Consider the following 53,637-nt stretch of genomic DNA (forward strand, 5'->3'; position numbering starts at 1 on the left):
CTTTTTGTCCTTTCTGTATCAGGTTGTGTTTCTGCCGCGTATGTCATTATTGGTCTGATGACTCTTTTGTAAATTCTGCCTTTCACTTCTTTTCTGATGTTTTTATTTCTCTATATTGTTTCATTCAGGCAACCTGCGGCTCTGTTTGCTTTATTCACCTGATCTTCCACTTTTGTTTCGAGCTTTCCGTAGCTGCATAGTGTGATGCCTAGATATTTAAACTCCATGACTTGTTCTATTATTTGACCCTCCAGCTCTAATTTACACCTTATTAGATCTGCTGTTATAACCATGCATTTAGTCTTTTTTAGGGAAATTTACATGTTAAATTTTCTAGCGGTTATATTAAATTCGTGCAGCATACGTTGTAAATCATCTTCACTTTGAGAGATTAGTATTGCGTCGTCTGCATAGCAGATTATTTTAAGTGGTTTTTCTCCCATTTGGTATTCTTTTTTTGTTCTTACTTTTTTTATTATTTCGTCCATGATCAGGTTGAACAACAGAGGACTCAGGGAATCTCCCTGTTTTATCCCATTGTAATTTTGAAAATTGTATATACCATTCAAAAGTTACCGATCTCAGAAATTTTATTCAATTTCTATTTAAAAAGGGAAAAATGTTTTTTCTCAAAGTTCGCATCACCCCGTGGAATATTCTAGCATCTATAAAATACTAAAATTAAAACCTAACTATAGCCTCATTCCTTCTCAACATTCAGTTTTTTCATTCATTCGTTTATGTTGGATAATAAAAAAGTTAAGGACTTTAATAACTAGCCATGTTTTTCATAGACAAAGTGTGTTTTTAAATGGCAAACTTTAAGGAGTAATTGTGCATGACAAAATAAAGTCAGTTTGCTTTACGAGAAAAACGTATGTCCACAAATGCATCGTTTCCGAGATAGGGGGTGTTGAAGTTTTTCTGACAAACTGACGATTTATTTATTGCTTTAAAACCAGTTGAGATATGCAAATGAAATTTGGTGGGTTTTAAGAGGTAGTTATTGCACATTTTTTAACTACAGCTAAGAATTTAATATTCACCATTGGCGCGCATACGGGTAATATGAGCCGAAAAATACGTAATTTAATATGAAGTCAAAAATGTATAAAAATTAATTTTTTTTAAATTGTACCAAAACGCCCCATTATTTTTGTCCGACAAGTGATCCAATATGCATTACACATGTAAAAACACAGTACAAAATAAAAATAACATCTGTGGTAATAAATAAAAAAATTTCAGGAAATTGACATTTTCGGCGCGTCCGACTGCGCATATGCCCCGTGAAAATTGTCCGACAAGGTTACCACATTATTGTAAAAAGGTTTTATGGTAGATACCGTTAAAATTATCCATGTGGTAATAAATTTATTATTTTCATAAATTTTAAGTTATTTTTCGGGTGTAACTTTAATGATATTATGCTAAAAATGATGGTGTATCGCATATTTAAAATGCGTTTATCTCGAAAACGGTTGAGTTTAGGAAGATGAAAGAAGTATACCTTTTTTAAGTAAAACTAATAGGAAAATAAAAATTTTAATGTCAAAATTATACAGAGTGAGGGATAAAAAAAATTGAACGTAATAAATGAGTGCTGAAAGGCATATGTGGCGCCCTCTGGGCAATGCATAATTTTTGGTAAGGAATTTAGATTTCTCGACCCAAGAAACCCCCAAATATAAAATTTCATGTTGTTATCTCATACCTATCAGGAAATATTAAATAATAAATAAAAAAAAAGTTTAACTTTGACACCCTGTATCTCGGCTATTATAAACTTTGTACTAAGGTAAGTTAGCTTAAATCGGCCTATTTTAACCTCAGGAACCTGAGGTTAAGCTATGGCCCATTCTTTACCAAACACCCTGTATGCATAAAAATTACTTCTTCTTTTAATTGTACCAAAACGCCCCATTATTTTTGTCCGACAAGTGATCCAATATGCATTACACATGTAAAAGAACAGTACAAAATAAAAATGACATCTGTGGTAATAAATAAAAAATTTTCAGGAAATTGACATCTTCGGCGCGTCCGACTGCGCATATGCCCCGTGAAAATTGTCCGACAAGGTTACCACATTATTGTAAAAAGGTTTTATGATAGATACCGTTAAAATTACCGATGTGGTAATAAATTTATTATTTTCATAAATTTGACATATTTAGCGTGTCCGACGCGTCATATGCCCCAATATTTTTGTCCGACAAAATTGTTTTCGTTGTTTATATGATAAAATCCATTGATTAAAATAGAATGACCAATGTGGTAATAAATTTTTTTCTTGCATAAAATTGACAACTTCGTCACCGCTTGACAGACAAACGCCCCACTACCATAATGCGCCAAGCTCAAAATTTGTCCGACTCCTCCCAAATAACAAGTACAAAAAGTTTCAACGGTGTGGTCATAAATAATAATTGTATATGCGGGCCCAAGGCCTATAGTGATAGCAAATTTTTAAGATTGAGTTAAGAATTTGTAAAATTAGATTGTTAAAAATTAATGTGGCGCAACAGTTTTATTTTTTTTTAAAGGAGGCGCAGGTACAAAATGGTTTAAAACCACTGCCGTACCGCGTTGAAATTACATTTTGCTGTAAAAATTATTTTATAAAAGATTCATAGAACACCGTCTGTGTACCTTCAAGTGGTGTGCAATTGTACCTGCTCCCCACTGCTGCAGTTTTAGTTTGGTTTAGTCTTTGAGCTATATTTGCGGTATCACGTACCCATAGGCGTAACAAGGGGTGGTTTTGGGGGCTGTAAACCCCCCTTTTGGATGTACTTTGACCTCTATACGTTTAACACCATTATTATTCCATACCCCTCAGAGACCTTAAAGTAGATTTAACCCCCCTTAGGATCATCCTGGTTACACCTCTGCACGTACCGCATGATAGTGTTCCGGTTTCTTTAGTTAAAAGCAGTCCATTCAGTATTCTTTCGCTATTATTAGAGAGTTATTGCCACCGGCAAATAAAGGATCCTTTATTACAGGATACTTTAATAAAGAACAAATACAGGACGGGTCTAAAAGAGTGGTATTGCAAACGCAGTTAAAGAATCTTTTATTTTGACAAATGACATGAAATATTTTTGTAAATATAAAAATAACCTATAAAATTCCATTTGTTGATAAAAATAAAAATAAGATAATTGAAAAGAGTAAAACGTTAAATTTAATTATTTTGTCATTTAAAGATATTTAGAGAACAACATAATATATCCCATAATACTCATCGTTCAATAATATGGAAGTGCAATTGGAAATATTTTAGGAGTTTTTAAATACTTTTGCATTATGGGTATATAAAATGGAAAATTTCTGGAGAATATATTATTAGGGAATAGTGGATATCCAGTCCTCAACTACAACTACCTAATGACACAATTGCAGAATATTCAGACAGAAGTTGTGTTTTATAATCAATCACAAATCCCTTCAAGAATTGTTATTGAAAGGACATTTGGTATTTTGAAGAGATTTCCCATTTTAACATATGTAATGAGATGCATGTTACCTTTTGTTCAAAGAATAATATCAGCTTGTTCAGTTTTACATAATATTGCAGTAGATAATAGAGAAAACGTTGAAATACTGGCAAATGAGTGTGCTGTTGATATTGATATATTAGAAGCTGTGGCAGTACATTTTCAACCAGGAGCTAATCTAATGCAACTAAATTGTGTGTTTGCTTAAAAATATTGTTCGGCATTTAAAGCTAGCTTAAACTAATTTTATTTTTATTGGACTGCAGTTTGTTAATAAATAATGTATAAATAAATATAAATATTATTTTGGTGACTGATTTTAAGTATTTTATGATCATTAGCAGGTTTTAAATAATAAATTTATAAATATATACATGCTATTGGTGTTTGATCTTTTATCGTTTAAAATATGTTCATTGCCATCCATTATGGCCCTCTCTGTTCACCTCTGGATAACTAGTTATCAGGAAGTTTATCTGACAGATTAGATACTAATAGATATCTGACAGAGACAAACTTCCCGTTAACTAGTTATCCGGAGCTGAAAAGACAGATACTAAGAATACTGTTATATAAACTTCCCAATAATTAGTTACCTGGAAATGAAAAGACCTCTAAAATCTAATCTGTCAGATAAACTTCCCGATAGACAAAAATATAATAGAAGAATTAAGCTTTATGGTGGTTTTTAATTAATTTTTTTGCAGTGTTTAAATTAACAAATACTGATGGCATGAAACGGATCACGAACAAGGTGGTTCTAGGAGGAATGAAGAAAGAGTTGGAGATTGTGTTTACCATTAAGCGCATAAAACTGCAGTATCTGGGACACATATGAGAAATCAGCACCGTTACTCCCTGCTGCGGTTCATATTGCAAGGTACAGTCAAAGGTAAGCGAAGACCCAGTAGAGGGAGAATATCAATGGAACTGTTTCGAATCCCAGCTAGCAAGGTTATGATTGTTAATATGATTTGCAACATTCGAAACGGATAGGAACCAAAAGAAGAAGATGGATGAAAATGAAAGTGTATTAATACTTGTGATTAAAAACTTTATAGATTCTAATCTATAAAAGATTAAATTTTCAAAAATAAATACTTGAACCTTTGTTTTATTTTGTTAACCTGTTGTTATATTATATCTGTTGAATTGAACTCTATTTTGAATCTAGAATTTTAACAAATCCTAACCTTCATTAAAATTTATTGAAATTACCTCTTATTTATATCTATAATAAATATTTATATCTTTTTCAAAAATGTAAAATGTATTAGTTTAAATGAGTTAATGATCTTCTATGTCTATGTCTGATTATTGTAATTAGTAACACTTTAAAATTATTTACATAATATTGCTTTTTACAACTTTTTGTAATCACTCAAGCTTCAATAAAATGTTCTTTTTTATATTCCTTTGGGGTCAAAATATCAATAATCTATATCTGAGAATATTACTTAGAGTTCTTTTTAATAAGTAAAACCCAACATATAACTTTAATCATGAAAGTTTAATCAAAATCTAATATCAACTCCACAATACATAAATATTTTCAATCCAAAGAAGTGACAAGATAAATTCAAAATACAAGTGAAGTTAGACCTTTCTTCACATTTTTGACACGTTATGTCAAAATAAAGGAACTTTTATTAAAAGATGGGTGTCCTCTGTTTTTCCTTAAATACAGGACAAATTATTAAAGGACAAAAATAAAAGACGCAATACTGCGCATGCTTATATGTGAAAATAAAGGATCTTTTATTACAGGCCGACTTAAAAGACGTTGGCAATCACTCTCTATTATGGCGGAAAGTTCATCCAGTTGTTCGACTTTTAATTGCTTTCACCATTATTTTAATATTTACAGTAGAGCGTCGATAATCCGAACCCTGGTAATCCGAACGATCGCTAATCCGAACGCAAAAAAAAATTTAAAAATATGATCACGGACCGAATTTTTGGATTTAATATGACAATATGGGCAAAATATGACCGCGGATTTTTGTTTTGTTTATGCAGAAATACATACAATATATTTGCTTATTATACAGGTGTTTTATTCCTTATAACTAAAACGTATGTACTGTTGTGATCTTGATTATTGATATGAGATGATAATTTTATATGTCATTTAATTTAATCAATGCATTACTAATAATCTAATTAATTTACCAGATCACATATCAATATGTTTTCAATCTCAGGGCTTTTTATAAAATTAATTACTTACATACGTGGCTTCTAAGTATTTCTTAATGGTTCCTAATCGGGATAGGAAAGAAAAGAGTAAAATAATAACACATATGGGTTACAATTGTAATCAAAATATTGTTTATTTTATTTAAATGGCAATCACTGCTTAATATTTGCTATATCTTATTATTCTTAAACATAACATTTACACATGGGAATCTTATTTCCTTTTGATTTCCAATTGAAAGTTTTTATTAACATTTAACTATTATGATTTATTAGCAACAATTCTATTTAAGTTTGATGAAGCTTTTCTGATATTATTGATTATGTTTCTTCAATTTTAAATGTGGTATTTACTACGAAAAAACCCATACATTCATGTCCAAACAAATGAGACTGACCTTTTTCTGGTGCACTGAGAATGTCTTCACACAAGACCCGTTTCCTGCTATCCTTGGCTGCAATCAAAACCTCGTCCTGGCTTCCAGTAATGTTCTCCTCTGAAACTAGCTCGTATAGCTCTCGTTTCCTGCTTCTGTCGTGATGCTGTGTTCTACCTTTTTCGAAACTGCAATCAGCTACCGGGAACTCTTGGCCCAAGGAGGTTCTTTTACTCTCAAACCTGGCCTACCTCTCGTTCTACGATAGATACTCCACACTCACGGAACTACACAGGCTTTCTCACTCTCCGTACACTACCGTCTACTACTCGACTTCACTTCTCCACCGCTCAAAACATTCTGATCTCTATTTGTCATTCATTCCCCTACTTTCTAAATATCCCTTCCAGATTCACAAATCAAACTTCCACCACCAACTCTCATTCGCAGTATTCCTCAAAACCAATTTTTAAACTTTCTAAATATGCTTAATGGATTTCAAAGAAAATAGTTAATTCCCATTCTAAAATTACTTTCTACTATATACAAATTTTAATGACCTATTCTCTATTTCCACTTAGTCTTATTTAGCATCGGCTAATGATCGATCCTTCCGCGAACAACGATAATGACCTATTAACGATTTCACTTGAGTCTTATTTAATCACTTCTTAAAATTAAATATAACAATTTGTTGTATACAGGTTGTTCTAAATTTATATGCCCGTGGTTGAGAAAATTGAAAATATTTTATATTAAATTGAATTCTGTTTATAATTATCAAATTTTAATTTTCATATCAAATAGAAATATAACAAATCCCCGCCTTGTATTCGATAAAATTTATCTGCATTTTTAAATAAATTTTCTCGAGGGCAAAACCAACTCCCTGTATATTTCCTTACTTTAATCTACGTCTTATATCCTAACTTACTATCTACTTCATGTAATTCTGTCTTTTATTCGTGATATTTGTATACATCGTGAATATTATAAATTCCTCGGATCTTTTCCGAGTTCCTGTGCCTCAACTCATAACTATTTATCCCATTTTCATTATTCACGATATACGGGCCTTCGAAAACAGGCATCAACTTTGCGCAAATGCCCCCAGGAAGATTTGATACTCGTAATGCCCTCACGAGTACTTTTTCACCCTTTTGGAAAGTCACTGGTCTTCTTTTTCTATTTTGTTCCTGTCTTTGGATATATTTTTCGTTGCTTCGCCGTAATCTTCTCTGTACGGTTTCAATCACCTGGTGATATTCTTTTGGCTCTTGGTCTTCCCATGGCCTTATCGGCAGTACACCCTTCATGATGTATTCTGGGGTCTCTTTTGTTACTGTGCTCGGAATTGTATTTAGATACCTTTCTATTTCCGCCATTTTCCTGTCCCAGTGGCGATGTTGACCATCTGTTGCAATGCGGAGAAATTTCGTCACTTCCTGTATGAATCGTTCCGAAGGATTACTCTGTGGATGCCTGATGCTGACAAAATTTGTCTCTATTCCTCGTTCTCGAAGTTGTCCCTTGAAACGATCATTTCGGAAATACGTTGCATTGTCCAGTAGAATCTTTTTTGTTGTTCCTACTATGGCTATAAAATTGTCGATTTTTCTTAATATTTCTTCCCCCTTTGTGGTGCGGCAACTATATAATTTTACGTATTTTGAAAACACATCCACCATTACCAGAATATGTTTGTTCCTTTTAGTGGTCATAATTAGATCGCTTAACATATCTATTGCTACAATGTCTAGTTTGTTTCGGGCTTCAATATTTTTGGCAACATTTTCGTTTTTGAAATTCCGACTCTTATATTTTTGACATACATCGCACTTCTGGGTAATTTCCTTTGCAATGCGGTAATCCTGTCGGCTGATGTAATTTTCCCTAAAAACGAGCCAAACTTTTCTGCTACCGATATGCCCATTGTCCTCATGTAATTTCTTTATTATCTTTTCGGCCAATGTCTGTGTCACTAAATATAGTTCCTTTCCGTCTATTCTCTTAAAATATATGTTATTTTCTGCTTCCGCTCTTCTTTTCTCTCTTTCCTCTAGGTCTTCCTGGTTTGTCCTTATCTCATTTAACGAATATATCCCTTCTTCTTGTATTAATCTATTTAGTCCCACCTGTAGAGTAATTGTTTCCTTTTTTCCGGTGTCCTCATCCCGTGTTAGAGCGTCGGCTATTATGTTGTCTTTTCCTTTTATATATCGGAACTCAAAATCATACTCCTGTAATAATAGAATGCCTCTATGTATTCTATTATTTACTAATATATTCTTCATGATATGTACTAAAGCTGCATGGTCTGTTTCGATTGTGAATTTTGCTCCCAATAAGTAAAACCTCAATTTGTTTACGCAATATAGTACACTGGCAAACTCCAATTCTGTAACACTATATTTTCTCTCATGTGTTTTAGTCACTCGAGATATAAAACATATCGGTACTTCTTGGTCGTTTTGTATTTGAGACAGAACTCCTGCAAATTTTTGTATGGACGCATCAGTTCGGAGTATAAAAGGTAAATTGTAAATGGGGTGGTATATTTTCGTTCCTTTTGAGAATTCTCGTTTTAATGTTTCGAAAGCTTCCTCCTGTTCTTCTTTCCAATTCCATTTTATTCCTTTTTTAAGCAATTTTATCAGAGGGATTTCCTTTTGGCTCAAATCGGGAATCAGCTTTTTAAAATAATTTATCGTGCCAAGAAAACCTCTCAATGTTTTCAAATTCGTTGGTCTTGGGTATTCATCTATGAGCTTGACTCTGTCTTCGGCTAATCTTACTGTTTTGGTGTCCAATTGAAAACCCAAATAAATGACTTCTTTTTGAAAAAATTGACATTTTTCAATGTTTAATTTCAATCCCGCTGTGTCCAATTCTTTCAGAATTATTTCTATGTGTTCCAGATGACTCTGAGTATCTTGTGAAAAAATTAATAAATCATCGATATAATGAACTATGAAATCTTCATGGCGATTCAAAATGGTATGTAGAGCTCGGACGAGTGCAGCACAAGCACTCTGCAATCCAAATGGCACTACCTTAAACCGGTAGACAATACCATCAATAGAAAAAGCGGTGTAGTTTCTACACTTTTCAGCTAACGGTATCAACCAAAAACTGTGTTTTAAGTCAATTTTCGAAAATATGTGTGACCCGGTGATTCTTCCAAAAATGGCCTCGATGTTTAGAGGTGATTCATATTGTGATACAGTGTGCTGGTTGATATTTCTGGCATCTAAACATAATCTCAATTCTCCATTGCTTTTCTTTACTATCACAATCGGGTTAACATACGGTGAATCACATCTTTCGATGATTTGATCTTCCAACATTTTATTTATTTCTTCTTTCACCTCTTGTCGATACTTGTATGGAATCGGGTAAGTCTTTGATCGAAAATTTCCCAAGTTTTTCACCTCAAATGAATGTTCGTACTTTTTCGCCACTCTGTTTTCCTCATTGATCAAATTTTCGTAGTTTCTTAACATCAACCGCAATTCTTTTTCTTTCCCTTCTCCACATATCAATTTTCTGTCTTTTTTTCAGATTCTTCACACATGTTTACCGTGCATTCTGCATCCTCGTTTGCATATACCTCCTCTTCAAATACTACTGTTTCAATCATATTCTTTTCACTTTCATTTTTTAGCTTTATTTCTTCTTCTCCTGAGCTCGTCTCTTCTTTTGAGGAATCCCAGGTTTCCTTTGTTTCTGATACTCTCAAACTTTCTTCTTCTGGGCTCAACTCTTCTTTTGAGGAGCCACAGGTTTCATTTTCTTTTATCCTTTTCCGACCTTTTCTCCTTTTTTTTCTTTGTCCTTGCTTCACTGCCAAATTCATTTCCACTGTTTGTTCTTTACCTGATTCGTCCGTATTTTGTTTCTCATGTTCCTTGTCCTGTTCTTTTTCTTTTTCTTCTGTTAGCTTCATCGTATTATTTTTAAAATCTATCACTACATGTTTTTCTGCCAATTCGTCAACTCCTACTATCATGTCATGTGACATATTTGGCATTATTACACATTGTAGTGCATACATATTCTTACCCAGTCGTACCATTACTCGTATGCCTTCATTTATAGTTGCCAATGTCCGTTTGTTTGCGCCCACTAAATTTACCCTAGGTATTTTGTAAATTAAATTTGTTAAGTTAACTTCTTCTATTAGTTTTCTGTTGACCAATGTTATTTCAGATCCAGTGTCTATCATAATTTTAATTGGTTTCTCGTTGATAAATCCATCCACAAATTTTAAATTAACTCCATTTTTCGTTTCGTTGTTTCCTGCCAATTTAATAAACTCCTTGGGGTGACAAAAGATTCCTGTTTGATTTTTGGTTTTTAGTGAGCGCCGTCGTGAAAAGACGCCGGTTGCTCATCGTTGTTTATATTTTCGTCATACTGTCTCTCTCCGTCATATTCATCTGTCTGGGTATTATTTACTTCTCTTCTATTTTCTCTTGGTCTGTCGGATCTGTTTCGGTTTTCTCGATATCCCTGTTCATTTTGTCTACCATTATTTCTGTTTTCTTGATTTGAGCGTGTGGTGTTTCTATTCTGGTATTCTCGATTTCTATCCTCATTCCATTGCCTATTTCTTTGTTCATAATTTCCTCTTCCGTTGTCTCTATTTTCGTTTTCCCTTCTGGGATTAAAATCTCGTCTTGTATAGTCCCTCCTATTTTGATTTCTATCTCTGTAATCTTGTGTTTCTCGGGGCCTGTAATCTTCTCGCGACCTTCTTGATTTTCTTTCTCTTAGACGTGATTCTCTTATTTGTAGGAATTGGCATAAACTATCTATGTCTTTGTAATTTTGCAATGTGATATGGTCTTCCAGCGTTTCCTCGAAATGTCTTGCAATCAGTTCGACTAATTGTTCCGATGAGTAATTATATTGTAAATGTTTTGCATTATTGTAAATTTGCAAAGCATATGTCCTTTCTGATACACCCATCCTATCATTGTATTTCCCATTTTGCAATTCCTTGTTAATTTCCAATTGTTGGACCTTTCCCCAGAAATAATTCAAAAATTTTTGTTCAAATTGTTGCCAATTGCCGAATTCTTCTTCTTTGCTATCGAACCATAGGCTTGCTTCATATTTGAGATGGTTTCTGATAGTTTCTTTTGCTGTTTCGAAATTTCCGATGTGCTGTATTTTCTTTTTCAGGCTATTTATGAACGGCACTGGGTGTAATCTTCTTACGTCCCCGCCAAACCTTATCTTCACGTCATCTGTGCTATGTATAACCATTTCTCTTCTTTCTCCGACATTTTGTTGAGTATTGATTTCCGCAATCTTTCTTTCCACTTCTTCTATGTCTGCTTGAATAGCGTTTTGCAACTTGTTTTCCAAACTTTCCATTTCTTTTTTCTGGCAATTCGTTATCTCCTTTATTTTATTTTGAATTTTCATTTCTTGTTCTTTCATGTGATCCTTAATTTTCATTTCATACTTTTCTATGCGTTCCTCCATTTTCTTGTTGTTCTCTTCTATGGCTTGTTTTGTTTCCTTCAGATTTTCTTGCATTATTCTTTTTGTTTCATCCATTTTTTGTTGTGTTTCATCCATTTTTTGATCCACTTTATCCATTTTCTTTGATGTTCCTTCCTGATTTTTATCCATTTTTTGTTGTGTTTCATCCATTTTCTGTTCTATTCTTTGTGACTGGAGTTGCATCATTTGTAATAATTTATCTATTCCTGATAATTCTTGCTGTTCTGATGCCATGATTGTCGTGTCTAAAATATCTTCTTGGTCTGAATTATTCTCTTGATTTGAATGTTCTTTTTGTTTTTTGTTGTCTTTGCTTTGGCTTCTTGTCACAGACATTTGTTTTCAAGAAGTACTGTCCCCGCCAAATATGAAATTTTACTAGTATGTTACCAAGACGACTTTTTCTCACCCAAATATTATAAATTGTCAATAAATATATCAAATGTAAATATCGTAAAAATAAAATATTAAATCAGTCATGTAAAATTTGTACCTAAAGAGATCTAAAATTTTATGTTATCAAATGTAAGTATCTCACTTTTTACCACAGGCATATAAATTTTCAAATACCGGCTTTACTCTTTCCAGCCTTCAAATTTGCCACTAGAAATACTTTCAAAATGCTTTCCACGTTGGACGACAGTTGTTGTGATCTTGATTATTGATATGAGATGATAATTTTATATGTCATTTAATTTAATCAATGCATTACTAATAATCTAATTAATTTACCAGATCACATATCAATATGTTTTCAATCTCAGGGCTTTTTATAAAATTAATTACTTACATACGTGGCTTCTAAGTATTTCTTAATGGTTCCTAATCGGGATAGGAAAGAAAAGAGTAAAATAATAACACATATGGGTTACAATTGTAATCAAAATATTGTTTATTTTATTTAAATGGCAATCACTGCTTAATATTTGCTATATCTTATTATTCTTAAACATAACATTTACACATGGGAATCTTATTTCCTTTTGATTTCCAATTGAAAGTTTTTATTAACATTTAACTATTATGATTTATTAGCAACAATTCTATTTAAGTTTGATGAAGCTTTTCTGATATTATTGATTATGTTTCTTCAATTTTAAATGTGGTATTTACTACGAAAAAACCCATACATTCATGTCCAAACAAATGAGACTGACCTTTTTCTGGTGCACTGAGAATGTCTTCACACAAGACCCGTTTCCTGCTATCCTTGGCTGCAATCAAAACCTCGTCCTGGCTTCCAGTAATGTTCTCCTCTGAAACTAGCTCGTATAGCTCTCGTTTCCTGCTTCTGTCGTGATGCTGTGTTCTACCTTTTTCGAAACTGCAATCAGCTACCGGGAACTCTTGGCTCAAGGAGGTTCTTTTACTCTCAAACCTGGCCTACCTCTCGTTCTACGATAGATACTCCACACTCACGGAACTACACAGGCTTTCTCACTCTCCGTACACTACCGTCTACTACTCGACTTCACTTCTCCACCGCTCAAAACATTCTGATCTCTATTTGTCATTCATTCCCCTACTTTCTAAATATCCCTTCCAGATTCACAAATCATACTTCCACCACCAACTCTCATTCGCAGTATTCCTCAAAACCAATTTTTAAACTTTCTAAATATGCTTAATGGATTTCAAAGAAAATAGTTAATTCCCATTCTAAAATTACTTTCTACTATATACAAATTTTAATGACCTATTCTCTATTTCCACTTAGTCTTATTTAGCATCGGCTAATGATCGATCCTTCCGCGAACAACGATAATGACCTATTAACGATTTCACTTGAGTCTTATTTAATCACTTCTTAAAATTAAATATAACAATTTGTTGTATACAGGTTGTTCTAAATTTATATGCCCGTGGTTGAGAAAATTGAAAATATTTTATATTAAATTGAATTCTGTTTATAATTATCAAATTTTAATTTTCATATCAAGTAGAAATATAACAGTACATAATATTTATGTACTATATTTATGAGCTTTGTATGTATTTTGAACATATGTTCGATAATCCGAACAATTTGATAATCCGATCTACCCCTGTACCAATTAGTTCGGATTATCGACACTCTACTGTATTAGTTACCAAAACTCGTACTCGTTCTTTTTTTATAAAAGGGTTTGTTAGTTATTCAGTTTATAAAAGGGTTTCTAAGAACCTCCACCATTTTTTTAATATTATGCATCCTTTCATAATTTTCTTGAAAAATTAAAGTTTATTTTATTTGGAGCAGCATTTTAATCTACAGCAGTGTGAAGACTTATTCCGTAGTTGATGTAAAAAACAAATACAGTGATATAAGATAAATTCTTATTAAAAACAACGGAAAATAGGCAACGGTGTGACATACTGTATGTCAGAGTCCTGAAATATCCACGTCACACAGTGGTTCCAAATGCTGAAAACGTGGTCATGAGCTAAAATAAAACGTCCCTATTTAGGGATTTTCATGTTTACAGTTGTTTTCTCATATAATTGTAGAGTCGTAATACGCAGCTATAAGGATCAGACTGGATGTATTCTGGTTCATAGCTTAGAAACAAGTGAACCATGTCCAAGATTATTTTGGCCAGCAGAGAAAGTGAAAAAGAACGTGTATATTTGAAACGCTGTAATAGTAATTTTCCTAACAAGTGCGGAAAGTGATACTTTCACGCACGAGACTGCCGTTGACCCAAACGACGCGATAGCGGAGTTCGGGCAAGCAGTCGAGTGCGGGGAAGACACTTTCCGCATGAGTTAGGAACAATATATTTTCTAGGGCAGTACGTTTGCAAAAAAGCCACAAACAATAGAGTTATATCAATTTTTATTTAGGAGTGAAAATACACAAATTAATTCTTTGACAAGGTTGTCAAAACCAAACTTTCAATATTGGTTTCCATGACGACGATTCAAAACCATCGTAATTGTCTACTGATCTGGCTTTTAAATAGTATGTTTTTTTTATTTCTATTTGCTAAGTGCTACAATCTGGTCTTTGACCAATGAGTAACTTTTTATCTATCCTATCTTACTAACTACTTAATATCTAAGAGTCACCCTTTGATGTCTTCTTAGTTGTCTTTATTATTACTGGCGCACTTTTTGATTGCGCACTATCACACAAAGCGCTGCTTTTCACTTTATCACGCACTACACCAACACGTTGCTTGCACACTAGTCGCGCAATGCTCCGCTATTAGCTTTGTCGCACACTACACCAACTCGTGAGGTTTGGTCCTCTTAAGTCTTCTTTTCTGGTTTGAGTTGTCCAGGAGCTGGATGGCCTCAATATTTTCGTGGAGAAGAAGTCTTTTTTCATGACTTTCTGCGTGTTTTCGGATTTCTTTGTCGACGGGCTCCATTCGTAGATCCTTGTGGATATCGTCATTACGGATGTACCAGAGTGCGTTAACTATGCCCCTTAATACTTTGTTTTGAAAAGTTTGTATTATTTTCAAGTTTGTCTTTTTTGTACATCCCCACAATTGGATACCATACGTCCATACTGGTTTTATAACTTGTTTGTAGATTAGCATCTTGTTAGACGTTGACAACCCTGAGTATCTTCCCAGTAGCCAGTACAATTTTTTATATTTAATATTTAATTCTTCCTTCTTTTTCTTTACATGGGCTTTCCAGCGAAGCCTCGTGTCTAGGGTTAAGCCCAGGTATTTGGCTGTGTTGGCATACGGAATGTCTTGTCCATTAATTTTTATTGGTGCGTACAGAATTTTTTTATTAGTGAAATCAACATGTACTGATTTGCTTTCATTCAATGTAATCTTCCACGTCTTAGTCCATTTTTGGAATTTGCTTATCGCATTTTGTAGTTTATTGGCTGTTTCTACGTTATCTTTACCTACTGCTAATATGGCGGTGTCGTCGGCAAAGGTAGCTAAACACTAGTTATCGAATTCTGGTAGATCACATGTATAAAGGAGATATAGGACCGGGCCCAATACGCTACCCTGGGGGACTCCGGCTTTTATTTCTTTAAGTTCAGAATAAGCATCATCTTGCTTGATTCTGAAATATCTATCAGTTAAGTACGATTTAATTATGTCTGTTCTGATTTTGGAAGAATAGTCTCTAATTTATGAAATAGTCCTTCATGCCAAACTCTGTCAAATGCCTGGGCAACATCTAAGAATAAAGCTGAACAAACTTTTCTTTCCTCTAGTGCATTTTCTATAATATCGGTGACGCTGTGGAGTTGGTCTATAGTTGAGTGTTTTTGCCTAAAACCAAACTGGTGATTTGGAATTAATTTTTTGTTTACTATAATTGGTTGCAATCTTCTGAGGAGAAGTTTTTCAAATAATTTAGACATTGTGGGTAGCAGTGATATTGGTCTATAGGAAGAGGTTATATGTGGTGGTTTGCCTGGTTTTGGTATCATTACTATTTTCGCCACTTTCCACAATGAAGGAATATATTTTAATCTGATCGCAGCATTAATTAAATAGGTCAACTTGACAATTGCTTTTCTTGGGAGCTGTTTTAATATTTGTCCTGTTATTAAATCAAAGCCAGGAGCTTTTCTCGGATTTAAATTATACTTGATTTCTTTTATTACTTCTTCTACAGTTACTGGCATTATGTTCTCTTCTTCTTGCAAATGGTTGCTCTGTAATGCTTCTTCTTCTTGTTGTTGTTGATGCGGTTGAAATATTTTTTCTAGATGTGTAGCAAAGCATTCTGCTTTGTGTTCGCTGCTTCTAGCCCAAGTGCCGTCTTCTTTTTTTATGGGTGGTATTTGCCTCATTGGTCTTTTTAATCCATTGGTTGCCTTCCATAGTGAGTATTCTGTGGATCTTTCATTCGTTAGGTTGTTTAAATATGTCCTAATGGATTCTTCTTTAAATTCTTTTATCTCTCTTTTTAGTTGTTGGGTGAGATTATTTACAATTGTTTTATCTTGAGGAGCTCTACTTTGGAACCATTTTCGTCTTGCTTTCCGTTTTTCATATACCAGCGTTCTAATTTCTGCCGGGTAGTTGCATCCTTTTAGGCGTCTTTTGATGTCTGGAGTACATTCCCAAGATATTCTTTGGATGTCTTTATTGAATTAGTCAACTTCTTTTTCAACGTCTTTTACTACGGTTCTAAGAGAAACGTTTAAATTAATTGTTTCTTCTAGAATTTGTCTGAAGCTTATCCAGTCGGTGTACTTATTAGTTAGCGAAGGGTTATTTTCTTTATATATTATGTTTTCGCTTAGTGTTAGTGTTATTGCTGTATGGTCAGAACATAACTTATGACATTCATCTATTTTCAGGTAGTTTTGCGATATATTTTTGGTTATGAAAAAATCAATTAGGTCAGGTATCTTGTTGGGGTCAGTAGGCCAATAAGTTGGCTTCCCTGTTGACAAGGTTATGGCTCCGTATTCATTCACAGCTTTTAAAAGTTCTCTGCCTTTTGTTGTGGTTAACCTTGAGCCCCAGTGGGTATTTTTAGCATTATAATCGCCTCCTACTATAAATCTATTTCCCAGCTCGGTAAAGAGGTCAATATATTCCTCCTTACTTATTGCATGTTTCGGAGGACTATAGATTGCTGCCACTATCAGTGGGTATCTAAGAGTTCTAAGTGTTACTGCAGTTAACTGCACTTTTTCTGTTACGTAGTTGGCTTCTTCGTAATGTTGTAAATTTTCTTTAATTATCACTGCACTTCATCCTTTTGCATTATTATCAGGATGAATCGCATGATAGACTCTATAACCGTGAAATTTGATAAATGAGTGTTTAGTAAAATGTGTCTCTGCTATGAGGCATACATCTATATTTTCTGTCTGTAGAACTAATTGAAGCTCCTGCTGGTAGTTCAGGAGTCCGTTTGCGTTCCACACTAGTACCTTAATTGAATTAATATTGTTTCGATTTAGGTATAGCTCCTTTGGCACTATATTCTAATCTTTTTAGCCTGTCATCCAGTGTTGTTATGATTTGTTCTTGATTTTCTAGCTTCGCTAATATGAGTTGCAGACTTTGTTCGATATTATTAGTTCGTTCCTCCTTTTTGCCACTTTCCTTTTCGTTGTTTACTGCATTGGCAAATGTTAGATTTTCGTTAACTTGCCTGCTTACTGAAGGATGTTTATTAACCCCCCTTTTTTTATCTATTACTCTATTCCTCATGTTTTGTAATTCAATAGCCACTTTACAGCCACGATAGTTAGCTGGATGCTCTTGTCCACAGTGTACGCATTTAGGTTTGACATCTTTTGATTTGGTACACTCCTTAGTATGATGCTTCCCTGTGCATTTGACACATCTCGCTTGTCTGGCGCAAAATTTTTGGGTATGCCCATATGCCTGGCAATTTCTGCATTGAGATATTAATTTGGAGGATTTAAATGGTTGGATTTCGACTTTACATTGTAGTATATGTTGTATACTATGTATTTTATTTATATCTTCGCTATTGTCAAAAGTCACTATTAACATGTCAAGTGGTTCCTTGGTACGCCACTTAATTTTATTTATAGCATTCACTGCTTTAAAACCTCTCCTTACCAATTCTTCAATTATGCTGTCTGGTTTGCACGAATGCGGGAGATATTTGACTATTACCTTAATTGGTCGGGTTCTTTTATCTTCGTATGTGAACCAACTGTGTGGTGTTTGCTCTCGTAGTATTTTTGTCACGCCACGATACGTATCCTCATCGTTGGCTTTAATTTTGAAGTTCTCTTTATTTACCATTTGGATTAAAAATTTATTTATACCTATTTCCTTTGTGAGCAGTTCGATAAATTTATTATATTCTTTAATTCCTTCCACTATTATTGGTGGTGGAGGTTGGACTTTTTTTTGTTTAGTTTCAAGCCTATTGGTTATTTCTTCATTTTTTGTAGGAGTAGGTGGAGAAAATGAGGTATTCATTATTTTCCTTTTTTTTTTGCCTGTTTCTTACCCTTTCCCATTCTGTTTCTTTAGCCAGTTCCTCTTCATCAGTCTCGTATTCTTGCCTGGGAGGAGGCGTTGCCTCAGTATTTTTAGCGTTATTATTTGATTGATTGCAAATCTGTTTGATTTGATTTTCTAGCATACTTATATGTGTTTGCATTTGCGTGATCATATTATGTAGTTGATCTTTTTCATTGCTGACTTTTATTTAGGAGTTATATCAATTTTTATTTAGGAGTGGAGATACACGAATTACTTCTTTGACAAGGTTGTCAAAACCAAACTTTCAATATTGGTTTCCATGACGACGATTCAAAACCATCGTAATTGTCTACTGACCTGGCTTTTAAATAGTATGTCAAAATAATTTTATTTCATCGAATTATCAGTAGTAATTGCACAAGAGCTCTAAAATTATTGAATTTTTCCCGAGTGACACTTTGACAGTTTTAATTTCACGAGCCGTAAGCGAGTGAAATTATGTCAAAGTGTCACGAGGGCAAAAATTCGATAATAATTTTAGAGGTCGAGTGCAATTTGTTGCGATTATTTCATGAATAAAACTGCTCAAAACCAAAATTTGATTGTAATTTATTTATGTAAGTACAAATTAGTAAAATTAAACACACAGTTGTTATAAATATGTATTTGGCGGTTGAAAGTCATCACTTTTATATTTTTAAAACATTTTTCATTAATGTCACTGAATGTATTTTTTCGTAGCAACGAAGGGCATCTGACGTAATATGCTTGACGACTGGCAATTATAAAAAAAAGTTATCAGTTTAATTTAGATTTCTGTAGCTTTCTATTGGTCAGAACCTCCTATGAATTAAATAATCAGTAGTAATTGCACAAGAGCTCTAAAATTATTGAATTTTTTCCGAGTGACACTTTAACAGTTTTAATTTCACGAGCCGTAAGCGCGTGAAATTATGTCAAAGTGTCACGAGGGCAAAAATTCTATATTAATTTTAGAGATCGAGTGCAATTTGTTGCGATTATTTCATGAATAAAACTGTTCAAAACCAAAATTTGATTGTAATTTATTTATGTAAGTACAAATTAGTACAATTAAACACACAGTTGTTATAAATATGTATTTGACTGTTGAAAGTCATCACTTTTATAATTTTTAAAACATTTGTCATTAATGTCACTGAATGTATTTTTTCGTAGCAACGAAGGGTATCTGACGTAATATGCTTGACGACGGGCAATTATCAAAAAAGTTTTCAGTTTAATTTAGATTTCTGTAGCTTTCTATTTGTCAGAATCTCCTATGAATGAAATAATCAGTAGTAATTGCAAAAGAGCTCTAAAATTCTATATTAATTTTAGAGATGGAGTGCAATTTGTTGCGATTATTTCATGAATAAAACTGTTCAAAACCAAAATTTTATTGTAATTTATTAATGTAAGTACAAATTAGTACAATTAAACCCACAGTTGTTATAAATATGTATTTGAAGGTTGAAAGTCATCACTGTTATCATTTTTTTGTCATTAATGTCAGTGAATGTATTTTTTCGTAGCAACGAGGGGCATCTGACGTAATATGCTTGACGACGGGCAATTATCATGAAAGTTATCAATTTAATTTAGATTTCTGTAGCTTTCTATTGGTCAGAATCTCCTATGAATGAAATAATCACGCTAATTTCACTAAAACATGAACACAATAAGATAAATTTGAAATAAATTAGTAAATACTATCTAAATATTAGTTTATTGCATGTATTATAATATATTATAATGCCATATTACAAGGTATTTTACTTTCCCGCACGCCGTGCGAACTAAATTTTTTTGAGTGCGGTGTTGATTGCGGATGCCGACTTGGATCTAAAAAAACTCATGGACAAAACAAACTCGACCTGTGAGCAATTTGGTATAAACTAAACATTACAAAATTGATGTGAATCCGGAAAACCAAAATGTACCTCAACCTTGCAAAATAAATTGACAGATTGTAGAACAGGTCAATTGATTTAAGTACCTGGGGTGTTGGACCGATAGCAACCTAAATCCTGATCTAGAAATACGATAGAGAATAGAAAAGACCAGAAAATATTTCGAAAAAAAAAACTGCTTTGTAATTCTCGAATAAAACTCGAAATTCGACTACGTTTTTTAAAATGACATGGACATGGACATGGACCGTTAAAACATCAAGCGTAAATAAATTGGAGGCCTTTGAAATGTGGATCTGCCGGAGAATCCTCAAAGTTTCATGGACATCGCATACCTCAAACGAAAAAGTGCTGCATAGAATAGGCAAGGAAAGAGAACTTTTCAACACAGTAAAAGTCAGAAAAAAGAAGATGTTCGACCAATGTGTGCTTCCAGTCATGACTTACGGTGCCTAAACATTATCGTTAACCCAGGTAAGAGCAACCAAACTTACAGTGGCCCATTACCACAGAAGAATATAACCGTCGCTAGGTCACCGGTAGACTTACAAGATGGACAGACGAGGTCAAAAGGGTTTTTTCTTATTGATAACAATATTTTATCACAAAATCAGTTCGGCTTTTTAAATAATAAATGTACCACCGATGCATGTTTTCTGTACTTCATGAGGTTTATCAAGCATTAAACAATAATCTGCTCACTGCCACGGTTTTTTGTGATTATGCCAAAGCTTTTGATTGTGTAAATCACGATATTTTGATAAAATAAATTAGATTTCTATGGAATTCGAGATATTTCTTCCAACTGGTTTCAATCTTACTTGGATAATAGGAAACAACTGGTTAGAGCAAATGGTACAGACTCTAGTCTCAAAAATGTTGTATGTGGGGTACCACAAGGTTCAGTATTTGGTCCTCTACTTTTCCATATCTTTATTAATGACATCGCTAGCTGAAAAATCGATGGAAAAATTTTCCTTTTTGCTGATGATATCACTTGGAGCAACTCAAATATCTCTTAATGCTGCTTAATGCTTAAATAACTTCTGATCTACTTACAATAAAATCCTGGTCCGACTTAAATTTACTCTCTTTTAACGTAAATAAAATAGTGACATTTTTCTATAAAGAACTCTTATCTCTTCATAACAGCCAGATCAGTATCGTTGATTCTGTAAAGTTTCTTGGTAGTTTTTTAGATAGCAACTTTAAATGGTCATTTCATATTGATGCGTTAAGCAAGAAACTATCCTCAGCTTGCTTTACAATAAGATCAGTTTCGAAGAAAATAATCTAGCCTCTTCCAAAATAACATAGTTTTCTTTGTTCGAGTCCCATCTTCGATATGGTCTCCCTTTTTGGGGTTCTGGTACGGCTGCCCAATCCGATGTTATTTCTAAATTACAAAAAAGAGCAATAAGATATCTGTTTGGCCTCAGAAGAACAACACATTGCAGAAGCTACTTCAAAGATGATATAAATCTAACACTACCTTCTTTATATATTTTAGAAACTGTTTGCTTAATTCGTAAACATCTACATGTCTTTCCAGCAAGACCTAGATATGACTATTCCACCAGAAATTCTACCTTTGACATCTACTTACCGATCCCGTCCAGTGAGTTAGTAAAGAAATCTATATTATATTCTGCAAAAAAAACTTTACAACCATCTCCCTCTACAACTTAAATCTGCAACATCTTTCCCCAAGTTCCGTAAAATGACAAAAGCCTATTTATCTGAAAGACCATATTATTTAATACCATAATTTCTTAACCAATAACTAAGAAAGTACAGTATTCTTATTTATAAGTAGAATCTTAATCTATATTTGAGTTTCATCTGCAGCAGCTTAACTTAACTTATTAAATGTCTTAAGGTAGATTATGCAATTTGCAATTTTTTTAAATTTTGCCATAGATTTTTACTGTTTTTTTTTGTTACACTTCATTATATTATATTCATATTGACGATTTATATAATTTTAGTAAATTGTATTTGTTATTGTTCTTATTTATGTTTCTTGTAAGCTTTGCCTATAAAATTGTTAAATTTTTCATGACAATAAAGCATATTTCTATTCTATTCTGGTACATTTTCAAAGAATGGACCAGAGTAGATAGCCCAAAAGAATGCGTCATTAGCTTCCCGTTGACAGGAAGAAACGAGGACAACCAAAGGGGTTTTGGAATGTTCAGGTTCAAGAAGCAATGGCAGCGACGGCATTAGGTCAAAATGACCGATTTCCCCAAATTACTGGCTCAGTTGAGGAAGAAACGGCTTGGGCTGTAACAGACTCGTGGTATAAGTAGGTAACTACGTATTTAAGATAAACAGTGGATATATAAACATATAATATACTAGGTAATAAACCTTTTATGACTGACAATCATTTTGACAGATGAGTACATGATTTCGGCAGATTTCGGCACAATCAATTATTTTGTTTTTAATAAAGTATTCTTATAGATAATTAAAATAAATGTAAAGTAATGTAAAAATAATTGTAATTATATTCTATTGTATAAATTAATTAAAAAATTATCTTATGTCATTTAAAATTAATGATATACTTTTATCATCATATTATGATTGGTTTATAAAATTAATTTTAATTGTTAATTAAATTAGCACAAACTGTAATATTAGCCAGTTATAGATTACCTAAACATCGAATCTTCCTGTATTTAAAAAGGTTATCTTTTTTAAGCGGGACTATATTATAGAACGATATTATAGAACCATATAGTCTATATTATAGAACGATAGACATATACAAAATTTTTAGTATATCTGGTGTGTCCAAAATGGAAAGATCAATAATTACAACTATAGTATTTATAATTTTATTCAATATAAAGATGAATATTGCATATCCATTTGTAGCAGTGAATGGTAGGTATTTAAAATTATAAAAAGTATTAAATTTATATTCATTTTTATTCAACTACAATTAAAGAGATAAGTGGATAAAGGTCATATGTCACATTTTTTGAGAAAATTGTTTTATTAGCTGTTTGTTCTTGTAATATGCTCTCTAACCTGTAAAAATGTTAAATTTACCTATTTTTAGCAAAATAAAAATAACAGAAATGTATTAAAGCAATTTATGTCAGACAATTATTTCCGAATTGTGGTGAATAAAGGTATTATGTCGTCCAAAATTGCGTTTGGACATCATACCTTTACAAACGTCAAATGTGTAAATATGGAGAATTTTCTACTACTTACTATTTGGATAAAGGCAATATGTCCACAAAATTTGAAATATTTGGCTTCAGGTAACTTTTTTAAATTTAATTTGAAGCGTAAGAAAGTACCTTCAGATACCTGTTTAAGAAAGCATAGCAATGTAAATTTATAAAACAAATAATTGACTTGGAACAAAAGACACTAAAATGCTCATTACTCAAAAGCATTATTTTGTGACATATGACCTTTATCCAATTATGTCTTCAATTAGTTAGCCTCTTTTTGACGATATGTATTCATTCATTCCTTCATTCATTATGTATTACAATTCTTATAGTCCAGGAACCGAAGCATTTCACCTCGCAATTTTTACAGAATGGATCGATTTGCTTGAAAATTTGAGAATAAGTAGTGGATAGTTCAAGGATCAAAATCTATATGATGTCGAAAGGCGCTTTTACCATGTAGGCGGTGGCCACCCCGTCTTAGGGGTGGACATTTTTTATTATATTTTGACTGCAAAAGTTGATAAAAATATTCATTCTAAGCCAAAAATGTTCTATACATTTTTTTGATAAAATTAATACTTTTCGATTTTTTCGCTATCGAAAGTGTTTGTTTTATATAGAAAAACCCAATGTTTTTCGATATATACTCATTTACCATTCACTCAATTTTTGCCGTAGAAAAAATTTTTTCAAATTAAGTTCTTGGGAATTAAATAACCTACAATTTCATATCAAAACATTTTTTCGTATATCTGATGCTAATCTTTCTATTCTGAAGAAAATGGCATTTTTTACCAAACTACAAAAAGTCGTTATTCGATTTTAACTCCAAGTTTTTAAAAACTAATCAGTCTAAGCCAGTCAAACTTCTAGAATCTATTAATAATACATAAATAAAGAAGAATAAATAAGGCCAATGACTAAAAGCAAAGCTAACTTACATTATTATGCTTCCAATTGGATTTCTTTTTGAAGTTATACTTCTTTAGGCGCGATTGGGAGTAAATTTTTATTATTCAGTATGACGTCAGTATTTATGATGTCAGTATGACATTAGTTGCTAAATGTTCTAAGTTATGTATGTATTAGTCCAAAAAAGGTCTGGAAAGAATATATTAGTGTTTTTAGTAAATATATTTATTATAATTTTTGTATCTTTAGATTTGTCTACCTCGGGAATAGCCACAACTTTAATCTGGGGATAAAAGTAAGGCTCCTACGATGTTACATCTTCTCAATATTGTATTACGGAGTTGAATCCTAGACACTAACTGAAGCAATGGAGAAAAAACTTGAAGCCTTCGAGATGTGGCTATACAGGCGAATCCTAAGGAAATCATGGACGGACAAGATAACCAACGAGACCGTATTACGAAGAGTGGGCAAAAAAAGAGAGGAGATGTATACCATTAAAAGAAGAAAGTTATAATATGTCGGACATATAATGAGAAACGTCACTAAATACAAATTACTGGAGGTAATCCTTCAAGGAAAAGTATTCGGAAAGCGAGGAATGGGGAGAAGAAGAATATGATGGTTAAAGAACCTGAGGAAATGGTTCTCCATAACAACAACTGATCTGTTTAAAGCATCAGTTAATAAAATAATGATAGCCAAAATGATCGCCAATATTCGAAACGAATGGGCACTAAAAGAAGAAGAACCTCGGGAATAAGATAATAAGTACCTAATATTTAAAGTATTTTTATACTTTACTTGGTCTATTTGAAACTATGTCTCAGAAATATTGTAGTCCGCACCCGCACAAACAAAAGGAGTATAGCTCAGTGGTAGAGCATTCGGCTGGAGATCAAGAGGTCCCCGGTTCAAATCCGGGTGTCTTCTAATTTTTTTTAATTTTTGGTATTGTTTTAATATAAATTTTTGGAAAGTATTACGTATGTAAAAATTAGTTTAATCTTTAAATAAAATATAAATAAACTGTTCGAAAGTATATTTATTTCGTTGAAATCATATAATAAAAGTATAACTTCTTACGTGCGTTTGTAGGTTTTTACAAGATCTGTAAGAATATTAATATTAAATCCTTTTAAAATCCTCAGTCGCAAAAAGTGGTGACTTGAAAGGGTTGGTAAAGGTGATTTTTGCATGTTATTACAAGTTGTCAATAGCTCACTTAATTTTTACCGTAGAAAACATTTTTGCAAACCAAGTTCTTGGAAATTAAATAAGCTACAATTTCATATTGAAATATTTTTTCGTATCTCTGATGATAATCTTCCTATTCTGAAGAAAAAGGAATTTTTTACCAAACTTCAAAAATTCGATATTTGCTTTTGACTCCATTTTTTAAAAAACTGATCATTCTAAACCAGTTAAACTTCTAGAAGCTATTAATAATACATAAGTAAAGAAGATGAGATAAGGTCAATGACTAATTTTAATCAGGGTGGTGATTAGGGGTTTGCTTTCGATCACTTTTTCGCTGAAAAATATAGGGTCTGACATTCTTTTCATTATAAGCCACTTAATTTTTGAGCTAAAGACTTTTTTATTTCTGGAGATAGATAGATAGGTTTAAAAAAGTTATCCTCGAAAATGCATAGTTTTCCCGTCTTTTGACTTTGAAACTACAATTTAGCATTTGACGAAGAAGAGCTAACATATAATAAAGCATAGCTCGATTACTATTGGTCTTAAAGAAAATTTAAAAAAATGGTTTCGTTGATTTTTTCAAAAGGTACATTTTTGTTAAACAATGTTGTGTTGATGAGAAGAAAACTTTTTGAGTTATTTGCAGAAAACTGATTAAAAACATTAATATTTTTGTTAATAAATTTTGTTAATTTATGTTGTTCTGAAGCTATTTCCTTGTGGCATTTTTATAATAAACTATTTATAATGGGAAATAAGCCATAATTTTACCAAAAAAAGATTTTATTAACGTTCAAAAGCCCAAATCGATTTTCGTTGTCAAAATACAAAATACTAGTACCTAGTAGTATTTAATATAATACTAGGTAGTAGTATTTTGTATTTTGACAACGAAACCCGATTTGGCCTTCGAAACGTTAATAAAATATTTTTTTGGTAAAATTGTGGCTTATTTCCCATTATAAATAGTTGATTATTAATATTTTTATATAAAAGTAACACTTTCGATAGCGAATAATTCGAAAACTATTAATTTTATTAAAAAAAATGTATAGAACATTTTTTGCTTAGAATGAATGTTTTTACCAACTTTTGTGGTCAAAATATAATAAAAAACTTTCACCCCCGACATGGGGTGGCAAGCACCCCCATGGTAAAAGCGGCTTTCGGCATCATATAGATTCCTTGGACTATCCACTACTTGTTCTCAAATTTTCAAGTAAATCGATCCATTCTGTAAAAATTGCGAAGTTTTGTCCTATTTTAAGCTTCATTACTTGGTCTATTAGGGATTATAGCTAATGTCATTGCGTTCAAAATGCTCTTCTTGGGTGAGGTAGATTACTCCTCTGTCATTTATAGCTTGCTGTGGTGTCTTTGCTGCTGTCGTGACACTTTTCTATTTCTTCCTGTCTTTGCACTGAATTTTCCAGTCTTTCACATTCATTAATCTTCAGATTATGTGAGGTAGCTAAGGATATACATATACAGTAGGGTGCATCGAAAAAATAAAAGTTGGAAATGTTATATATTGTTGTGATCTTATTTATTTATATGTGATGATATTCTTATATGTAATTTAATTTAATTAATGCATTAATGATAATCTAATTAATCAACCAGATCACATATCAATATGTTTTCAATCTCAGGGCGAATTATAAAATTACTTACTTACTTTCGTGACTTCCAAGTATTTCTCAGTGGTTCCTAATCGGGATAGGGAAAAAAATAAAATAATACACACATATGGATTACAATTATAAATCAAAATTTTGTTTATTTTATATAAATGGCAATTACTGCTTAATATTTGTTAGATCTTATATTTATTTAATACAAACATTTAAAAATGGGAATCTTATTTCCTTTTGGTTTCCAATTTAAAACTTTTATTAATAATGAAACTATTAGGATTTATTAGCAACAAATTGATTTAAGTTTGATGAAAATCTTCTGATATTAGCGATTATGCTCTTCAATTTTTAATGTGGTATTTAATACAAAAACCCATACATTTATGTCTTGACAAATGAGACTGACCTTTATCTGGTGAACTTTGAATGTCCTCACACAAAACCCGTTTCCTCCTACCCTTGGTTGCGATGAAAAACTCTTCCTGGCCTCCAGTAATGTTCTCCTTTGAAAACTACCTCGTATCGCTCTCGTTCCTGCTTTTCTCGTGATGTCGTGTTCTACCTTTTTCGAACCACTTCAATCAGCCACCGGGATACTCGTTGCTCAAGGAGATTCTTTTCTCTCGACTCGGCCTACCTCTCGTTCCGATGGGTACTCAACACTCACGGAACTATACCGGCGTTTTCACTCTTCGTACACTACCGTCCACCACTGGACTTCACCTCTCCACTGCCCAAAACATTCTGATCTCTCATCCTCATTCATTTCCCTACTTTCTAAATATCCCTTCCAGATTCAAAAATCAACATTCCACCACAAACTATAATTCGCCGTATTCCTCAATACCAACTTTTAATCTTTCTAAATATGTTTAATGGATTTCAAGAAAAAATAATCATTTCCCAATTTAAACTTACTTTCTACTTTTTACAAAACTTAATGACCTATTATCTATTTCACTGAGTCTTATTTAGCGTAGGCTAATGATCGAATCTTCCGCGAACACTATAATGGGCCGCGTCACTCAAACTTGTTTGTCTTGGCGCATTGTTACCGAGTTTCGTCCGCTTCTTCGAATCACTTTCTTAAAAACTAAATATAATAATTTGTTGTATACAGGTTGTTCTAAATTTACATGCCCGTGGCTGAGAAAATTGAAGATCTTTTATATTAATTTGAATTTTGCTTATAATTATAAATTTTAATTCTCCTATCAAATAGGAATATAACAATATAATAGCGTGAAAAAATTGCTAGTGTTATTTTTCAGCATATTAGTATTTTTAATTTTTTTTCTAAGCGAATTTTCTGCCCCCCAACGACCTTGAATTTTATTAAATATCTGATTTTTATGGAAATTTCAATTTATATTATTTGGAATAAAATATGTGCTAACTCGATCTAAGATCAATTAAAGAAAACTTAAGATGTTGTCAATTACAAACTTGAACGATATTTAAAGATTTATTTGTTTTTTCAGTCCCCCAACCGCTTTGATATGTCTCGCTTCGTGAGTCCGTACATGTAATTTTCACTTATGTTTGGTGCGATGCCTTTCTTTGTTATTATTGTTGTTTGCCAATTAAAGATTTTTAAAATAGATAAACCAGGACCAAGGGGATAAAATCAAGATGTGCTGTGGACCGCCCCATTTTTAGGCAACCACCAAATATACCTGAAAATGTTTTACCGAAATACAAACAAGCGATGAAGTTTTGTGGTTGCAAGAAAGAGCAAGAAACTCAGCAAGAAAGAGCCACAATTTTCTGGTATTGCCGAACAGGTTGGAATTAAATTGGATTAAATAAGGAAAAAGACTTTAATTACAATAATTTAACATACAAGAATTATTCAGATTTTAGAAGCCTATTATGTCAAATATATTATGAAAGTGATGAAACCATTTAAGAACAGGCAAAACAGTGAATTTTACAAAAATAAAATTCAATGCTTTAAGAACAAAAGTAAAACTACAAGTTTCGATCTTGCAGCATGCAAATGTGGCACTCTGATCAATTGTCTTTGTGGCAAATCTCAAAAAGTGCCTTTGGATGAGCGCGAATTTCTATTTAATCCAAGAGGTCCCAGAAAAATGGTGAGAAGCTCAATTGAAGGGAAAACAAAAACAAATATAATTAGAGAGAACAACCATAAAAGAAGAAAGTTACCGACGCAAAGACAAAACTTTAGCTCAAGTAAGAAACAGTACCAAGTTTTATGATCAATCGATCCTGGAAAAACTCATTAACACTTGTGCATGAGCTAGGGTACAAATATTTGGGATATGGGTATCCGCTATCTGGTATATCAAATCCAGCTATTGCATGTGACGAAACAGTTGTAAATACTGGCGTTACGGGTGATGTAATACGGATGTTACAATAACATCTTAAAAAACCGCTTCAGTGGTTTGTATGTCTGTGACATTCAAATGATCTACCCCTTTTACATCAAAAGAAGTTTGCCAGTGACCAAATCAAAAAACGTGAGGGTCTTCAAACTTTCTCCTATAAAAATTTTGATTCAAACGACTACTTTAAGTTAATTAACTAACAAGAATATCACCTTACAGAACCACCTATATTCTCTAGATTTTCGAGTGACAATCTGCGAGATTTTATTAAGAATCCTAATTTAGACCCTTTTAATATTGAGATTGAGAAATACCACTGCCACAAACAATGTGTAGAACGATGTGTCAAGCAAGTGACACAAGCTTCTCTAGCTGTTTGTGGAGCGTATTCGAGCAATGGATTTATACAAACTCGAATTGATTCCAGCAAGACTGCATACCTCAGTTTAATGCTAAATCGGAAGACATCTTCGAAGAGAATGCTTTTACCATATTTTTTGTAATATTTTTATACCTAATTTTGTACTTTGCTTTATATTTATTTTAGTATTAATAAACTTTGGTGACGGCAGGGAGACGGATGAGTTAGGCTATTTTGTTATAAAAAGAATGTTTTAGTATATTTTTCTTAAGTAAAATTTTTAATTGCCTTGTGAAACCAGAAAATATTTTCCAATTTAAACCGAATTTATTTATTCAAGTTCTATAAGGTATTACATTCCCCTTACAAAAGAAATTCGCATATTAATGTATTTTTTCTAATTTTTAGTTGCCTTGGGGAGCAGAAAATATTTTTTCATTGCAACGCAATTTTACTAAAATACTAAATAGTGTGTTAGGCAACTTTTGTAATCTATAACATTTTAGTTTCGAAATAAAAAAATTTTTCGCCTGTTAACATTTTTTCAAAATTTTTAATTGTCTTGGGGGGCAGAAAATATTATCGAATTTTGAAAAAATTTTACCAAAATACTTAACAGTTGATTGGGCAACTTTTGTGAAGCATTACTTTTCCATCGCAAAAAAAAAATTATTTTCTCCTTTTTCGATGCACCCTAATAATACAGCCTCTCCGCACTTCGACCTGTAGAAATATTTTGTGCATACCTAAATCTAGTTAATTTTTATACTTTTGATGAAGTTGATTACCATCGTAGAGGGCTTGTTTTCTATATCAGGGGGCGCTAGGGTGACCTCTTCTAGTAATTTTAGTCGTTTGCAGTTCAATGCTCTTATGTCTTCTTCTACATCATCCGGCCATCTTCTCCTAGGTCTTCCCCTGCCCTGGGCCATAGTGGTGTCCAATTAGTTATTCTTCTTAACATATCTGATTGCTGGCGTCTCTGTATATGTCCTATCCATTCTATAAACGAAGAAATTTTGTGTATCTGACTATATTTACTCTCTTTAATTCTTCTTTAATTTTGGTATTTCTTCCTCTCTTGCTGCATTGTGGTCCACTGTTGTTCTTATTAGTTTTCTCTCAATTTGCAAAAGGCTATCTTCCTCTTTCTTGTTACTCGTCGTTGTTTCCATTCTATATATAACAACAGGTTTTATTAAGGTCTTATATTCGCTGTGTGCAAGTACTTGGAGGGGATACGAGAAACGACCGTGCGCGAGTAACGGAGAAATTTTGCAACTTTCTTAACATATTTCTTAAATAATTCATATTGTCAATTGAAATGGTCAAATAGATAACGGCAGTTTTGTTTTAATTTGATTTAGAGTTGGACCACCATATCCAGATAGCTATTTTTGCATCGCATGCGTCCTCGGTGGAGCTATGCAGTCACAACTCTGAAACAAACATCAACAACCCGGCCTATTTAAGGCGAACCATCGCGATGCAATGATTCCACCTTTTGAGACGCAATCTAGCGACATTTCTCGCAATACGAGGAATTGTCAAATTGACGTTTATTTGATGCCTACTGTAAATTATATGTTGCTCCGGAATATTGATACATTTGCAATTATTAAAGTGAATTTACTTAACTGTATTTTGCTTGCAATATTGCATTTTAATAATTAATTTTATTTACTATATTTAGTCCAAGTAATGAAGCTTAAAATAGGACCAAACTTCGCAATTTTTACAGAATGGATCGATTAGCTTGAAAATTTGAGAATAAGTAGTGGATAGTCTAAGGATCCAAATCTATATGATGCCAAAAGGCGCTTTTACCATGGGGGTGGTTGCCACCCCATGTCGGGGGTGAAAATTGTTTATTATATTTTGACCGCAAAAGTTGGTAAAAACATTCATTCTAAGCAAAAAATGTTGTATACATTTTTTTGAAAAAATTAATAGTTTTCTATTTATTCGCTATCGAAAGTGTTAGTTTTATATTAAAAAAAATAATGTTTTTAATCATTTTTCTACAAATAACTCAAAAAGTTTTTGTTTTATCAAAACAACTTTGCTCAAAAAAAATGTACCATTCGAAAAAATCAACAAAACCGTGTTTTTAAATTTTCTTTAAGACCAATAGTAATCGAGCTATATTTTATTATATATTAGGTCTTCTTCGGCAAATGCTAAATATTGTAGTTTCAAAGTCAAAAGACGGGAAAACTATGCATTTTTCGAGGATCACTTGTTTATACTAATTTGAAGTATTTAAAAATATCTATCTTCAGAAATAAAAAAAAAGTCTTTAGCTCAAAAATTAGGTGGCTTATAATGAAAAGAATGTCAGACCCTATATTTTTCAGCGAAAAAGTGATCGAAAGCAAACCCCTAATCACCACCCTGATTAAAACTAGTCATTGACCCTATTTCGTCTTCTTTACTTATATATTATTAATAGGTTCTAGAAGTTTAACTGGTTTAGAATGATTAGTTTTTAAAAAAATGGAGTCAAAAGCAAATATCGAATTTTTGAAGTTTGGTAAAAAATTCCTTTTTCTTCAGAATAGAAAGATTATCATCAGAGATACAAAAAAATATTTAAATATAAAATTGTAGCTCATTTAATTCCCAAGAAATTAGTTTGCAAAAATTTTCTCTACGGTAAAAATTGAGTGAGCTATTGACAATTAAAATTTGTAATAACATGCAAAAATCACCTTTACCAACCCATACAAAGTCACCACTTTTTGCGACTGAGGATTTTAAAAGGACTTGGTATTAATAGTCTTATAGATCTTGTAAAAAGCTACCAAATTGTTTTTTAACAAACTTTATAAGATAAAAATTAAAAAGGTTACGGTTAAAAAATCAATATATTTTTTTCAAAAAAAAAATCCAATTGGAAGCATAATAATGTAAGTTAGCTTTGCTTTTAGTCATTGGTCTTATTAATTCTTCTTTATTTATGTATTCTTAATAGATTTTAAAAGTTTGACTGGCTTAGAATGATTAGTTTTTAAAAAAGTAGAGTTAAAAGCGAATAACGACTTTTTGTAGTTTGGTAAAAAATGCCATTTTCTTCAAAATAGAAAGATTAGCATAAGATATACGAAAAAATATTTTAAAATGAAATTGTAGGTTATTTAATTCCCAAGAACTTGGTTTGAAAAAATTTTTTCTACGGCAAAAATTGAGTGAATGGTAAATGAGTATATATCGAAAAACATTGATTTTTTCTATATAAAACTAGCACTTTCGATAGCGAATAAATCGAAAAGTATTAATTTTATCACAAAAATGTATAGAACATTTTTTGCTTAGAATGAATGTTTTTATCAACTTTTGCAGTCAAAATATAATAAAAAATTTCCACCCTTAAGATGGGGTGGCAACCGACCCCATGGTAAAAGCGCCTTTCGGCATCATATAGATTTTGATCCTTGAACTATCCATTACTTATTCTCAAATTTTCACGCAAATCGATCCATTCTGTAAAAATTGCGAGGTGAAATGCTTCGGTTCCTGGACTAATATAAGTGCAATGTTTACCTTTTAATAACATCTCAATCTTACTTTTTCTTCTTATTCTTTTTTGAGCCATGCCCTTGACAATTATCTAGTAACCAGGGCTAATATAATTGGCCAATATAATTATTAAAAGTGCTAAAAATATTGCTGAGCTATGAAACCAGGTGTCGCTCTTCCGAACTTGCACGGTCCCAATAGGTTACACCTACCCTGATCCAGTTTGAAATGTATTAGGATTACTTGGGATCTTTTGGTTGTTGCTATTGGTTGCCAAGGAGAAATACTACGTTTAATCTGTCGAAATTTCGAAACCACATTTTGCCTTAACATTTATTTTTGGAAAAGGCTTTTAAATAACTTGCCACACTCCGATATTCTTCGTTACTGATAGCATCGTGAGCACCTATACATGCTAATTCAGTGACTTTGATAGTAATGTAGCAAGGTATCCACAAAAAGTTTACCTGGTCTGTTGTTTTTTTGGGCTTTCCGAATTTTCTGACTTTTTGGCAGTCATTCGGACGCACCGTGTTTTAAATTAGAACTTCTCCACATAATAGCCTTCCCTTCATAGTGCACTTATGCGATTGATATCATAGCCTCAGACCGACGTAGTATAGTAGGTAATGGTGGCGCCCAAAATCCTGACAGCCAACCACCCGACAGCAAAAATCCCGACAGCCAAAATCCCGGCGGCCAAAACACCGACATGCAATAATCCTCGCATAAGTAAAAATCCCGACCACTTCATTTTGAATATTTTATTGTTTTATTTTCAAACGCAATACAAAATCATAAGAGTATTGAGATTGAAAAATTAATTACTTAATAATAAGTACGGTTACTAATTATTATGTATTAATTAAAAAAATATATTTAAACACTTGATTTTGTAATATAAGAGCTATACTTATGTGAAATGGAAGGTTGTGACATGATAATATCAATTATATGAAAGTATACTTGAATTCAGGATTGGATTATACATATTATATTGGACTATATATTGGCAAAAAATAATAATTTAATTCATATACCCACATTAGAAATTTTATTTAGAAAATTAGTCCAAATGGTAAATATTTTGGTTTAGTAACAAAAAAAAATAAAAAATAGATGGCCGTAAAAAGAACCAGAAATAAATGTAATTATATGTTAAAAAGGAACTTATCAAAACTGTCGGGCATCTGGCATGTCGGGATTTTGGCCGTCATGATTTTGGCTGTCGGGATTTTGGCAGTCGGGATTGTGGGGTAGACTTAGTAGGTAAGTAGTTGTAGTTTGTTACTTTTGCAGTCTTTATCCCTGCAAAGGTTTATCCAAAAGCTATTCTAGTTGCTCATACAACTTGAGCTATGCAGTATGATCTCTTTCTCTCTCTTACTTTTTAACTCTCATTAGTTCGATTTTTGAGTTGTGATGTATTTTGAATTATCTCTTAATTAAATAATAGTTAATAGTTAATAGAAAATAATGTTTAAAACTATTTTCAAAATTCTAATTCATTAGAATCTTTATTCTTTTAGATACAGTTATAAACGGAGATACTATATACTACTTTGGCTATACATTTAAGGTAAGTAATAATTTTGTTTATTAAGTTTTTGAAAATACCTTACAATATTCTTTATAATACAATACTCAAGTAATTAGAGTACCCATTAACAACATTAGATATGCGGATGATACTGTAACCTTAGCCGAAAATATAGAGGATCTTCAGAGGGTGGTATTATTTGCGTCAAGATATAAGAAATTTTACCTGACGCTGGTGGGATGTCCCTACCGATTTAGTATCATAATAAATAGTTGACGTTACTAATCCCTCAATTATCTTTGCGACGGGTGGCAATAGTTTTGGAACAGCTACTAGGGCCGTACTTTATATTATTTACAGAACTGACTCGTTACCTGCCAATGCAAATAAATTATTAAAATTAAAATTTATAGACAATGTATTAAAAATTTTGTTTGCTGTAGACGAATTCGTTTACTCATCTGAAATTAACTTGCTTGGAATCAATTACAAACGATCACAAACAATTTTTATGTCCAATGCGCTCATTACGTGAATTTTATTGAGTTAGATTATAATGTGTTCTATATCGTTTTCACTTTAAACAAAATGGACTTCCGATAATGCAGTTTTCTATATTTAAATAAAAAAATTAAAGAATCATTAGAAAGAACATTAGTTAAAGATAAGATATACCTCTAATTATTATTATATAGCTTTACACATAATTCTCGTGCTTGTAGGTATTTAGGTAAAATTAAGTATCATTTATTTATCCAGAAAACATACATTATGGAACATTATGAAAGGGGGGCAAACATATTTAAGTTTGACATTTGCACATTCAGGCAGTTATTTTCTTGTATTTAGATAGAAGGTTAGATCGCGACTATTCAAGTAAAATGTCTGAAATCGGTAAAGCTAGTCCTAAGTGTAAAACACGTGTACATTTATCTGATGATGCCAAAGAAATTATTAGGAATGTTAATCAAACTGTGAAAGAAGATAATCCAAATCAAGAAGACGGTAAATTCCTCATCAAGATAACATCTCGACTGACGAGGATGCCATATACAACAGTGTGGAAAATTGTTACGAATAGAATTCAACCTCGTAAAAAGCGGAGTGACTTTTCTACATATAAAGCAGTAAATGAAAAAGACGCTGAGGTAATTAGAAGAGCAATTTACAATTTCTATTCAAAGAACCTAGTTCCAACGCTTAGCTTGATCTACGATCAACTTGTTAAAGACTATTCCATTACGTATTCGCCTTCAACTTTATCAAGATTTTTGAATCACGTTGGTTTTCGATACAAGAAAATTGATAAGCGATCATCAATAATGGATTCCCCTCGTCTAATTAAATGGAGAAATGAATACTTGGATGCTATATCTAAATTTAGAGATGAAGGAAGACCGATACTTTATCTAGATGAAACATGGTTCGATACCCACGATACTGCTCAAAAAGGTTGGACAGACGATTATATTAAATGTGCACCCAATTATCCAATTAATAGAGGTCAGCGAATAATTATTCTGAACATTAGATCCAAAAATGGCTGGCTTGGAGGGGAAAGTTTTTTACTATCGGCAAAAAACATTAAAGATTCAAAGCTGGACTACCATGAAAATATGACGAGTAGCTTATTCAAGGAATGGTTTGAAAAGAAGGTGTTGCCAAATTTGCCTCCAAAAAGTGTAATTGTAATGGATAACGCAACGTATCACAGCGAACAAATTAGAAAAATCCCCGGTGTAGGTTCGACAAAAAAACAGATATCTGATTTTTTGTATGACAATGATTTGTACTTTGAAGAAACATATACAAAAAAAGAAATGTTGGAAGTTCTTCACACAAAAGTGTTTGAGAAACAATTTGTTATAGACGAATTAGCCAAACGTGATGGTCATAATGTATTGCGATTACCTCCTTACTACTGTGTCTTCAACCCCATTGAATTAATCTGGAGCCAACTTAAGGAAAGTTTACGGCGAAACAACTGCTGTCCCAAATTTAGTAGCGAATCGGTGTCACATGTTGCAGAAGAAATAAAAAAGATTTCCCCAACACTGTGGCAAAATTGTGTTTCACATGTTATAAAAACGGAAGATCATTACAGAACATTAACCTCACATATTAAACCAATAATTATAACATTAGATAACGATTCTGGTGAAGATGACAGCGATAGTGACATAGAGTTGTAATTTGTATTTATTTTTTTCCGTCTAAACTTCAAATTTTATTTTTCTGTTATTTTCTGTTATTTTTTATTATGTTATCTTTTTTAATTCTGATTTTTGTTACCACTCTTTTAATATTTTATTGATATTATCATTAATTTCCTTAATTTCTTTAATTTGTTCATTTCTCTTATTTCATTGTACATAATAATATACCTATAACTACATAGATATAAATACGTAATAAATATAATGATATATTTAAATTTATATTTATTATTCCAACCCCATTAAAATATTATATCTACTGGAAGACTTGAATTTTTTTTGTTAAGGGGTTGGGTACGAACTTTAGGCTTTAAGCCGTTACGTTATTACCGAGGGCCGAAAGTCCCTGAAAACTTCTATAATGTTTATTTTAATTAGTTACAGGGGTGAAAAACTAAGAGAAAATTTAGTGTGATTTTTAATTTCAAATATCTCATTCAAAAGAAACTTTTAATTCATTCCAAGGGATTTTCGGCCCTCGGTAATAAAGTAATTTTTCATTCTGCGTTTAAATTTTTCAAAAATACTTACATATTAGTTTTCTCAGGATTCGAAAAAATAATTACATTTAAAACACATTGAAAATTTTGACTGGCGTCGAAATTTTGCATTTTGTACCTTTCCCCTTAATTTTAGCGAATCCGCTCCTGGAGGGTTTGTTGTTTGTTATTATGATACTAAATCGGTAGGGACATCCCACCAGCGCCAGGCCAAATTTCTTATATCTTGACGCAAAGAATACCTAGCAGAATAGCAGCGTTTGATAAGAATACGTTCTAATAATGACCGTCAAGAAGACAAAATTTATGAGAATATTGAAAACTCAAAGAATTAACGAGAATCTATTCATAAATGTATTTGCAAATTTTATTTTTCTACGGCCGTGCTAAAAGAGCCATTTTCCCGCACGTATTTCGTTTCCGAAAGTTGCAATTTTCCGCACGGCATGCGTGAAAGTAAATTTTCCCGCACGGCGTGCGGGAAAGTAAAATACCTTGTAATATTGCATTATACTATAATATAATACATGAAATAAACTAATATTTAGATATTGTTTACTAATTTATTTCAAATTTATCCTATTGAGCTCATATTTTAATGAAATTAGCGCGATTATTTCATTCTTAGGAGATTCTGACCAATAGAAAGCTACAGAAATCTAAATTAAATTGATAACTTTCATGATAATTGCCGTCGTCAAGCATATTACGTCAGATGCCCTTCGTTGCTACGAATAAATACATTCACTGACATTAATGACAAAAAAATTATAAAAGTGGTGACTTTCAACCTTCAAATACATATTTATAACAACTGTGGGTTTAATTGTATTAATTTGTACTTACATAAATAAATTACAATAAAATTTTTTGGTTTTGAACAGTTTTATTCATGAAATAATCCCAACAAATTGCACTCGATCTCTAAAATTAATATAGAATTTTAGAGCTCTTGTGCAATTACTACTGATAATTCGATGAAATAAAATTATTTTGACATAATATTTAAAGTCACATCAGAGTAGACAATTACAATGGTTTTGAATCGTCGTCATGGAAACCAATATCGTCGTCGTGGTAACCCATTTTATTGAAAGTTTGGTTTTGACAACCTTGTCAAAGAATAAATTTTTGTATTTTCACTCCTAAATAAAAATTTATAAAACTCTATTTTTTGTGTATTTTTTCCAAACGTACGGCCCTAGAAAAAAATATTGTTCCTAACTCATACGGAAAGTGTTTTCCTCGCACTCGACTACTTGCCCGAACTCCGCTATCGCGTCGTTCGGGTCAACGGCAGTCTCGTGCGTGAAAGTATCACTTTCCGCACTAGTTAGGAAATAGTATATTGTGCAACAAGTGCAGAAAGGTACTAATTTCTCACGAGTTTGAAAAGTTGCGGTACGAGCGCAAGCGAGTGCCGCAATTCAAACGAGTGAGAAATTACCTTTCTGCACGTGTTTCACACTATACTTTTTCTACAAGCACAGTTTTTCCTAAAAATAAAAATCACAATTTTCAAACGACGATTAATAATTATAATAGGTACCTATGTGATAAATTTTAAACTGTATTTAATTAATACCTACTAATCAATTTAAATTCCTTATTCCTAAATAAATTGCACAGAAATCAGTTAAAAAATTAATGCACTGCCTTAATTTGTTTAAATTTAAACAATTATTACACATTATTCACATTATATTTATGCAGTCACGGATTTACACAAAACCTACTTCATTCGACGTCTCTTGCACAGGTTGCTAAATCCTTATTGGTTATTTGATAATTATAAAATGTTTAATAAGAATAAAATTGTAAAATAAAACAGTTGTAACATCCATAATTTCGTTTCTATGCTATAGTTAAATATAATAATTGTCTTATAGGTTATATATTTGTCTAAAGTTTAACCACGGATGTAAACAGAATATAACGTTACTCAGAATGCGGTAGTCCACGGATGTAAACAGAATATAACGTTACTCAGAATGAGGTAGTCAACTGTGCAGAAAAGAACTTTGCGGCACAGAAACGTCACTTTGCGGCACAGAAACGTCACTTTTCTGCACACTAATGTCAAATATCTTATACTGTGAGAAAATATCAAGTTTGCTAACATAAAACCGTGCAGAAAAGTGCACTTTGAATAGTGGTTGTAGAAAAATATCTATTTATTTATTTTACTTTATTTTTTATGCTCTTTAATTATGTTTTATGGAATATATAAAACATAATCTTTGTTAACATAATGTAGTGAATATATAAAACAAAGTGTATATTTTCTATTTAAGTATTTCTTCTATTTTTAGGGTAATTGGTTCCAAGCAATGCAATATTGCAAATCTCTTGATATGGATTTAATATGGATAGAATCGAAGGAAGAAAACAATTTTCTTTACCATCAAATGAAAAATTTGTGTAAGGAAATATTTTTTACTACCTTAGTTCAGTAGTGAGAGATTTGAAAAATTATGGTAACAAGCTAAATTTTGCTGAGAATCACTGTGATCACTCTGATCAAAAATATCGAATTTTTACCGTCGAGTTGATACAAATTTTGTTAAAAAGTTATTTCACGAGTATTACTGACATTTACAATCGCCAGTAGCTTCTAGTGTTATTTCTAAGAGCAGGGCCGGCGATAACGGGCCTGCAAGGGAAGCACTGCAGGAGGGCGTCGATGTTTGGGGGGGGGGAGGTGTCAAACTGAGCATTTTTTTTGCTGGTGCTATACAAAATACTAATTAAAAAAAAACGAAGGGTGCCTATGCTGAGAGAGTGCGGTCCAATCTACACAAAAAGTTTCTTTCTTTCTTGATTGACTGGTTTTACAACTCTGGATTAGTCTTCGTTGCATCCACTAAAGCCCTTCATCTTCTACGATCTTGCTATTGTCCATTGTTGTAACCAAATCCTAGATAAATCGGTTTCAACATAATCCTTCCGTCTCTTTCTTGAACGGCCTACTGATATTATACCATCTGGTCTCTAAAAAACGCTGGACGGAAGGGCCGTCCGAGAACTTTATCGTACCGATCTATTATCGTTATCATACTAGATACTGGAATTCTATAAAAATAGCAAAGTTACTCGTTATTTTGATATTTTAGAAACACCTTGTATACTTGAGAATATTATATGGTTCTACGCATCATTAATTCCTGCATTTGAGAAAATGTTCGATGCCATATTTCGGGGACACACTATAGATGTATAGATTATTGCATAAATCAATAGAATATTTTAGTCATACTTTCATTTCAAATTAGTTCATTTTTCTGAGAAATTAATAGTTTACAATATTTGAATTTCATTCTATTTCTATTACGCCAGTCAATGCGCGAGATTAATAACAAGATATTACCTCCGAATTCTATCCTACTGTATGGATTTTAATGAAATTATGGATTTTTATAATAGGGGCGGTTCCCACCACTTCTCGGGGGTGGAACATTTTTATTTTCGAATTACATGGAGATAGAGGAAGATTTTTAAGAAAATTTAAAAGTGAATTCTATAATTTGATCTTATTTTTGACGAAAACCATTCCGTTCAACTTTTTGAATGTAGAAATAACACTATATTAAAATGTATTGCAGAAGAAAAACAATGCATTTAACTTCTGGTGGATGAGAGGTTGAATGTATCTATGTACTTTTCATTTTTGCTTAAAGTACATTAGTCATATATATTTTTTGCACCATATCTCGCTTAGTTTGAATGTCACCGGGATTTAATGGTGCTCGTTTTAAAGGCCTTTTCAAACATACAAAAGACGTTGGTAGCATTATACACCTAAAACCTACCGTTCCTCTGTTATTTCAAGTTGAATACACCAATTTGAGCATGCACCAAAAAACCTCTTTACACCTACCTACCATATCTCTTTTTGTATTATAAATAAAACATTTACGAAGGAACGAATCTCTTTGTTATTTATAACCTAAAAAATGTTTTATATAGTGTTTTTAGTTCGATGCATAGTTTTTAAGGTAGTCACAAAAAATTATTATTTGAAAGGTAATTTTCCATTCTTTCAAAATATGTAAAAATATACTAAAAAAATTAAGATTTTTATATCATTTCCGGTTCAACCGGAAGCCACATTTTGAGTAAAATTTATTTTGATAATAGATAATAAAGTACCATATATGTCTGCAAAACTTCAAATTTTAGTTTCTATTACAAAGGAAGTTACGGGCACTCGAATATTTTTTTATAGAAAATTCATAACTCCCCTCCTATAGGGAGTTAAGAAATCTGACTAACGTCATTCAATTTACCGATAGGATTTCAAAAACAGATCAAAAAATAAACAAATTCCTTGGAGCCATTTTTGAGAGAATCTAGTTCAAAATTATGTCAAATTTTGACCCCTTAAATATAGGTAACCAATAAATTTTTCTGAAAAACGATAATATTCTTCTTATAGCACCATCTTTAGGCTATATAACGACTTTTCAAATTAAAATCTTAAGTTTTTAGATAGCTGTTTAGATAGCTTCTTAGCTGGTGTTTCTAGGAACATCATCTAAGAGCGAACGTCGCCTTTTGCTTTATTATAATTATTACTGTTTGTCTAGTTTGTATTTTTTTTGAAAAAAAGCAATAAAGTCATTATTATTATTATTATTATTATTATTATAGGTAGGGAAATGTGTCGAGTGGGCGGTCGGCCATGTTGGCCGCCATTTTGAATTTGGAAATGTCAAATTCCGTATTTCTATTTACCTATCGATGAGCTAACTTTGAGTTAAATTTCATTCGTTTCGGTCAAAATTTGCAAAAAATGGGCCCTATATAACCCCCCTATTTCGGCGCCCCTTTGAGACGTTTTTTTAAAAGCTTAGTTTCTTGACAAAATTATCTTAAACTTACTCATACCGAATTTCATCGAAATTGGTCCGGTAGTTTTTGCTGGGCGGTGGCGACATACGTACGTACATACGTACGTACATACTTCCGACATGTTTTTTTTATTTGCTTTTTCGACTCAGGGGGACTCAAAACGTCAAAAAATGTGAAATCTGAAAATTTTTTTTTTGCACGATCCTATAACTTTATCTATTATACTATACTACGTATGTAGTACGATAAAGTAATATTATACTATACTACGTATGTAGTACGATAAAGTAAAATCACTGTCTTTAACCACTTGACCTGCCCATGTCTAATCCGGTTAGCTTTCACTTTATATAATGTCTAGCCATTACCATGGCAATTCACCAATTCAGCATTGCGGCGCCTTTTCCACTCTCCTGTCAATTGATCCCATTGAGGGCCAAATATTATTCTGAGCACCTTCTTTTTAAATACCAACAGCTTATTTATTTGCCTCTGATGTACATGTAGAGTCCATGTAGAGTCCATGTAGAGTTCTTTATAAGGTAGTTAATGGACAGATACAGGAGTAAAGAAACAAACGCTCATATGGTATTCATTGATCTTGAGAAAGCATATGATAGATAGAATTCCTCGAGAGATTCTGTGGTGGTCACTCAATAAGAAAGGAGTCCGTGGTGAATATGTAAGGACAGGTGTGGGAGAGACTGATAAATTTCATGTGAAAGTAGGATTGCACCAAGGCTCTGTGCTTAGTCCTTATTTATTCCCATTAGTTTTGGACCAGATAACAGCGAAACTACAGGGTAACATTCCATGGTGCTTAATGTATGCTGATGATGTTGTGTTAGTAGGAAAGAGTGAAAGAGACTTAGAACAAAAACTGGAACAGTGGAGTCAAGCTTTGGGGGAAAAGGTTTAAAACTTAGTAGGACAAAAACAGAGTATTTGGAATGTTCATTTAAAGATGGAGTTACTACAAATAAAATGGTATCTTTGGATGGTGAACTGATTGTATAAAGCAATAGTTTTAAGTACCTGGGATCGGTATTACAGAGTAATGGAGAAATAGATGGAGATGCATGCAGTAGAATTAGGGCTGGATGGATGAAGTGGAAAGAAGCCAGTGGTGTGTTCTGTGACAGAAAAATTCCAATGAAGCTGAAGGGAAATTACTATAAAACAGCCTTAAGACCGGCTATGATGTACAGAGCTGAATGTTGGGCAATAAAGAAGAAAGAGGAACAACGAATGCATGTGGCGGAAATGAGAATGCTTAGATGGATGAGTGAAGTGACAAAGAAGGATAAAATTAGAAATGAGTCTATCTCTAGGTGTCTGTCTAGGTGTGGCACCAATTGATGCCAAAATGAGAGAGCATAGGTTAAGATGGTTTGGTCATGTGCAACGTCGAGACGTTAATTACCCAATACGAAGAATAGCTGAAGTGCAGATTCCTGGAAGGAGTAGGAGAGGAAGACCAAAGAAGACCTGGGGGGAGACGATAAGGCAAGACATGTTGGTAAAGGGGATTGACATTGATATGACCAAAGAAAGAATTGTGTGGAGAAATGCAATTAGGGAATCCGACCCCGCATAGGAAAAAGGCAAAGAGAATGATGATGTACATGTACAGTCCATGATGTACATGTACATCTAGAGTCCATGTTTCACTTCCATATGTAAAAGCTAGGCGAATAATTGACACGTACACACGACGTACAGTCTTAATTTATATTAATTTTAAAGATTTCCTCTGAGTACAAGTTGAATAATAAGGGTGATGGTATACAATTTTGTCTAACTCCTCTTTGGATGTTTATGGTTTCAGTATTACCGAGTTCGGTTCTGAGAGAGTCGGTTTGGTTCCAGTAGAGTATTGTATTAACGTCGTTTGGATTCAGGTTCTTTACAAAAATTATATTATCTTATCGTGTTTGACTTCGTCAAAAGCCTTTTCATAACCTATACAGAACAAGTGACTATTTTTTGGTTGATCCCGACAATTTTGCATGAGAACAATGAAACTGAATGAAGCTTTTCGACTTCTCATACCGGATCCACATCTTCTTCGAATTTTTGTAAATTCTTTTATGGAAAATTTTTAGAAATAGCTTCATAATATGGTGCGTGAGACTTAGTCGAAAGTCGTTACATTTTTTTGCGTAGCTTGATTTAGGTTTGTGAAAGCAAACTTTGTTTAGGAAAGCAAGCAAATCACCTTAAGAGAAAAATTTGAGCTTGCCGGGAAAATCCACAAAACATCGCACGGCTAGTAAAAGCTGCTCTAGAAGAATGAAGAAACCTACAACAACAAAATGTTCATAATTTGATTAAGAAAGTGCCCACGCAAACTGAAGCTTGCATAAGGACTAGAGCTGAAAACACTATCAAAAAAATAAATAAAAACAATTTAAACATTCTTCGTTTTACATTGAAATTTTTTATGATATTGAGTTTAAAACAACCAGTTTCAATTTGTTTTCTCTAGTTATTTATGATATAAGTGTTAAAAGTACAATTTTAAGACACGCATGTGAAAGTTTGCAGAATGAGCGAAGCGAATTCTGCAATTCACATGAGTGCCTTAAAAATATACTTTTTAACACGGATATCATACAATATTTTTTCTACAAAGGTTATAAATTTATAAAATACAATATTTTTGTTAATTGCTGAAATCATGAAACCTATGACCCGTAAAAGGTAGAGCTGGTTGTCTACACTCGAGGGGAATGTCTAAAATACTTAGCGAAAATATTATACCGTTACATAAACTTGTTTTTTCTACAAACGTGTTTAAAAATGCAATAATACAGTTTCAATTAAATTTTAAAATATTTATTTATGATATAAGTGTTAAAAGTACACGTTTAAGGCACGCATATGAAAGTTTGCAGAATGAGCGATAGTGAGTTCTGCATTTCAAATGAGTGCCTTAAAAATGTACTTTTTAACACGCATACCATGCAATATTTTTTCTACAAACGTAATTATAGGACAATATCTACAAAAACTTTTACCTGAACTTGACTGACATTCCATTTTTATTTTTTGTTGACATTACATCAAAATTGTCTATACGGTCAATACGAATTGCAGTGCCATAAAAATTTTAAAGCACTAGTGCCTTAAAGTAGCATTTTTAACGCTCCTATAGAGTGCTAAAAATTGCATTTTAACATGGTTCTAGAAAAAACCTTTTAAACCACCTTTTTCCAATTGCGCAGGTTGTACCATTAACATTAATGTTAATAAATAAAATATAAATATTTTGACGTTGCACAATTTGACAATTCACTTTTAACTGCAGTGCCTTAAATGTTTTTAAGCACTAGTGCTTTAAAGTAGCATTTTTAACGCTCCTATGGAGTGCTAAAAATTGCATTTTTAACACGGTTGTAGAAAAATACTGTAAAAAATTTTTTCTTAAAACGTCAAATAATGATGACATTACTTATCTAACTTGATCCTGTCAAAGTTTGATGTCTCCGCCGGCAGCAGTTTTTTTCCCATTTCTTTACGGCGGAGGGAAAAATGTTGTCATGGCAACAATATGAAACATGTCACAAAGCAACAATACAAATGTCATTAACAACAATTAAACATCATTTTTATTTATAATAATATTAAAAGTACAATTAGTTAATGAGGCATTTTCAAAATTGAAACCGTGCAAAAATGTTTCCGACTCTTGATACGCATTGGTAATTGTTGATGATACTGATGGTCGAGCACAACTTTCAGCAATCATTCCCGATGTTGGCGAATCAAGAGGGTTTAAAATTTTTTGAGCATTATCGTTCTTATTTCTTATTGAATCCTCTATATATCCTTCGGCAACCGTGCTTGATTTCCAGCCCCCATGTCGTTTGAGGCATTCTAGATTTTGTTACGTTTGAAGAAAAAATAGTATACTTTATTCGTTCTTCAAACGTCAAATAATGATGACATTACTTATCTAACTTGATCCTGTCAAAGTTTGATGTCTCCGCCGGCAGCAGTTTTTTTTTCCATTTCTTTACGGCGGAGGGAAAAATGTTGTCATGGCAACAATATGAAACATGTCACAAAGCAACATTACAAATGTCATTAACAGCAATTAAACATCATTTTTATTTTTAGTAATATTAAAAGTACAATTAGTTAATGAGGCATTTTCTCTTAATGAGACTCTTGATACGCATTGGTAATTGTTGATGATACTGATGGTTGAGCACAACTTTCAGCAATCATTCCCGATGTTGGCGAATCATGAGGGTTTAAAATTTTTTGAGCATTATCGTTCTTATTTCTTATTGAATCCTCTATATATCCTTCGGCAACCGTGCTTGATTTCCAGCCCCCATGTCGTTTGAGGCATTCTAGATTTCCGCCTCCATCAATTAAAAGTGTTGCTGAAGTTCGTCGTAAAGAGTGACCCGTGTATGCGCTTGCATCGTTTAAATTTAAATAACTAGCTACTTTTTGGGCTACTGCGCTGATCGAATGTATTCCCATGACGCTTCGGTAACACTTTCCATTTTGGTACTTGATAAAAAATCGGTTTTTTGTGAAATTTTCAGGCCGCAGTGATGCATACTTTTTATACAGTTTAATGTAGTTTTGACCAATTATCGTAAAAGATCTAATTTGTCGTGTTTTACTGTCTGGGATTTTGATAATTATTATATTTTGTTTATCCTCAATGTCCACAGTCTTCATTTTTACCATTTAGTCGCATCGACAGGCGCCGGTAACCCCAATTAACAAAACAATCTGAAATATTTTTATAATTTAGTAGAGTATACTACATGCTTCGCAATATAATTTTTTTTACCTTTAATTCTAAATACAACTTATCTGGCGCTTCAAACAAAAATTTATCAAACTCGTCTTTAGTGAAAACTTTAGACTTCTTTGCAGTATATCCTTCGCTTGTATTTTTCAGAAAGGCACGTAACTTTAAAAATTTGCTTATATCCACATTTTTTCTAATAACTAACTCGGATTTTATCATAGAGTATCGTGACCACATTGTAGAAGATTTCCATTTATTTTCATTTTCCATTATATTAAAATATGCCAGTAAAACGTCTTCGGTAACTTGCCGTACTCCTCTTGTATCGCACCACTCTTGGAAGTGCTTGTACGCTAACCGATACTTTATTCCGGACTTGGAGGGCCCCAAACGTGCTACTGCATCATTAGCCACGGACTCAATTTCGTTTAGGTTTTCCACTTTCGCACTAAATTTGCGCTTGCGGTTGCAACAACAATAAGCTGTCTTTAATAATTGCAAACAACTGTCAAACAACTGTAACCAGGGAGACGCAAATCCCACCGACGACTTAATTATTTTAATTTCTAACATCTAGACGACTTTGATAGTTGTCACAGTTAATTTCGAGTAAAAATAGCGTATGAATTGTACTATTTATGGTTGAAAATTGCTACGTTTGAAGAAAAAATAGTATACTTTATTCGGCAAAGAAGCGACTTTTCTTGACTTGCCCTCTATTACGCGCCTCACTTCGTTCGGCGCGTAATATCGGGCGCGTCAAGAAAAGTCATGCTTCTCCGCCTCATAAAGTAATATACTATTATTTATTGTTTTATTTAATTGTTATGTACAGTCGGAAACATGAAAGAATACCCATGAACGATCACATCAATCACTTATGTATTTCCTGTCTTTTTCTATAAATAACAAACGTTCGTTATAGAAAAAGACAGCAAATACAAAATCAGTGATTGATGTGATCGTTCATGGGAATTCTTTCATTTTTCCGACTGTATTTGTTACTAAATTGCTTTAAATAGTATATTGTACAAGAAGTGCAGAAAGGTACTAATTTCTCACGAGTTTGAAAAGTTGCGGTACGAGCGCAAGCGAGTGCCGCAATTCAAACGAGTGAGAAATTACCTTTCTGCACGTGTTTCACACTATACTTTATCTACAAGCACAGTTTTTCCTAAAAATAAAAATCACAATTTCCAAACGATGACTAATTATAATAGTGATAAATTTTAAACTGTATTTAATTAATATACCTATAAATTCCTTATACCCAAATAAATTGCACAGAAATCAGTTAAAAAATTAATGCACTGCCTTAATTTGTTTAAATTTAAACAATTATTACACATTATTGACATTATATTTATGCAGTCACGGATTTACACAAAACCTACTTCATTCGACGTCTCTTGCACAGGTTGCTAAATCCTTATTGGTTATTTGATAATTATAAAATGTTTAATAAGAATAAAATTGTAAAATAAAACAGTTGTAACATCCATAATTTAGTTTCTATGCCATAGTTAAATATAATAATTGTCTTATAAGTTATATATTTGTCTAAAGTTTAACCACGGATTTAAACAGAATATAACGTTACTCAGAATGCGGTAGTCCACGGATGTTAACAGAATATAACGTTACTCAGAATGAGGTAGTCAACTGTGCAGAAAAGAACTTTGCGGCACAGAAACGTCACTTTGCGGCACAGAAACGTCACTTTTCTGCCACATGTCCAGAGGCTTTTCCGGTTTTCATATTTTTAAAGCGTATTTTATTTCTGATGTTCAGATGGGCAAGTCGCTATTTTCGATTTTTGTTTATCTATCAATGTTTTTATTCTATTGTCTGAGAATAGGTTTTTTATGTATGTTGGCCATTCAACGCTTATTTCTCCTACTGTGGTCAGAGTTCTATCATCCGTGCTTGTTATTGTGCCGCACTGCCTAGCGTATCTGATCCCACACATTTCTTTAATTTTCGTATGGAGAATCACTCTTCCTAATAACTAAAAAATTATTAAGAAAATTAGATAGTTATTTATTAATATTCTGTTTCCTTTAATTTCCAGTTTCGAATAAAGGTGAATACTGGTTTTGGACATCAGGAACCACATTGCCTCACGACAAATGGGTCTGGATGTCTACAGGACGTCCAATTGTTTTTACTAACTGGCAAAAAAACCAACCAGATAACTGGGAGGGCAAGGAACATACCCTCGAAGTTGAATACCACTACGGGAAAGATCTTGAATGGAACGATTTAGATCAAGATAGATACCTAAATGCTCTTTGCAAGGTTAACATTGAGAAGTGTAGTGATACAACTTCCTAGGTGTAGTAAGATCAAAAGATATATCTTAAATTCTATTATATTTGTGAATTGTTTAGTAAACAGTATAAAACAAAAATAGTATAAATGATTTACTGTATACCTTCTTTCCATGCCAAACGAATTGTTTGTTATAAATTTCCTTACAATAGTCTTACATCATTTTCCTTGATAATATACTGATGGCCAAAAAAATGCAACACCCAGAAGGATCAATATATTTTTTAGAAAAATGGGGATACCACTCACCAGCACTATGGTATATACGCTCAACTTTGCAGACGATCGAGTAATAATGGCTCAAGATTACGACGATTTAAGCTATGTGGCACGAAAATTAATTAAATAGTATGATATATGTGGTCTAGAATGAGTAAAAAGAAAATCGAATACTTGTGCATTGGAGGAGAACAAAAAGATCTCATATTAGACGACAACACCACGATAAAACTATGACTGCAACTAGGTATCAATATTTCGTACGATGGAACATTAGACAAAGCCATAAGGGAAAGAAATTGGTCATGTATAAAAGCCAGCACAATGTTAAACAGCATTTTATGCGACCAATCTATCAGCAAAGAAAATAAAAAGAAGATATAATAATATGAGACTATAGTGAAAAGTATCACTCTGTACAGCTGTGCGGTATGGCCACTGAAAAAAAAGAACACCGGCAACGCTGAGAGCAACGGAAATGGATTTTTGGAGAAGATCTAGAAGAGAACCCGTGTTGAGCTGGCCCCCCATTTGCAAAAATTAAAAAACAAATAGCCCTGATTTATGAGCTATTTATGAGCTTTCATGTTCCGCAAACTAAAAATTTTGAGCTCGTTCCACTGAGCAGGAATTTAATACTTAAAAATAGGAATATTGAATCGGTTTTTGCGGCAGAATTACGAGCTATTTATGAGCTCTTGAAATTATATAGTTTCGATTTTTGAGCTCATCCCCTTCACTCCCAAACAACCCTTTAATTGATTTAACTTAAGAGAAAAATGCCGAGAAAACTTAAAATATATCGTATTGCGGATATAATTCCTATAGCGTATATACTCTAAGAATAAACTATTAAATCACGTGCATTTCGATTATTGAGCTACAACCCCTTCGCAAGAAAACCACCCTATCTTCCCGGCTTAAGAGAAAGTTGTACTTAAAATGCATTAAATTAATTATTTGGCGACTATATATCATTCAATAATTTATAAGCTTCCAAATTAGGTGCATTTAAATCAGTAAATTGCAATTTATTTTGTATAGTGCAGTCACTGAAAGTAAAAATTAACGATTACCTTCAATTTCGGTGAACCTTCATCAATTTTCACGAAAATTGGTCAGTGGTTAGAGGATACCTCAAGAAACAAAGGTGACATGGTACCACCTTGCGCCTTTACCCTGAGGGTGAATACCGCCCCTTCTCGGGGGTGAAAATTATTTTATAAAAAATAATTGCACAAATCTATAAAAGAACAAATTATAAGCAAAATTTATTATATAAAGTTATTAAAATAAGTCAATACTTTTTAAGTTATTAAAGATCAAAAATTTTAATTATTCGTGAAAAAAATGCATGTTTTGAAGCGGTTTTTCGTAAATCACTGAAAAATTGTAAGTTTTTACAAAAAAGTTAATAGTAGTGTTATTCGTATAGCTTATATTCTAAGAATAAACTCTTAAATCACGCGCCTTTCGATTATTGAGCGACAACCCCTTCGCAAGAAAACCATCCCATATTCCCGGCTTAAGAGAGAGTTGTACTTAAAATAATTTAAATTAATTATTTGGCGACTAGATATCGTTTAATAATTTATAAGCTCGCAAAATATACGCATCTCAATTATTGAATTGCCATTTTCCTTCTATAGTGCAGTCACTGAAGGTAAAAATCAACTATGACCTTCGATTTCGGTAAATCTCTGTTCATTTTCACGAAAATTGGTGAGCAGATAGAGGATACGTCAAGAAAGAAAATTAACATTAAAGTGTTATAAAATGCATCTCTTTCCCCTTATTTAAGCTTGAATCTTTAGATTTGAACAGTCGCAGAAAAAATATACATTTAATTACCAATAACTTACTTTAAATTAACATTAAAGGGTTTTTCAAGTAAGCAATTTATTATATTTTTTATTAGCTTCACTTTTAGTGATGATCACTTTTTTGATAAAACTTACAGTTTTTGAATAATTTATGAAAAATCGCTTTAAAGCATGCATTTTCTTTCACAAAAATTAAAATATTTGATCTTTAATAACTCAAAAAGTATTGATTAATTTTAATCACATTATATAACAAATTTTGCTTACAATTTGTCCCTCTCTCGATTTGTGGGGTTATTTTTAATAAAGTAATTTTCACCCCCGAGAAGGGATGACATAACCCAGGTTAAAACCCCAAGTTGTTATTGTTATTTCGTGAAAATGAATGGAGATTTACCGAAATCGAAGGTCATAGTTGATTTTTATCTTCAGTGACTGCACTATAGAAAGAAAATGGCAATTCAATAATTAAGATGCGTATAATTTGGAAGCTCATAAATTATTAAACGATATGTAGTCGCCAAATAATTAATTTAAATTATTTTAAGTACAACTCTCTCTTAAGCCGGGAATATGGAATGGTTCTCTTTCGAAGGGGTTGTAGCTCTATAATCGAAAGGCGCGTGATTTAAGAGTTTATTCTTAGAATATAAGCTATACGAATTAAACTACTATTATTTTTTTTGTAAAAACTTACAGTTTTTCGGTGATTTACGAAAAACCGCTTCATAACATGCATTTTTTCACGAATAATTAAAATCTTTGATCTTTAATAATTTAAAAAGTATTGACTTATTTTATTAACTTTATATAATAAATTTTGTTTTTAATTTGTTCTTTTATTGATCTGTGCAGTTATTTTTAATAAAATAATTTTCACCCCGAGAAGGGGAGGTATCCACCCTCAGGGTAAAAGCGCAAGGTGGTACCATGTCACCTTTGTTTCTTGACGTATCCTCTAACCTCTGACCAATTTTCGTGAAAATCGATGAAGGTTCACCGAAATTGAAGGTAATCGTTGATTTTTACCTTCAGTGACTGCACTATACAAAATAAATTGCAATTTACTGATCTAAATGCGCGTAATTTGGAAGCTTATACGCTGTGAGCTCGTACGTAGAGGGGATATTTACAAATTCGCGAGCGCCAGTAGTGCAAGTCTGTAAAAGTTTACCGGAAATTTGACATAAATGTCAAAGTGATTAATTTAAAATTAAAATGAAAAACATTAATTATAAAAAATATTAGTTGGTCAAAGCTGTGGTATATATTTTTACCTTAAATATACTTACGTTTTAAATACTGAATTTAACTTTTTTTAATGTTCCCTAATATGTAATTATAAATTAAACTAGCGCTATCTACACAATAATTGTGAAAGTATCCGAAGTAAGAAATTCATATTTTATCAATAGAACGTCAAAATGATTAGCAAAATCTTAAAATTTATTACAATTTAATTACTTTTTTGTGTTGTAAATATTCAGCGATAACAATTAAATAATAAATTTAAAAATTACCAGTGAAAGTTGAATTAGTAATTCGCTAGGAGCGCCACCAGCGAAGCTCAGAGCGTATAAATTATTCAATGATATGTAGTCGCCAAATAATTAGTTTAATGCATTTTAAGTACAACTTTGTCTAAAGCCGGGAAGATAGGGTGGTTTTCTTGCGAAGGGGTTGTAGCTCAATATTCGAAATGCACGTGATTTAATAGTTTATTCTTAGAGTATATAAGCTATAGGAATTATATCCGCAATACGATATATTTTAAGTTTTCTCA

General features: G+C 32.4%; 1 protein-coding gene across 1 annotated transcript; it reads left to right on the top strand.

Moving 5' to 3' along the window:
• Positions 1-23,049: 23,049 nt before the first annotated feature.
• On the top strand, positions 23,050-49,903 carry LOC126892596 (perlucin-like). The gene is made up of 4 exons (XM_050662163.1): positions 23,050-23,306; positions 35,127-35,176; positions 40,166-40,274; positions 49,553-49,903. The coding sequence occupies exons 1-4, from the start codon at positions 23,219-23,221 to the stop codon at positions 49,813-49,815; spliced, it is 510 nt and encodes a 169-aa protein (XP_050518120.1). The 5' UTR covers positions 23,050-23,218; the 3' UTR covers positions 49,816-49,903.
• The last annotated feature ends 3,734 nt before the right edge of the window (positions 49,904-53,637 follow it).

Source organism: Diabrotica virgifera, chromosome 9 (assembly GCF_917563875.1).
Source record: "Diabrotica virgifera virgifera chromosome 9, PGI_DIABVI_V3a".
NCBI lineage: Eukaryota > Metazoa > Arthropoda > Insecta > Coleoptera > Chrysomelidae > Diabrotica > Diabrotica virgifera.

Bases quoted from the DNA above. Each gene is read 5' to 3' on its own strand.
- LOC126892596 (XM_050662163.1), top strand. From the start codon at position 23,219: ATGGAAAGATCAATAATTACAACTATAGTATTTATAATTTTATTCAAT. The intron at 23,307-35,126 runs GTAGGTATTTAA...TTATTCTTTTAG, and splicing joins TCCATTTGTAGCAGTGAATG to ATACAGTTATAAACGGAGAT. The intron at 35,177-40,165 runs GTAAGTAATAAT...TTCTATTTTTAG, and splicing joins ACTTTGGCTATACATTTAAG to GGTAATTGGTTCCAAGCAAT.